Source organism: Hevea brasiliensis, chromosome 3, assembly GCF_030052815.1.
Source record: "Hevea brasiliensis isolate MT/VB/25A 57/8 chromosome 3, ASM3005281v1, whole genome shotgun sequence".
Taxonomy (NCBI): domain Eukaryota; kingdom Viridiplantae; phylum Streptophyta; class Magnoliopsida; order Malpighiales; family Euphorbiaceae; genus Hevea; species Hevea brasiliensis.
Genome location: NC_079495.1, coordinates 2862203 through 2934291, shown reverse-complemented (window position 1 = coordinate 2934291; position 72089 = coordinate 2862203). Strand labels below are relative to the sequence as shown.

Sequence of the window (72089 nt, the reverse complement as noted above, 5' to 3'; positions counted from 1 at the left end):
CTCCATTACCCATCAATTCATTACTTTAATTTCAAAAATAGCTCAATTTAGTCAACTTTTTATATAAAAAATTCAATCATTAACACAACTCCTCGTGGGAACGATATCTTTCTGTATTACTTGTACGACCCGTGCACTTGCGGTAGGGACACATCAAGTTTTTGGCACCGTTGCTGGGGAGTTGTTTGTTTAAGATTGAATTCTTAATTATTTTAGTTGTTTTTAGTTTTATTTTGTTATATTTTCATTTTGTGTTTGTTTGTTCTTTTTCAGGTACTCTTAATCTTTTATGAGAAGAGCTAGAAGCTCAATTGACACATCCTTATTGTTTGATCCTGAAATTGAGAAATTTTGTAAAGCCAACAAGAAAGAAACCAGAAGAAGAAAAGAAGTATTGAGAGAAACTGAATTAGAAGAAGTCATGGCTGATGAAAGAATTAGAATTGGTGTTAATGCTGGAAATGATCGAAACAATGAAAATGTAGCCCAAGGTGAAGAGGTTGTAAATGCTAATGTGCCTAGGGGAAGTATGATGGATCATGCTTTTCCTCGTTTTGATGACTTGAGAGAGAGCATAGCAAGACCAAGAATTGATGCAAATAGTTACAAGATGGATTTTGGAGTTCTTCAAATGATTCAGAATTCTCAATTCGGAGGACATCCTTCTAAAAATCCACACACACATCTGAAGAAGTTTGCTATGATCTGTGACATGCAAAAACAACCTGGAGTGTCTGATGATGCAGCAAGATTGAAGCTATTTCCATTCTCTTTGAAAGATAGAGCATTGGATTGGCTTGATTCTTTACCTCACAACTCCATTACAAATTGGGAGCAGCTCACTGATGCATTTCTTACACAATATTTTCCACTTGGAAAAACTCAAGAGTTGAGGAATCAAATGACAGCTTTCAGACCAAGAGAAGATGAAACTCTATATGAGTCATGGATGAGATGGAAGGAATTAGAGAGACAATGCCCACATCATGCCATTCCGAAATGGATGATAAACCAGAATTTTTACACAAATGTTACTCCTGCAATCAGAGGGATAATTGATGCTCAAACAGGAGGAGAATTTATTATAAAGCATGAAGATGAAGCTTATGAGCTATTGGAGAAGATTGCAAAGAATACTCATCTTTGGAGTAGTCCAAGAGGACCAGCTCCAACTCAAAAGAGGCAAGCTGCTGGAATGTATGATCTTGATCCATTCAACATGATTAATGCAAAGTTTGATTCACTTACAAATGTCTTGGCTAAGAAGATGGAAGATTTGAGTATGTTGGTTAGTTCATCATCATCATCTGGAAGTTCACAACAAGTGGCTTATGCAGAGGGGACTACCAACTGTGGAGTAGACTATGGAGAGCAAGCTGTGGAAACAAGCAAATGGGGAATCCTTACTCTCAAACCTATAATCCAACTTGGAGGAATCATCCCAGCTTTTCATGGGGAAATCAGCAAAGTCAAGTTTCAAATCAGAATTTTCAACCACAACAGCAACAAGGAATTCCATATCAGCAAAATAGGCAACCATTGCCTAATTTTCAGCAGAAAAATATGAACCCTCCACCAAAACAGCAAGAACAAAGTCCCACCACAGAAGCTTTATTACAACAGATTCTTGCTAACCAAACTAAGCATGATGAGGAGATGAGAGAGATGAAAGCAAGGCTAGAACAGATGCAAACACATAACAGAATGCTGGAAAATCAGATTGCACAACAAGCATCTTCCTCAGGTACCAAGTCTTTTGGAAAACTTCCAAGTCAACCAGAAAACCCAAGAGAGCAGTGTCAAGCTATTACTTTAAGAAGTGGGAAAGTTGTAAATAATGAGAAGAGTGAAAAAAATGAGAAAAGTGAAAATAGTGAAAAGAGAGAAAATGAGAAAGAAACTGATGAGGGTGAAAAACAAGAGAGTGCAGAAAAATGTAAAGAGGAGGTTGAAGAGAAAGAGGAGAAATACATACCTCCAGAGCCTTATAAGCCACAGCTTCCCTTTCCACAAAGATTTCAAAAGGCCAAGCTTGATAAGCAATTTGGGAAGTTCTTAGAAGTTTTGAAGAAGCTTTACATAAATGTGCCTTTTGTTGATGCTCTTTCACAAATGCCCTCTTATGCGAAATTCTTAAAAGAAATTCTCTCAAACAAGAGAAGAATTGAAGACCATGAAACTGTAGCTTTGATAGAAGAATGTAGTGCTATCCTTCAAAGGAAACTTCCTCCAAAGCTCAAGGATCCAGGGAGTTTTTCAATTCCATGCCACATTGGGGAATCATGTTCTACAAAAGCTTTATGTGATTTAGGGGCTAGTGTAAGCCTCATGCCCCTCTCCATTTATGAGAAGCTCAATATGGGAGATCTTAAGCCAACCCACATTTCTCTTTAGCTAGCTGACAGATCAATTAAGTATCCTGAAGGGATTTTGGAGAATGTGCCTCTAAAGGTTGGGAAGTTCTATATACCTGTTGACTTTGTCATCTTGGACATGGGGGAGGATTCTAATATTCCAATCATCTTGGGAAGACCCTTTTTAGCTACAGCAGGAGCATTGATTGATGTTAAGGGAGAAAAATTGACTCTTAGAGTTGGTGAAGATCAGTTGGTTTTCAATATTAATAACACTATGAAGAAGCATCATGCTGAAGCTGATACTTGCTTGAGAGTTGATATCATTGATGAGCTGGTTGAAGAACACTTCAGAAAAAAATATCCAGAAGATCCACTTGAAAATTGTTTGGTTCATGGAGAAGGCATAGACTATGACAACCCTCATGTGGCTGCATATGCTCAACATCTAGAGGGAAGTCCACCATTCGTTTCTGCTCCAGTTTTTCAACTCACAAAAAAGGAAATAGCAGAATCTAAGCAACCATCATTCAAGGAAGAAGATGCACCTAAGGTAGAACTTAAGCAACTTCCTTCACTGTGTATGAATTTCTTGGCACCAATAACACTTATCCAGTAATTGTAAATGCAAACTTGAGTACCTTAGAGGCTGATAAGTTGTTAAGAGTGTTGAGGCAATTCAGAAAAGTTTTAGGATACACCATAGATGACATTAAGGGAATAAGCCCACACTTTTGCATGCATAGAATCAGTTTGGAAGAAAATTGTAAGCCATCTATTGAACATCAGAGGAGGTTGAACCCAAATATGAAAGAAGTTGTTAAAAAGGAAATTTTGAAGTTGCTTGATGCAGGGATCATATATCCTATCTCAGACAGTACTTGGGTGAGCCCAGTACATGTTGTCCCAAAAAAGGGTGGAATAACAGTTGTCAAAAATGAAAATAATGAATTAATTCCCACCAGAATAGTGACTAGTTGGCGAATGTGCATAGATTACAGAAAACTAAACATTGCCACTAGAAAAGATCATTTTCCACTTCCCTTCATTGATCAGATGTTAGAAAGACTGGCTAGGCATTCTTATTTTTGCTATCTAGATGGATACTCAGGTTTTTTTCAAATCCCTATCCATCCAAATGATCAAGAGAAAACCACTTTCACTTGTCCATATGGAACCTTTGCTTATAGAAGGATGCCATTTGGGTTGTGTAATGCACCAGCCACTTTTCAAAGGTGCATGATGGCAATCTTCTCAGATTTCATTGAAGATATAATGGAGGTTTTTATGGATGACTTTTCTGTATATGGATCTTCATTTGACATATGCTTGGCTAACCTTTCTAAAGTTTTGCAGAGATGTGCGGATACTGACCTTGTGTTAAACTGGGAAAAGTGTCATTTCATGGTCCAGGAAGGGATAGTGCTTGGACATTTAGTATCTAACAAAGGAATAGAGGTTGATAAAGCCAAGGTTGAAGTGATAGAGAAGATGGCTCCTGCTACCAATGTCAAGGGAATTCGAAGTTTCCTAGGACATGCCGGGTTCTACAGACGCTTTATCAAGGATTTTTCTAAAATAGCCAAACCTTTGTCTAATTTGTTAAGTAATGACACACCATTTGTATTTGACCAAGAGTGTTTGGATGCCTTTTGCAGGTTGAAGCAAGCTCTTATCACTGCACCAATCATGCAACCACCTGATTGGAGCCTACCTTTTGAAATTATGTGTGATGCTAGCAACTATGCAATTGGAGCTGTTCTTGGTCAAAGAAAGGACAAAAAGGCTTATGCTATTTATTATGCTAGTAGAACACTGGATGAGGCTCAAACAAATTATGCAACAACTGAAAAGGAATTTTTAGCAATTGTCTTTGCATTGGAAAAGTTCAGACCTTACATTATTGACTCAAAGGTGGTTATATTTTCAGATCATGCAGCCATCAGGTATTTACTCCGTAAAAAGGAGGCTAAACCTAGGCTCATTAGGTGGATTCTGATGCTACAAGAGTTTGACTTGGAGATTAGAGATAAGAAGGGAGCTGAAAATGTAGTTGCTGATAATCTTAGTAGGCTGAAATTGGATGATGAAGAATTGGATGAAATCCCTATTGATGAGTTTTTCTTGGATGAACAACTCTTTTCTCTTGTTGCTAAACTACCTTGGTATGCAGACTTTGTGAATTATCTATCTTGTGGAGTTTTACCTCTAGGAATGACATGGCAACAAAAGAAAAAGTTTTTGCATGAGGTGAAGTTTTATAGATGGGATGATCCTTTACTCTTTAGGAGATGCTGTGATGGTTTAATAAGGAGATGTATTCCTGATGAGGAGACACAGAGTATTATGCATCATTGCCATGCTTCTGATTATGGAGGACATTTTGGAATCTCTAAAACAGCTAGTAAAATTTTGCAAGCTGGTTTCTTTTAGCCAAATCTTTTTAAGGATGTGAGGAAATTTGTGTTGGAATGTGATAAATGTCAAAGGAGTGGAAACTTGTCAAAAAGAGATTAAATGCCCCTAAATGGTATTCTTGAAGTAGAATTATTTGATGTCTGGGGAATAGATTTTATGGGGCCATTTCCTCCTTCATTTGGTAATAAATACATTCTAGTTGGAGTTGACTATGTGTCAAAGTGGGTGGAAGCTATTGCAACTCCAACTAATGATGCTAAGGTGGTAGTGAAATTCTTAAAGAAATTTGTCTTGAGCAGATTCGGAGCTCCTAGGACTGTAATTAGTGATGGGGGTTCCCATTTTTGCAATAAGCAATTTGAGAGTTTAATGAGGAAGTATGGTGTAGTGCACAAGATAGCTACCCCATACCATCCTCAAACTTCAGGACAAGTTGAAATTTCTAACAGAGAGCTCAAACATATCTTGGAGAAAACAGTGAACAATTCTCGGAAAGATTGGTCTATCAAACTAGATGATGCTTTATGGGCATATAGGACTGCTTACAAAACCCCTATAGGAACTACTCCATTTAGGTTGGTGTATGGTAAGTCTTGTCATTTACCTGTGGAGCTAGAACATAGAGCATATTGGGCCATTCAGACCTTGAATTTTGATCTTAAGCAAGCTGGTGAAAAGAGACTATTGCAGCTTAATGAGCTTGAAGAATTAAGGATGGATGCTTATGAAAATGCCCGTATTTACAAAGAAAGAACTAAAGTTTGGCATGATAAGCATCTTAGGAAAAAGGAATTCAAAGAAGGTGATTTAGTTTTGTTGTTCAACTCAAGATTGAAATTGTTCCCTGGAAAACTTAAATCAAGGTGGACTGGTCCATATAGAGTTTCTAAGGTTTTCCCTTATGGAGCAATTGAAATTTGGAGTGAAAAATCTGGGAATTTTAAGGTCAATGGGCATAGATTGAAGCATTACATAACTGGAGACCTAATAAAAGGAGCAAGCTGTTACAAGCTCTCCAACCCCTCACCTCTTTTCAGTGAAATTCATGAAAGGTCCAGCTAAGGATTATAAATTAGCCCTCTTGGGAGGCATCCCAAGCTCTTTTATTTTCCTTTTTGTTGATTTACTTTTATTTTCATTGTTTTTGTTTTTATCTTGAATCTCCCCAAATTCAATTTTTGACATTGTTGAATTTTGTCCCTAGTAGATGTATTTCAATGGAGGAAGGTTGGTGAACTGCTGGGGAGTGATTCTTAACTTGAAAATTTTGTCCTTCAAACTCTCCCAAAAACTGATTGGTTTTTGCTGCATAACCTGTGCAGGAGCTGTTATCTGGTTTATGCAGAGGAAAAATGAAATCTGCAGCAAAAAGGGTGTCTGCAGCAGATGGCTTGTGTTTTTGGTGAGGTTGGGTGTGTAACTTTTAAGTATATGTGCTTTTAATGTTAATATGGTGGTAAGTGAGCCATTTTTGCAGTTATGAGCTTATTTGGGTTGTGGAATTCAAGGTGGACAATATTGCATTCTCTTGGCATAACTTGGAGAGTTCATTTCATCATTTGTGAATAGATGCAATCTTATGCAGGTTTTATTGAGTTCTTATTGTGCTAAATGTTGATTTGCAGAATTTGAGTAAAAAATGGCATGGTTCACAAAGGTCTTTTATGTAGGATCCATTTCTACATGCTTGTGTGATGAAATTTTGATGGACTTTGTATATATTGATGTGTTTTTGGTGAAAATTTCTCATAGTTTATGCTTCATAGAATTATATTTCTTCATCCTAGGGTATTTTTCACACTTGCAAATCATTTTCCATTGCAATCTCAATCTTGTTGAATTGTGCATAAGCAACTGCATAGCTTATGCAATCCTGCATAACCACAATTCTTGCCATTTTTCACCTTTATTGCAAGTGCATAAGGAGAGTGCATAGCCTATGCAATTGTGCATAACCTCATTTTGTCAAATTTCATATCTGTCAAAACTTGCATAAGGTGAGTGCATGACTTATGCACTTCTGCATAACCAGAAACTCCAAAAATTCCAAACTTGCCGAGGGGTGCATAAGCAGAGTGCATGACTTATGCACTTCTGCATAACCAGAAACCAAAAATTCCAAACCTGCCGAGGGGTGCATAAGCAAAGTGCATGACTTATGCACTTTTGCATGACCGAACTCTCCAAAAATTAAAAGCTGCCGAAGTCTGCATAAGCAGAGTGCATGACCTATGCACTTCTGCATGACCCGATTCTCTGAAAAACCAAATCTGCCGAAAGGTGCATAAGGGGAGTGCATGACTTATGCACTCCCGCATGACTTCACTCCCCAAATTTCAAAAGTTGTCGAGACCTGCATAAGCAGAGTGCATAGCTTATGCACTTCCGCATGACATATTTTTCTGAACTTCAAAACAAGGCGAAACCTGCATAAGCTAGTGCATAAGCTATGCACATTTACTTTCCCCTTATGCAGTTTTTACAAAACCCGTTTAAATCAAACTTTTCTTTTCGGCAATTTTTTTTTCTTTCCCACCTTCACCCCGATATCCCTGTTCACTGTTTTTCTCCTCTCACGATCCTCATTCTGGCATAACCCTTCCTCTCCCCTTCTTCTCCACTCGCATTTTCATCGGACAAACCCTAACTTCTCCCTGCGTTCTCATTTCCGCCCTCATCTCCTCCATCCTCACTATCAAGAACCATGGAGTCGCCTCCCCATTCCCGTCCAGTTTCCCCTCTCCAGGTTTCACCATTATCAACGCTACCCAATCCCGATTCCCCTCCACAAACGACACCCCAACCACCCTCCACAACCACGTATAAATGAAAAATCAGGTCGAAATCCACTAGGCCCATGTCCTCTGCACCTCCTCTATCCAAACGCAAGGAAACACCCACCCCATTGTCAGAACCACCACCCAAAAAGCCAAAAGCTTCAGCCTCCACACCCTCTTCCAGCAAAAAGCCAATTTCAGTAGCTTCACAGGTATCAAAGTTACCTTGGCCTCTTCCTGATACAATTTAAAAGGCAGCTTTTAAGAGACTCAAGGATAGGAGGGAACAACCCACTAGGTATATTTCTGCCGATTCTCTACAATCTCTTGGTTTATTTGATAATGTGGTTGCATATCTTGATGGTATGGGTTGGATGGAATTTGTGCATAAGCAGGAGATAGTTTATCCAACTCTAGTTTTGGAGTTTATTTCTTCATTCTCTGCTACCCTCAAATTGCATGATGTAGACCATAAGCCAATTATTAAATTTAGATGTTTGGGGCAAAATAGAGAGCTGTCATTGGACCAATTTCATAGCATTTTTGGGTTTGCAATTGATGGGCTATTTCGAGTGCCACATACTGGAGTAGAGGTGGCAAACAAAGGTATTTGGAATGCTACTCAGTTTTGGAGAGTTATCACAAACCAACCTCAACCCTTTTCTGCTGGCAGATCTAAAACTTCTCAAATACTAGACCCTGCACTTAGGTTTATTCATAGGCTGATTGCTAGCACTATCTTGGGCAGAGGGACTAGTTCTGGTGCTGTGGGGAAATCTAAATTATTCATGTTATGGTGTGCTTTTCACAAGGTCAAAGTTTCTCCTGGTTATTTCTTTTGTGAGCATGTGTTGCATATTGCCACCAAATCCATAGGTGACATTGTTTTGGGTGGGCTCATAACTGTCATAGCCAAGCATTTTGGTTTTAATCCTGAAGAGCACCCAATACCAGCAATTGTAGACACCTTATATTTTGATGCTACACACCTATCTAAAACAGGATTCAACCTGCTATATTTTGACATTGCACAACCAGCAACAGAAACTGAACCCATTGCACGACCAGAAGCTCAACCTGTCCCATCACCCCACAAAGACTTCATCAAACTATCCCACCCCCTCAATCTGCACAGGACACCCCAGCACCTTCTGCACAGCCCACACCTCCTAGAGCTGAACCCTCCCCATCCACAGCCCCTCCTGCATTCAACACTAAAGCCTTATTCACCTATCTTGAAAGGCTTAGTGATGACATATACTTTGTGGATAGGAAGCTTGACACTGGTCTTGATACCCTCAAGGATCGTCATGATCACCTATTTGACCTTGTCATGGAAACCAGAGATAAGCAGAAAGAATTGAAGGAGATGATGAAGCAGCTCATGATCTTTCTGGGAATGCCACCTCCACCTCCATCACCTCCTCCAGCACCATCATTTCGACAGCAAGCAGCAGCCACCAGCCCCTTAGCAACATCTTTGGACAAGGGCAAAACAATAGAACTAGATTGGCTTCTGTTTTACTTTTGTTCAAACTTGTAGGACTTTTTCTTTGTAAATATGTTCAAACAATTGTAGTTTGTTTTGAATTATGTTTGTTTTGAATCAGTTTGTTTTTAATTTTGTTTTTCTTGAAGTTTTATTGGATAGCTAGTACATTAGTCTTTCATTGATTTTCATTGCCTTTACTGCCTTTTTTTGTGCATATTTGTCCATACTCTGTCTATATTTGCATGCTTCTACTGGTGGTTGCACATTTGTCCTTGCTCAGCATCATGTAGCAGCTTTTGCACATACTGCACAGGCTGTAAATTCCTTTATGCAATTATCTTGCATAGCCTGTGCAGCCCTTTATGCCACTTATGCAGATCTGCACAAGCTGTCATTCCCTCATGCAAATGTTCTGCATAGCCTGTGCAGTCCTTATTGCCACTCATGCAGAACCGCATAGCTTATGCAACTTCCTTATGCACCTGTTCTGGACAGCACTTTATTATGCATAACTTGTGCAGCTTCTTATGCATCCCATTATCTCTTGAATTCTCATCTGCTCTATACCAGGTAACCTTTTCTTTTTGCTCTTAACATTTCACAATTCCTGGTAATTCTTATTTGCTTTGAGTTTTGATAATGCATTGCTTGAGACATTGAGGACAATGTCCAATTTTGAGTTTGGGGGTGCACATTTTGATTTTTGCTTCATTTTTCACATTTTGAGTACAGAGCATCTCATCCTATTCCATTTACATATATTGTAAATATTTTACATATACATAACACATTTACACACACATTATACATCACCTAGAAATTGTACACATTGCACACAAATAGACAAATAGATTCACTCCATTTAGTTAATGCATTGCTCATTTCTAGGAATCATGCATAATGCATTAAAATCATCATGCATTAAAACCTTTTGCCAAATCCCTTGAGTTTTGAAAAGTTGTCTATGAGAGTGATTTGACTCACCCTTTAGTTGGGTTTGTGGATTGAAAGTTTCCTAAGAGGTACAAGGTTTCGAAGTGTCTATCTCTTGCCTATATCTTCTTAGCCAAAAAGCTACCCAACTAGTCATTTGGAGATGGAAGTGTTTAGAGGGAATTATTGGATATAAGGTAGTCAAATGATATCTCACCAATCCTAGAACAAATTTTCTAAACCTTTTAAGGAGAAATACCAGCTTGTACTTGAAAAGAGAAATGATTAGGCATTCTTTGATTTAAACCTTCTCATTTTAAACCTTTGGCCCTTTTTCCCAATTAAAATTTACCCTTGCAAACCACTTTGAGCCTTTTTTATCCCTAATTTTTTCTTGACATCCTTATTGTTACCTAGCCAATGAACCAAACACTCCAACCCTTTTCATGAGAATAATCATTTAAAACATTAGGTATATATATATATATATATATATATATATATAAAGACAAAAAATAAATACAATAAAAGGGAGAAGAAATGCTTGTCACCTTGTAAAAGTGCTAGTATATGTGCTTTTCACCATTGTCATTCAAAATGAAAGAAATCCACCCAAAGTATTAAAAGAAATGAGTTTGGGGGTGGCAAATTTTAGGGACAATCATCAAAAGAAAATGCAAAATACAAGTTTAAAGAATCAAATGACCCTCCATTTTTATGTGTTTTGTAAACTATGCTAGCACTTGACAATCCTCATTGTGTATTTCTCTCCCCCATATATATAAAGAAGAGAAAAATATATAATAAAATAAGAAATGTGCCTTATGTTGTCAAAAATTGAAAATATTCTCATGCTTTGAATCCTTTTTACCCATCTTTCTTCTTAGCCTCATTTTAAACCCCATGGCCCCATTGCATCCCTAAAAAGACCTTTGATTTCTTGATAGTACTTGCTACATTAGTGGAGATAGGAGTAGGGAATTTGCCTATGGGATTGGAAAATTATCTATTCATTCATTTAATTCCATCATAGAGACACTTTGCCTATTGATTGTCCTAGAATTCCTTTTGAGCATAACTTTCTCTTTTGATTGGTTGGTTTGGGGATTTTGAATGATAATTGACTTGATGGCTAAGCGGTGAAAGCTTGGATAAGCATTAGATTCTTTGCATTTTGAAGGATGGGTATATGGATTGCTGGTATGGCTAAAGGTGTGTTAAGTTACTTTAATAGGTGATTTTCATAGCTCTTTGGATAAGGCACCCCTAAAATTTTTTGCATCACATTTTAAAGTTTGCTTGAGGACAAGCAAAAGCTTGAGTTTGGGGGTATTTGATGCATACATTTTGCATAGTCATTTAGGTCTAGTTTCATAGCTATTCTATTTTATTATTAGTCATTTTTAGCTAATTTCATTAGTTATTTAGTTAGTTTTTCATAATTATCAATTTTAGATTAATTTGTAATTTTTACTTTGTTTTGTAGGAAAAATGGTGTTTTTGAAGGACTGAAGAGAAATTTTGCCATTGAGGAGTGACTTCTACAGCCAAAGATGTCAAAAACAAGTTTTCAAGCTGAAATGTGCATTGACCAAATTGTGCATAACTTGCCGCATAAGCTATGCAGATCTGCATAAGGAGAAAAATCACTGTTCCAATACCTGCCGAAATGTGCATAAGAAGACTGCATAACTTATGCACATTCACGCCTCCCTTATGCACTCTCACGGAATTGTGCATAACCTATGCACCAAGTCATGCAGTTTCGCATAAGTGACCCAGAAACAGCCGAAAACTGCATAAGGGACTGCATGACTTATGCAGTCCACTTATGCAGTCCCATAAAGAGTTCATTAATGAGTTGGCAGAAGATTCCCTAAAAAAATCCCTCCTCAAACACACTATTTTAGGGCTCCATGTCAGAAAATGTTATAAATAGACCCATTTCCCATTTTAGAAAAGGAGACAAGGAGCAGAAAAGGAAAGGGAGAGGAGAGGCAGAATTTGAAGAGTCACTTTCACCTTCCACACCATTTTCAACCAAGATTTGCAGATTTCTTTCTTTCCTTATATTTTTTCCTACATTTTCAGTGTTTAATTTCTTGTTTCTTAGCTTAGATTGAAGCTTATTTTCATATAAACTCAGATTTTCTTGTAAGGATTATGGGTAGTGAGTAGTTTACCTTTGATTCTGGAGTAAGGGTTGTAATATTTGAGATATTTTGTGGATTTTGATTGGGTAGTCCATATTTTGTGGTCTTAATGAGTTTTATTCATTTCTTGTGTGCTTAATGACATGCTTAGTGTAGGATCCCATTAAGTGATGTTCTTAATCCATGGTTGAGGCACCGAAAGGAGAAGGCCTTGTGATAAATAATCAAGGAATTGGACTTAATTAACTTAGATCTAGAAATAGACTAAGGATTAAGAGGATTCACAGATTAATTATAGAACTTAATGGGTCTTAATTAATTCTAACTCCACGAAAGTAGGATTAGTTTGATTAAGGCACTCTTTGTCTCACTCGAAAGGGTATTCAAAGGATTTAAGAATTAATCTCCTTAAAATTCGTAAGTTCCACGAGATTGGATAACCAATTTAAAAATCCCAAAATAGCTCGAATATGAAATCCCGAACTCCGGAATCGCCTTTTTACCATTGTTAATTTTCAATCAAATTTAATTGCTTGCCATTTTAATATTGCCATATTTCAACTTGCTTATTCCAAATTGATGCAATTTCAGTTTAATTAGTACATTGTTGAATAGATTATTAATTTTACACATATAGATTTCATACTCCATTACCCATCAATTCATTACTTTAATTTCAAAAATAGCTCAATTTAGTCAACTTTTTATATCAAAAATTCAATCATTAACACAACTCCTCGTGGGAACGATATCTTTCTGTATTACTTGTACGACCCGTGCACTTGCGGTAGGGACACATCAATACATAATGTCTTCCATGTGTCTATGTTGAGGAGGTATCGATCAGACCCATCTCATGTACTACCAGTAGAGGAAATTGAAGTGAATCCAGACCTCACATATGAAGAAGAACCCATAAAGATTCTAGCTTATGAGGTGAAGCAGCTACGGAACAAGCAGATACCATTGGTAAAAGTGTTGTGGAACCATCATTCAGGCCAAGAAGCTACTTGGGAACGAGAGGAGGACATGAGGAGACAACATCCACAGCTGTTCAGAGATTGATACCAGGTAAAATTTCGAGACGAATTTTATTTAAGTGGGGGAGAATTGTAACACCCCTATTGATATAGCTTGGTATATTTCACTGTTCCGGTGACCGGTGTCGGTCCGGACAATTAATGGGATTAGGGCCACACTTAAGACAACTTGAGAAGCCATAAACACAAATAATTAGTAATGTTTAATTAGTTAACTATAAATAAGAAAAACAGAACATAAGAGGTTAAACGAGCCGAGAGTCACAGCAATGAGTGACCTCCTGAACGCATCGCAAGTCGTTTTAAACTCAAATTTTGAACCGTAAAAAGTGACGCTGCGGTCCTTAGGACCCTTATGAACACAGTGGAAAAGAGAAAATCATGAAAAAGAACTGTTAAGCCAGTCAAATAATTAGGTCAGGGAGCCGGAAGAAATATGGAATTAATTGCAAACCGGGATGAACCGGCAAGGGGCAATTTGGTCAATTGACCCCGAGAGCTAACTCCTGACCTAACTGTCAAATAAAATCGGAGAAAAGAAAATTTCAGAATCGAGAATTAAATTAAAGAACTAATAGAAAAAAATAAATAGAAAAAAAAAAAGAAAAAAGGAAAGAAGATGGAAAAGTCAAAGGTGATGACATCATGCATGATGTCATAAACAAATTAATTAAATTATTTATTAAATTAGATTTTTAATGGTCTTCCATAGCAAAATAAATAAAAGCAAACAAAAGAAAAGAAAAATAGAAAATCCCTTCTTCTCCTCCCTTGGTTGCCGCCTCACCATCACCACATATCCTCCATGGAATTTTCTTCCATTAAGCTTACACTAAGCTTAATTTTTCCTTACTCAACCTTCATAAATCCTATAAAAACTCTACTAAAGCTTGTTATTACTACTTAAGAAGGAGATTACAAGAAGAAAAAAAGAAGCAAAAGATAGGGTTTTGGAGATTAAGTTGAGGTTAGTTTTTTAACCCTTTTTTTATTTATTTAAATGCATAATTAGTTGTGAAAATGAGCATGAAACTTGATTAAATGAAACAAATATAGGGGGAGGACAAACTGAATTTTTGGCCAGCTTGAGGGGAGTATGAAATTGAATGGTTTGATGCTTCAGAATGAGTTTAAAAGCTTTGATTAGTTGAATGGTTAAGACTAAGTGCACTACTTGTGATTAAATGCATGAGATGGAGGAGTTAGGGTTTGAAGGTTAGGGTTTGTGAACCAAAATTTGGAGAAATGCATAAATGGCATGTTTGACCTATTGTGAAGTGAAATAATGGTCAATTATGACCAAATAAGTTGTGTGGGAATGATAAGAAATTAAGTTAAATTCGGAGGTAAATGGTCAAGCTGCTGGCAGCATGACCAAACCTACTTTGAAGGACCAAAACAGGAATTTTACAAGCCCAATTGATATGCCACCAATTGGAGATGAAAATAGACATAAAATAGCACAATTTTCATTAAGGAACCATGGCCAAAAACTGACTAAAACTTGGTGAAACAATTGACCAAAGTGAAATGAGAGCAGGCTGCCACTGCACCAAACTGACCAAATGAACAGTAACTGTTCATTTGGTCATAATTCGAGCTAGACAGGTCAAATTGACCTGAAATTTTACCAGAAATTAGATAAGATATAGACCTAAAACTTTCATGAAGAACACCATCCCAAATTATGCCATTAACCTAGTCAAATTATTGAGCAAATTGGAGTTACTGTACCTGCGATTCTGCAGAATTGCCATTGAGCAGTAAAGTTCCAATAGCTATAACTCTCTCTAGAAAACTCTGATTTAGGCGATTCTTAAACCGATGGAAACCTAATACATAGTAGAACATTTCATATGAAGAAAGTTAGACCAAATTATGAACTTAACTTGATCAAATTACTGAACAAAGTTGGACCAAAAATCTGCCAGAACCAAAATCTTAGCATGAGCGATTGCGTGAGCGATGGAATTGTATTTTGGCCATAACTTGAGCTAAAAAACTCCGATTGGAGTGATCCAAAAATGAGAATACACTTAAGACAATAAGGAACATTTTCTATGAAGGAAGTTTTTCCAAATTCCAACAGTAGATTGACCAATGGAACAGTGCAACTTCGGAGCACCAAAACTGAAAATTGGCAATTTTGCCAAAATGACCTAAGCTTTGAGAAAATGGCCAAAACCAACAAGTTTAGTGACCAAAATGTGGTATGTGGGTGAAGTTGGAATTCCCATACCTATTAAGCCTTAGAAAGTCAACTATTTGACTTGAATAGTGCAGTGAATAGTAACTCGAAACACAAAATTTAAAGAACGTCGAATTTAGCATGTTAGAGCTAGGTAATTGTGAAGCTAAATTTATTTTGGATTTATGTTAAGTTCTATTATTGAAACATTGTAAAATTGTGTGTTTCAGTTGAAAAGAATATCGGGAAGAAACCCGAGGAACCGAGTCGAGGCTAAGGGACGACTCGCTTGAGGTTTGTGCACAATAAACCCTATTTAAGCATTTTATCCTTGAAAAATTGATTTAGTACGCATTATGAATTTATGAACTTTTATGTTGCCACCTTGTGATCAAATTGTAACTTTGGAAATTGATTTGATTTTCGTATGCAATATTTGAATGAAATGTTTGAAATGGATTCTTGATTCACACTTAGCATGACAGTTACTTATTATTCCTCCTCCATTTATGGGGTTAAGATCGTTTATTTTTCTCCTTCTCTGGCTTGCCAGTTGAGGTTGTAGATCGGATGAGTACTCATTAGCTAGCTAGCCACCTCCCTCATTGGTTTCGATTAATGGGGTTGAGATTGCTTTGTCGTGGTGTACAACGCGGCATTGATCAGAAATTTTGTGTCATGGCTTAAGTTGTGTATGACTTTGGCAACACTGTGTTTATGAAATTGTTTGACTAAACTGTGTTTAATAGATTATTTGACAAAATGGTGTTATTATGAACTTTGATCATTATTGAAATGTGATTGAGAAACATTTGAATTGTGTTTGGCAATGAATGATTTATTTATTGCATTTTAAATTTTTATTGTGCATCACTGAGTATTTTTATACTCAGCGATGGCTTATTTTTGCTGTCGCAGATAAGTGCAAGGAAAAAGAAGCAGAGTGAGCTGCGATTAAATCGAGGATTACATTGATCTTTTGTACGGGTATTATTTTATGCACTTGTAGATAAATTTTGATGTAAATATGGAAATGTTGTATGTATCAATATAAAGTCGAGCAGTTGTAAATAAATTGTAATAATATTATTTTGGATTTTCTTCTGTAAATTTAATATTTGTACATATGAATTTCCTGCTTTATGTTTTGTGAATGGAATCATTAAATATTCGGAGTTGACAAATTTGATTTGGATTGTGGAACTGTTTTGGAATGAATTGATTTGAGTTGAATTGTGAATTATTGGAGGTTGGGAGTTGTGAAACATTTTTGGGAGTGTTTTTCTCAAGTATTTGAAGAACTGGTTTCTCAAAATACAGAGGGAACTCTGTCAAAATTTTTATAAAAATTGCGGCAAAAGTAAAATAGACAAAATTTTTTACTAGTATTAAACTTGAATAAATGATTTTAAATTCTTATCAAAATGCTCACCACTTTCAAAATGTAAGAAAATTGTTTTAAAATCCCTTGTAGGGTACTTAATGAGTTATCGGTAGGTGAAGTTCGGTAGTTCATTAAGTATTCTACGGGATCATGTTATGCCTTACAGAGGTGTAAGGTGTGACAATTTATTTAAATATCAAAATTTTATTTAGACTCCATTCGTTTTATAGAAAATACCTTGTCTGTTTAAAATATTTTCAACAGAAAATATTTTTAAAAAAAGTAGATTATCTTTTGTTGTTTGTTGTTTGGTATGACATTAAAAATCAGTTGGAAAATAATTAAAATTTATTCTAAAAAACTACAAACACTAATTAAATTCATCATAAAAAAAGACTAAGTTGAAAAGGAAAAAAATAAAACTTAAAAATAGTTCTAGTAATCTAAAAGTCTAAGTGCCTGTTTGGCACTACGTTTGAAAGGTCAAAATTATTTTTTTGAATAAAAACACTATTTTATATGTTGTTGAAAAAAAAACAGTTTGGAAAAAATTATTTTGTTATTTTAGTGTTTTTATAACTAAAACTTATCAAATTTAAATTTTAAATTATTTTTTAATACTCTCTAATTAGTATATTTAAAAAAATGATTTTCTTAACAGCAGTTATAACAGTAATGCCAAACAAGATGTAAGTGGATATACAACTAAAAGAAGAGACAATGATAGTCAAGTAAATATTAGGCAAAATGACTTTCTAATTTGAATCAAAAAGTAAATTTAAAGAGCATTTTTATATACCAACGAGATTGGTATGAGTGATAAGAGACTTTGTATTTCTTAAACAAATTCAAATATTTAATTATTGTAAATGGAGAAATATCTGTTATGAATGCTTTATCCTCGTGATGAGCCTCCCCAGTATAAGCAGAATTAGGCCTAACTCAGTAGATTAGGAGATACCATAGTTTACTTAAAAAAAAAAAAGCATTTTTCTATATTTTTTCCAAGAGACCAGTAAAGTATTTTTCTATGATTAAAAAGGTAATTTTCTGATAAAATTTTATTTTTTAGTTCAAATAACAAGAAAAAAAGTTTTTCAGGAAAAATAAAATAAACGAAGCCTTAATATCAAAATATTTTGATGGCAGAAGTTTGGTTGGTGCCTAAGGTCCATGTCATAATGGAGATGATGTACCATCTAACATTTTTCCTAAGCCTTTCCAAATGGAATTTTCAGTCAATAAGGTACTTGTGAAGATTTGATTTGATCCTTTAAATACTTGATTTATGCAATACAATCTTTCTTATGAACTAGACATCATACCTTAACCCATCAATTAATTTTTTTAAACTTATATCTTAAGGATCATATCCATATTCTCCCTCTACATATATTTTCTTTCCTTGGGAAGAATATAATTAATGGCAATTAATTACATAAGATGCTTGTTTATTTATGTATATTGGCTGGAGATTTGTTGGCCTAAACATATTAATTAATATAAAACAATTAATTAGAATCCTTCTCCCTTTTCCTGCTATTCATAAGTGACACTTATGCATGAAGTTTTAAATCAACTATATATTTTTGTTAGGCCTTTATTGAATATTCAACTACTCTTTTAGCAACCATTTGATAAAGACTTCCATTATCTTATATGTGACTATCATTTGTATACATCCTTGTTATTAATTAATAAAATGCAAGCATCATTTTTTTCTATTCAAAAATTCAATAAATATTGTAAATATTTATTTTAATTATTTCTTGGTAAAACAGTTTATGAAGTTTATTATTTAATATTATAGTAAATATATATAATTTATTTAATTATTTTAAATTAAGCTGACTTATGGAAGTTTTAGTCCTATTATTTAGCCTGATTCTTTGAATTTATTATGTTTTATTTTATATTTTGATATGATTTCAAATTTTTTCACTTATCATTTTAGGTCCTAATATTTCTTATATATGGGATAGACCGACTGGTTTGAGTTTAGTTTAAATTTTAGATATTTTATGATAATTTTCTTTAACAAAATTATCATTTTCTAAAAAAAATTTATTGTTTTTGGTGGGTTGCGTAATGGCTGCAATCAATGTCAACAAAGGCATGCATTTGAGTTGACCTTAGCTTTGGATTCTTTATAACACCTCGCATGATGTTTATGAGTGTTTTATCATACATTTTTCCCTTTATAACTTACCATACCTAATCATTATTAATTTAATTATATTGTCATTAAGCTTAATTAAACTCAAGTAACTCTCTAATCTCAATTAAATTGGTATAAGATTAAATGTTGTATGAGAGGAATGATTTGATCGATTAATTTCAATTCTATTAACGCCAACTACCCCAACTTTATTTCTCATATAAGTGACTAAATTATTTTACGTATTAAATTGATTAAACAATTTAATGTTATAATCCATTCATTTATATTTTGTCATTTTATTTTATAAATTATCGAATTGAGATAAATATTCTTAACACTCTTTTTTCAAGTACAACTACATGTTTGTTACTTGACAATTAATTAGTAATAATTTAATACAGATCCAATTATATAGTCATGTAAGCAGTTAAAAATCACAATTCAAACTGACCTTTGATACCATAGAGAGTGTACTAACAAATTATATATTAATCCATTTTAATATGATATTAAATAAGTGATTGAATTGGTTCACACATTAAAATGATTAGTCTGATTTAATATTATAATCCAATTATATATTTTACCCTTTTATTTTATAAATTTCAGATGTGAGACAAGTATCCTTAAATTTAGGGTGGAGAGATTAAAAATAACAATAATAATAATATAATGAGGTTAATTGTTAACCATCTTAATTATTACTCCTTAAAAAATCAAATTAATTAAATAAGATTTTAAAAAATTTAACCGTTAACCTCTTTAACCTCAATTCAAATTAACGATTAAAAGCACTTTTGTATACAAATACAATTTATAAGGCTTTATATATATATAAGTTTTATGGAGGAACAAGATAATTTGAACTTCTTTTCCATTCGTTTGCTCTAATTAATAAAATTTTTTATAGTACTAAATTTTAACTTAATAATATTAATGAAAATTATTTTTACTAGAAGTACTTTCTCAACAACTTCAATTATTATGGATTACCAATTTTATCTTTGATTCTCAATATAATTAGCCATTAATTAGACACTTTTCACATAATTAATCAAAGCCTAAGTTGGTAAGTCTATACTAATTAGGTGTGTAGGATCAAACGTCTAATATCGTGTTAAAAGTTTAAGTTGTTAGTAGAGGCACAACTTCAACCTATCATAGTATAGTAGACCAAGCGTCATATGCTGAAAGGATTTGAGTATGATGTTAGCTCACCGAACTAAATATTACCTCGGTTCTGATATCAACTGTAGGATCGAACACTTATTATTGTGTCAAAAACTTAAGCTATTAGTAAAAACGCAGCTCTAACTTCTTATAGTGTAACAATCTAATTGTTATGGACCGAAACGATCTAAGCAAGATATTGACCCACTGAATTATCCTACTTACTACCAAGAAAGTGTATCTGTCCTTAATTAATTAATTAACTAACCTTCATTTTGCAAGTCTAATAATTAAATCCATCATGGTCGACTAATATGTCATAAAGGTTGGAGTATATAAGACATTAAACACATGCAGGATCCATACATGCATTATCAATTAATTAATCCTGAACTTCATGACCATTATGAAAAAAATTGTTAAACTTTTATATATGTATGCGAACATAATATTTTCTTAATTAATCAAGTGCATCTATTAATAATTGTTCTCTGAAGATCTTTTCTGCATCAAATATTTGACGCATACCAGCTTCAATAACAAATTCAATGCTGATATATATCTTGCAACAACTTAATGCAACTAATTAATTAAATTAAGTATATATATATATATATATTAAATTCGGTTATTATAATAATGTTCGGTTCTTGGACAACCAGGGTTAATATTTGGTAGACACTATTAATTTTTTTTTTGCGAGTGTTAAATTTTGAAGAGATTGCTGAGTAAATTATGTATTAATTTATTTTTAATATGAGTTTATATAAGTGGTTGGGTTGCTTTACATATTAAAATAATTAGACAAGTCAATGTTGTAACCATTCATTTATATTTATCTTTTATTTTTTTTTTTTCAATGTGATATATAAAATAAGGAGGCTTCATTTTTTCAATGTGATATATTAGACTAATAAATTAAAGTTGGGACTTCATTTTTGCTGGGAAAAGAAACTACATAGATGAAAATTATCATTAGAAGCAAACAATAATAACAAATTAAAGATAAGCAATTTGAGGCACCGAAAAAAATTACAAGTCAATTCGAGTGTAGTGTCATCTACCACCACACGATCTAATACAAATTAATTAAAACACCTTTCTTGGTCTTCAATTATAAGGTCATTATGTGTGGTGAAATATCAAATAGAAATTGAAACTTTATCTAGAATTGAGGTATTAGATTCGAATCCCAATTAAAATCAACAATCAAAATGTACAATAATTTGATCGATAAAATTTTCTTTTTCTTAAGCTTAAAAAATGAAAATCTATCCAATTTTTTTTCTAAGTTTTTACGAAATTTATGTAATAGATTTATTATTATATAATATATGATATAAACAAAAAAAAATGACAATGACAAAAAAAAATGACAATGTATATTAATAAAGAAAATTAAATAAATATGTAGAATATAAATTGTAAACGAATTGAAATGGATGTATAGTATCATAAATAATTTGTTTGATTTATGGGTATTATCCATTTGTCCAGATAGTTTATAAACAAATACAAGTCTTTTGTCTTGTTTTCTCTGTGGAAAGATATACCATAAGATCAACTTAACAATAGTAGATTTATAATCCTTTTGCTATTTTGGAAATTCTTTTTTTGTCGTCCATGCATGGACCATGATCCTACATGAAATTTTTTGTATTTTCATTTAAAAAATAATAAAATTTGATTTCCTTAATTAATTAATTCATTTAAAATATATAATTAGAGATTATGAGTCTAGAACTGTGAATAAATTGTTATTCTAATTGATATTTTAAGAAAAATTATTGCATAAACTAACAAAATTATGTTAAATCAATGAGTAAATACTAAGTGATAGTTTAATTCGGCTCTTAAATAAATTTTAGGTTTAATCAGAACCTAAATCAGCCCAGATTTATCAGGCTTTAGACCTGATTTCTTGTTGGGTGCAACAGGAGCCATTAAGGTGGCAGCCGATTTTAGGTTCTAATTTATTGGGTTTGTTGAAGGAGAATAAATAGAGAGTATTTTATTATTTTAAATTATAGTAAAATTTAATCAAAATAAGGATTAAAAGAATTGATCAAATTCAAAATTTATTACTTACTTTTATTTTTCATTTATTCTATATCATTTCTTTTTTAATAATTATTTATTTATTAATTTATTAATATACCATATTTAATATGAGTATATTTAATAATTATTGGATTTAAAATAAAATAAAATTATTTTATTATGAAAAATAAAATAATTTAATAAAATTTTACATTCATCTCGTTAAATTTTTATAAAATATATTTTTTTTTCGTAAATTGACTAAATTACAAAAAATTTGTTAACCTAATGAAAAAAAAATTCTTTATATAAAAGAATATATATAATTTTTTTAATAAAGTTAAAGAATATTATAAATAAAATTTAATAAGATATACTTATTTAATATTTTATATTTAGTATTTATTATTTTAATTAAAATTTAAAATATTACTAAAAATAAAAAATAAAATAATTTAAGAGGTTAAAGTTACTTTAAAAAAATATTATTTTATAAAAATTTAATAAAATAAATTATTAAATCACTCTATTTCTCATAACAAAATAATTTTAACGAATTAATTAATTTTATTAAATCACTCTATTTCTCATGACAAAATAATTTAAACGAATTAATCATAGAATATACTTTTAATATGCATTGAAAAATAAAATTTAATAATTTTAAAAATAATTTAATAATATAATTTATTTATGAGTAAGAGATATACTAATAAAAAATTATTAATTTAATGATATTAATTACATTATTTTTAACTCGTATTAAAAAAAAAAGTAAGCATATTTCGTGGAAGGAAGTATTACACAAACTTTAGGCGGCTGAATTTTGTTGGTGACGTAAGAGCAAATCACTAATAATTAATTTTCAAAAAAAAAAATAATTAATGAAAGAGACCAAAACACGTGCTTAGCTCTCTCTCAAATGCAGGCCAAAAGCCCAACCCTTCAATATCGCTTTATAGCTTAGACAGCAGATCTCCTCATGGGTTGGGCTCATGAAAAATAAACGAGCTCTTGAAGCTATATCATCAGAAAAATAAACCAGCCATCTCAGGTGAGAAAAACCATTTGATTTACTCATGGCAAATTGATTTATGCACTTCAAAAACATAATAATCTAGCATAATTACAAAACTTATTACATTAATTAATTATTTAATTGTCCTCCTTAATTACAATATCCATTCTCCCTAATTGCAGCCAAGGCCAATAACAACAAAGCACAATTTAGCATCAACAATCAAAGCTTCAAGTGAGGATCAACCTCAACTCTAGCTACATCTTTTGCCTGCGTAGCTACTACGTCCACCTCGCCAACAACCAACTCATCACTTTCTTCTTCTTTCACAATCTTCTTTCCTCCTCCTCATCTACGTAGTTCGGATCCTTCTCATCAATCGCCTGTGGCGCAGCTTCCAGCTCGTTCTCCGCCATGCCATCGGGTCCTTCCCACGTGTACTTCCCGCCGTGTCCTGACTTCGGCGGCGGTTTTCCGATCGCGCCTAACCCATCAACTGGGTGCCTTTCCATGCGCAGCAGCCCCTTGTCCATGAGCTTTTTTCCCACATACTTAATGGTATCTATGTTGTCGGTTTTAGCTCTGTCTTCTCAACTATTTTCTTCCCTTCTTCATCGCGGGACACTGCCCTTATTACCACTTTGTCCTTCTTGTCGTCGATGGATTTCATTTTCTTTTCCTCTCTCCGGCTGACAGATACTGCTAGATCTAGTTCTTGGATTTTTTGTTGCTAGTTTTTTATTTGTTGATAGGTGTTCTATAGTATTAGTATTTTCGGACCTGGAAGGTGCTGGAAGAATATAGCAAGTTAGAGCTAGAAGGTTCAGGGCATGCAATGGTGTTGTGTGTTTTTTCTAGCAAGTCTGAGAAGAAACTATTTTCTTTGGAAAGTGGAAAGTTGCGTGATTAGACGTAGTTAACTTGGGCTTGGAAGTGAGCTGAGGTCGCCGAGATGCCAGGCTTAGACCCATGGTTGGGTTGGGTTCATAATTTCAATTTATAAAATAAGTCTAGACCTGTTTACGGGTTCAGCCTTACTCGACCCGACATCATCGGCCAGAATTGGACCCATTTTCAAGTGCTTTGGAATTGGATTTAAGTTTGAGGGCAACTCTTCAAATTCATCCAAATATTATACAGTTCTTCTCAATGGGTTCAAGGCAATTGGATTTGGAACTTGAATTAGAATGAGTCGATTCAATCTAGGTGATGGAACTCCTTCCCACAAATGATCCAGTAACCGATGTGTGAGAGGACAGAGGTCCATTCCCCTTCTACAATAATCTATGGAAAGCCATATTATAGGTTAATTAATTAATCATTAATTAACAGAAGCTCAAAAGTTGGCAGCCCTTCATATAAATAGCCCAGTGAAAATTTACGTTTTAAATGCTATAACCAAAAGATGGAAAGAAAGAGTGGAAGCATGAAGCAGAAGGCTGTGTGTTGCTATGATGAAAGCGATAGTGAAGAAGACAGAGGAGGATTGGGTGAAATTTCACTAGAGAAGCTGAGTCTTGGCCCAAAGAAGAAACTTCTTGTGATTGCCCCAGGAGTTCTATGTCATAGGGTCAGGGTATTCAGTAAAGAAAAGCCTAAAAATTGCACGCCGGATGCAACCTATGAAACCATTCAAGGTAATCAATTAACTAATTATTCTGGTTCATTCTTTTAAGGAACTGTTGAAAGTCTAGCTATCATTTAAACTTATTTTATCTCTTCTAAGTTTACAAGAGACCCCACTGTGAAGACTTCTTGAAATTTTGTTTTGAAATATTTGAAGTGGTAATCTGGTCTACTACGATTGAATAAGGAGAATTAAATTATCTTGTTACTTATTCTAGGTTATTATGAGAAACTTTTTTAACTTGTCTGTCCTTTAATGCCTTAAATCAGGAAGAACTTGAATAATATCCTGGAATGTGTGATGGGAAGATTGAAAAGCAAGCTTTTGTTTGTTTGGGTATGTACCTAATCTGCATATAACAATTCATTTATCTATTTATATATATATATATATATATATCAAGACTGTTTTATGTGAAAATTCCTTGCAGGGCCAAGAACATTGTACTGATACAGGAATTAATAACTCACGCATGAAGCAATATTCTTTATCAAACACTTTAGTGATTGACGATAAGCCTTGTAAGGCACTTCTGAATCCTCCAAATACTGCTATTTTCCTTCATGAATACAAGGCTGGCGAAGCAAATGATAATGTTTTAGGTAATAGTTCCAACACATTTTTTTTCCCTAAACATTTGCAAAATTATTGTTGTTTAAAATTTGCTGAATAGGTCCAAAAGTCGAGTTTTGGCTATTCTTGGATGGCCTAACATCCTGATTGGCGTTACGACTCCAAGATTATTTCGTTTTGGCAAGGAGTAAGGAGAGATTAGCTGGAATACATGGCCGTTCCTATCATATATATCATGTTTTAAGTCTATAATGAATAGATTTCAAATAAAATTCTCTTGGTGATGAAAATCGTGAGGGATTTTTTTTTCATATATGTGATTGTCCTTATTACAATACAAATAGAATTAGCGTCTTTTGGTTTGTCTTTTCAGCCTCCGAGTTTATCAAGTACTACTAACTGAAATAAAATTAAGCACTAAATCAACGAATTAAGTACCATGTGCATCCTCTTCATTCATATTGATGTCAGGGGATGGTCTCTGATTACATGTGTTGTGATCCATTCAAACAGGAAGTAAATGGATTTGCAGCATTTGATATCTGCTGGTCGCTTGCACTGTTATCTGCTCCTTCATGGCTCTGTTCTGGCAATGAAGATGCGGAGATTAAACATGTCTCACCAACAGGTTTTGCCTCTGAGATAGGTCTTGCTTCTGTCGGTACCTCTTGAGCACCTACAGGGATCCCAGAACCGATTGCATTTTCACGATGGTGCTTTCTCTTGTGTGCCTTCATTTCATTTGGCAAATGAAGCTGCCTACAACAATCTTAAGGAGAAATCAATATGAGAAACCACTGCTAATAAATTTAAACAAATAGTTAATTTTCGAGGTATATATTAAGCAAGTCAAGTGTGTGCACAAGAGAAAGGCTGTACTTGGATAGGGCTGGCTGCCAACCGGAGGCCTGCAATTCCACAGCCAATTACACGACCGTCAGGGCTAGCCAACGATACGCTCAGTCCACCAGTCCTACTTCTTACACCACCAGTTTCAGTGACTGTGAATGACCCAGATAATGAAATTATCTCAAAACGGCCCTGCAAAGAACAATTGTTGCATTGATGTTTCAAAGCATTTGTGAATAAATAAACACGAAATTTTGAACTAAAAGTAGCAAAATTATCACAGAAATGACCAATTGGAGCACAACTGCAAAAATATGTCAATTATTTTCTATTATTATGATGTCTAAAGGTGTAACATGCAGTGGAATCAATGGTGTTGGGAGGATGAGAGGGTTCCAAATTTAGCTATATTTGAAAAAGAGAATAGTCCATCACTGTAATTTAAGAGTAATTATCCAAAATCATACCTCATATGTCAAGATTCCACCAGATGAACCTGGTTGGCGAATGGTGACGTTAGAAACAGCTCCATTGGCAGATAGAATACAAATTCCTCTTGGACCCTTCTGAGCAAATGCTAGAATTTTCCCTGCAACATCCTGAAAGTAATAGTGTAAGGCTACTTTCTAAATTATGGCAAACTAATTCTTAAATCTTAATTAGTAGAATAATAAACAAGAGCAGTAGTAATAAAGTGCCTCTCCTGTATTCACAGTTGCCACATGAGGAGTGAAGTCACCTCCTGCTGTGTTAGCAAACAACTCACCTTCAAGATCAAAACCTATATTATCAGACATAATCTAATAAGGGAGAAAAAAAGAAAAAAAAAGGTAAGTATAATTATTTTTCTCTCTCTAAAATTGGAAAATCAAACATCAAAATGGAGAAGGTTTAGCTAAATTTCTTCCATCATCAATATATGGATGAAATTCATCATCTAAATCATATCTTCTTTGTTTCATATCCAATAAAATAATTGTCAATGTAAAGCATTGCATAATTAACGAACTAACGAATTATTAATGGAAGAAGAAATGAGGGTCTGTGAAAAATAAGTCATTTTCTCATGAACACAATGAGCATAATACCAATTATTTCTAACTACCCATATTACCCTTTTTGGCATTTTATTTTCTTTGCCATAAAATTCAGGCCTACCCATCTATTATAAGGTTGTGTTTCCGTTACATAATTTTTATTCAAAATTTATTATCTTTTTAATCTTTTCTTAATATACCCTTCAACTTCATTAAAATTTAAATTATACATGTTATTAAATTATTCTTGAAATTATTAATTAAATTTTACTTTTTTACTCCATATTAAATATGGAGATACTAGTAAGTTAATAAATAAATTATTATTTTATAAAGAAAAGTAACTTATAATTTTAGATAGATAAAAAAGGAAAGTAAATTTATTTTCATAGGAGGAAAGAAGTAATATATATTTTATTTTTTAATAAAAAATTCTACCACTTAGAAATTTTCATATTAAATTTTTTTTAAAAATAGTATGACATTATTAATCATGTTGATGCAATTCAAATACTTCATTATAAAAAATAAGTAAACAAAAATATTTGATTTTATAGGTGCGGAAAGTTCGAGCTCATATAAGAATAAATTAAATAATTATTAGATTAAATATTATATATAATTTATGCATTTATTATGTATATTTTAATTAATTTTGCCCATATCTTAATATAAATATTTGATCTAACTGTTTATTAAGTTTGTTTTCATATAAGGTCGAGTTTATATTATATATGAGTAATGTTAGCATTTAATAATCTATTGCAGATACTATATTTTATTTGGGCAAATAAAACTTTTTTTTAGACACTATATTTTATCTAGGCCTATAAAAACTTAAATAATAATAATAATAATAATAATAATAATAATAATAATAATAATAATAATAATAATAATAAATAAATTAATTAAAAAATATATGTACAAAAATACAATTTTATTAATTGGATTTTTATTTTCACAATTACTTTAATTTTAATTTAATTTTTAATTTTATTTTATATTTTGACTTTAGTTTAATTTTAATTTTAATTCTTTTGGCAACTTTGAATCTTTTAAAATTTTGTTTCGGAAAAAAAAAAGAAGATAATTGTAGTGAATAAAATTCTCACACATATGCTTAGGCTTTTTGCCATTTATTTTCCTACATTTTCTCTGCAAACCAATCAGCACCCAAAAGCCACAAAACAAAAGCAAGCCTAAAAAAAGTAAACTACTTTGCTTTTGTCACCTAAAGCTGTTTTCTTTTCCTTTTCAATTTCTAGGTTTCTTGAAACTTACCTAAAGAAGCAGCAACTACCAGTTACTAGAGCCAGTAGGTCTGCCTCGACCTCTCTTTGAAGATGAGATTAAGAAGAAGGAGGAGAAAAAGAAGAGAAAGAGAAGCCAGTGCTAATGCTAAAGCTTCTCCAGGCACCGCTTGATGATGATGAAATGGTTGCACTCTTAGTTTGCCATCTAAATCATACTTTCTTGGTCTTCCTCTCTTCTTCTTACCAAACAAATCCTCACTTGGTTGTCCTGATCCTCCATCAGGACCATCACTTCCTATGGTTGGTGGTGTAGTTTTTGCAATAAAGTTTCTTTCCATACTCATGTTCTCTGCAGTTCATGTTTATATTCATCACCCGCAGCATAAACACGTTGCTCACTTACTGGGGTGACTCAATTTCCAAGTTTCTGGTGACCCAGTAATTGTGCTTTCTTTTTCCTTTTTACTCCGTTCAAAGTGAGTAGATGCCCTGGTGAGCATACTGAGAGAGAGATTGTTTTCTAAGAATTGAAGGGGAAAAAAGGGAAAGTGAAGTTATGTTTGAATTAAGGAGGAGACTCTGCAAATGACACCAAATATAGAAGGCGTAACATGTGGTTTTTTCTTTAAAAGATAAAGCAAAACTACAGAAGAGAGAGAGTGATAGATTATAAATTTTAGTAATCCATTAATAGAATAAGAAATGAGGGTATGTGAAAAACAGGTAATTTTATTTTGTGGACTCTGCAGTCTCATGAATACAATTACCATAGTATCAATTATTTCCAACTACCCATATTACCCTTTTTAGCATTTTATTTTCTTTGCCATAAAATCTAGGCTTACTCATCTATCATAAGATTGTGTTTCCATCACATAAGTTTTATTCAAATTTTTTTTTTAATTATTATATTTTTTTATTAAACACAATTATGATCAATGTACTCCCATCGTCCCTTAAAATAAGTTTTTTTTTTACATAAATTAAAAAAATATAATAATATAATTAAAAATAATATATTTTATCTAATCTTTTCTTAATATACCCTCCAACTTCATTAAAAAATTAATTATTCTTGAAATTATTAATTAAATTTTAATTTTTAACTCCATATTAAATATGGAGATATGAGTAAGTTAATAAATAAATTATTATTTTATAAAAGAAAGTAAGCTATAATTTAAGACATATAAAAAAGGAAAATAAATTTATTTTTACAGGATGAAATAAATAATAAGTATTTTATTTTTCAATAAAAATTCTACCACTTAAAAATTTTAATATTAAAATCTTTTCAAAATAGTATGACATTATTAATCATGTTGATGCAATTCAAATACTTCATTAGAAAAATAAGTAATAAATATAAAAAGTTCGAGCTCATATAAAGATAAATTTAATAATCATTAGGTTAAATATTTATATCTAAATTCGTGCATTCATTATATATACTTTAATTAATGTTATATAAATTTTAATATAAATATTTGATCTAACGGTTACTAAGTTTGTTTTTATGTAAGGTCGAGTTTATATTTTATATAAGTAATGTTATAGCATTTAATGACCCACTTATAGACACAATATTTTGGGCCAATAAAAACTTTTTTTAGACACTATATTTTGTCTGGGCCTAAAATTTTTTTTTAAAAAAAACAATAACAATAAATAAAATAATAAAAAATTAAATTAAATAAAAAATATATGTACAAAATGCTAATTTATTAATTGGATTGTTATTTTCACTGCTACTTTAATTCTAATTTAATTTTCAATTTTATTTTATATTTTGACATTAATTTTAATTTTAATTTTAATTCTCTAGCTTATTTAAGTTTTTTTTTTAAATTGGATTCCACCTTCTTTTAATTCTAAATTGTAATTTAATAATAATAATGAAAAAGTTTTGGTCATCAATTTTATGAAGATTTAATTTTATTTATTAGATTTAGAATTTTTATTTTTAGAAAAATTGAAGAAAATCACAAAATTTTTTCAATTAATCTCCACCCTTGATTTTCTTTTTAATTTTGTTTCTTCACTTTTAGATTTAGGAGAATAAGACAAAATGGTAGAATTAATTAGTAAAAAAGTACAAGTTATCTAAAAAAAAAGTTTAATTTCCTTAAATTTTTAAATACAAAATTAATGTTAAAGGAATTAGAAATTAAAAAAAATATATATAAATTTTGATTTAATCTTCACATAGTAACATAATATTGATCTAGAGGAGGACAATTTCATTAATTATAATTTATTTTAATAAAAAAATTTAATTAATATATTAATTAACAAAAGTTAAATTATTTTAGTTAATGTAATTATTAAATTTAAAATAATCAAATTATAACTGAAACTAAAAATTTTAAAAATTACTTATTAAACATATTTATATTAAAATAATTAAATTTCAATAATTCAATTTAACTATTCATTTATAACTTGATAATGTACATCCCTAAATTTATCGGAATTTTAAATTTTTGAAACGCTTTTTTTTTAAAACAAGGAAAGCAAACTATGTTGCTATATCAGCAGTAACAGTCAACTCAGGCCTAGAAACTAATTACTATACAGAGAGTAAATAGTAATTTTCCCTGTATTCGTTTCTCTTTCAGATTTATCAAACGGTCTATTGGCAGCTCTTGCGCATGGAGTTTCTAGACCTGAGTTGGCTGCTGTTGCTGATATAGCAGCTTAGCTTGCTTTCATTGTTTAAAGAAAAAAAGGTTTCCAAAAGTTCAAAGTGCTGACAAAATTTAGGGCTGTATATTTGAATTGACATTAAAATTTAATTATTATAATGTGAATATGTTTAATAAATAATTTTTAAAATTTTTAGTAATATTTTAATTTAATAATTAAATTAACTAAAATAATTTAATTTTTGTTAATTAATATATTAATTAAATTTTTTTTATTAAAATAAATTATAATTGTTATAAATAAAAAATATTATGCATTTAATAATATAAATTTTTCAATTTTTTATTAATTTTGTTAAAATCAATTTTTTTTCCTAATGATTAATTATATTTAGACCCCTTAAACCCCTTAAATTTTTTTTATTAAAATAAATTATAATTAATGAAATTGTCTTCCTCTAGATCAATTTTATTTTACTATGCGAAGATTAAATCTAAATTTATAAATATATTTTTTAATTTTTAATTCCTTAAACATTAATTTTGTATTTAAAAATTTAAGAAACAAATAAAGGAAAATGAAGGATAAACTTACATATATAGCTAGAGCATTAATGATTAAAAAAATTCAAAACAACACCAAAACCATCACCTCAAACGGTCAAAATAGTCATTCCTCTTTACAGCTTTTGAGAGAAGCCATTAATGCTCATCGAGTTCGAGAAGACATTATTTTCAGAACCTAAAGATATAGACTTGGCGGGGGACTAATAATATAAAAAGCCAATAAATCAACCCAGCTTGAGCTCGCCCATCCATACTTATAACCGGATAGCCTGCCCATCTAAGCTTGGAGCCAAGTTAAGTTCTCCCATCCGAGCTCGATAGCGTTTGCCAATCTAATCTCAAAGACTGATACCTAGCTCTGAGGAAAGCCCAATGAGTGTTTCGACCCATTTCAAAGAGATTGGACAAGATCAAAGAGATCAGTACTCTCTTCAAGCTCGAACCAAACAGAGACCGTGCTGCTGACCATGCCTTATTCCCAGTATAATCAAAGAATAATTACCGTTACAAATTAAATAGAGAATCGACGAGGATCTGACCAAGATTTCATCCCAATTACTATAAAAATAAGGTAAAGTTTTAGAAATAGGTATGCAAACAATAATTTCACTCCTATTATACTAAATACTCTAATTTATAATCCGATTACTGACTTGAGTGTCGGAGTGGTTGCTAACTATCACCGGTCCTTACCTGTTTTTTGATCTTTAGGCAATCTGACCAAATCCAGTGTCCAAAAAAATATACGTCAACATTATTTTCTTTTACTTCATTCAATTAATTCAAAATGATATATAACTCATTTTTAGTAATTATAAATATCAAAAAAATAGCACAAAATTTTAGTTATTTTTTAAAATATATGGTGTGAATTTCACATATTTATGACATGTACATTGAATGATTTTCTTTAATATTAATATGATAAATTTAAAATAATAAAAATTTAATTGACTAATTTATTTAATTTAAATTCAAAAATTACAAAAATTAAAATAATTTAATAAAAATTAACAATTAATTATAAATTAAACTAAATTTTTTAGTATTTTAAATTGATTAACAATTTGAGATAAATATGTAAATTCTCACAAAGAAACGATAATTTTTTTTTATTGAAAAATAAGAAATAATTTTATATTTTTTAATAGAAAGAAGGATTTGATTTTGATGGCACATGGTTGTGAGACTCGTGGAGGCATGTGCAATATATATCCTTATAATAATGCATGGATTGAACTTAGTTGTCTAGAAATAATTCGAACCACCCAAAAACAAGTTCGATGATGCATAAAAAAATTCAATGATGCATAAAAAAATTCAATGATTTTAACATCTCATAACTAATTATTGTTATATTTTAAGGAAAAAAAAAATCTTATATATCTTAAGAAAAAAACATTGCTGGTGGTAAAGAATTGTCCCCATAAACGTCAAAGCATATATAAATTATTTTTATTTTAAGTTTATTTGATTATAATTCAAATTACAAATTTTGTATTTCAAGAAAAATGTGAAAGTGAAAATCATCTAGCTATTCTAAATTTCATTATTACTACTCAAATATTTTAATTTTATATATTTTAATTGATAATTTATTTAAAAATATTTTTATTAATAATTTATATTTTAAAATTTTAATAATTTGACAAAATATTAAAAAATTTAGAATTATTAAATCACTCTATTTCTCATAACAAAATAATTTAAACGAATTAATCAATCAAAGAATATACTTTTAATATGCATTGAAAAATAAAATTTAATAATTTTAAAAATAATTTAATAATATAAATTATTTATGAGCAAGAGATATACTAATAAAAAATTATTAATTTAATCATATTAATTACATTATTTTTAACTCGTATTAAAAAAAAAAGTAAGCATATTTTGTGGAAGGAAGTATTACACAAACTTTAGGCGGCTGAATTAATCACTAATAATTAATTTTCAAAAAAAAAAAAACTAATAATTAATTAATGAAAGAGACCAAAACACGTGCTTAGCTCTCTCTCAAATGCAGGCCAAAAGCCCAACCCTTCAATATCGCTTTATAGCTTAGACAGCAGATCTCCTCATGGGTTGGGCTCATGAAAAATAAACGAGCTCTTGAAGCTATATCATCAGAAAAATAAACCAGCCATCTCAGGTGAGAAAAACCATTTGATTTACTCATGGCAAATTGATTTATGCACTTCAAAAACATAATAATCTAGCATAATTACAAAACTTATTACATTAATTAATTATTTAATTGTCCTCCTTAATTACAATATCCATTCTCCCTAATTGCAGCCAAGGCCAATAACAACAAAGCACAATTTAGCATCAACAATCAAAGCTTCAAGTGAGGATCAACCTCAACTCTAGCTACATCTTTTGCCTGCGTAGCTACTACGTCCACCTCGCCAACAACCAACTCATCACTTTCTTCTTCTTTCACAATCTTCTTTCCTCCTCCTCATCTACGTAGTTCGGATCCTTCTCATCAATCGCCTGTGGCGCAGCTTCCAGCTCGTTCTCCGCCATGCCATCGGGTCCTTCCCACGTGTACTTCCCGCCGTGTCCTGACTTCGGCGGCGGTTTTCCGATCGCGCCTAACCCATCAACTGGGTGCCTTTCCATGCGCAGCAGCCCCTTGTCCATGAGCTTTTTTCCCACATACTTAATGGTATCTATGTTGTCGGTTTTAGCTCTGTCTTCTCAACTCTTTTCTTCCCTTCTTCATCGCGGGACACTGCCCTTATTACCACTTTGTCCTTCTTGTCGTCGATGGATTTCATTTTCTTTTCCTCTCTCCGGCTGACAGATACTGCTAGATCTAGTTCTTGGATTTTTTGTTGCTAGTTTTTTATTTGTTGATAGGTGTTCTATAGTATTAGTATTTTCGGACCTGGAAGGTACTGGAAGAATATAGCAAGTTAGAACTAGAAGGCTCAGGGCATGCAATGGTGCTGTGTGTTTTTAGCAAGTCTGAGAAGAAACTATTTTCTTTGGAAAGTGGAAATTTGCGTGATTAGACGTAAGTTAACTTGGGCTTGGAAGTGAGCTGAGGGCCGAGATGCCAGGCTTAGACCCATGGTGGGGTTGGGTTCATAATTTCAATTTATAAAATAAGTCTAGACCTGTTTACGGGGTTCAGCCTTACTCGACCCGACATCATCGGCCAGAATTGGACCCATTTTCAAGTGCTTTGGAATTGGAATTAACTTTGAGCACAACTCTTGAAATTCGTCAAAATATTACACAGCTCTTCTCAATGGGTTCAAGGCAATTGGATTTGGAACTTGAATTAGAATGAGTCGATTCAATCTAGGTGATGGAACTCCTTCCCACAAATGATCCAGTAACCGATGTGTGAGAGGACAGAGGTCCATTCCCCTTCTACAATAATCTATGGAAAGCCATATTATAGGTTAATTAATTAATCATTAATTAACAGAAGCTCAAAAGTTGGCAGCCCTTCCTATAAATAGTCCAGTGAAAATTTTCGTTTTAAATGCTATAACCAAAAGATGGAAAGAAAGAGTGGAAGCATGAAGCAGAAGGTTGTGTGTTGCTATGATGAAAGCGATAGTGAAGAAGATAGAGGAGGATTGGGTGGAATTTCACTGGAGAAGCTGAGTCTTGGCCCAAAGAAGAAACTTCTTGTGATTGCCCCAGGAGTTCTATGTCATAGGGTCAGGGTATTCAGTAAAGAAAAGCCTAAAAATTGCACTCCGGATGCAACCTATGGAACCATTCAAGGTAATCAATTAACTAATTATTCTGGTTCATTCTTTTAAGGAACTGTTGAAAGTCTAGCTATCATTTAAACTTATTTTATCTCTTCTAAGTTTACAAGAGACCCCACTGTGAAGACTTCTTGAAATTTTGTTTTGAAAGATTTGAAGTGGGAATCTGGTCTACTACGATTGAGTAAGCAGAATTAAATTATCTTGTTACTTATTCTAGGTTATTATGAGAAAATTTTTTAACTTGTCTGTCCTTTAATGCCTTAAATCAGGAAGAACTTGAATAATACCCTGGAATGTGTGATGGGAAGATTGAAAAGCAAGCTTTTGTTTGTTTGGGTATGTACCTAATCTGCATATAACAATTCATTTATCTATTTATATATATATATATCAAGACTGTTTTATATGAAAATTCCTTGCAGGGCCAAGAACATTGTACTGATACAGGATTTAAGTCCTTGGAGAACAGTAACAAGCCAATCTTTTTGAAGGAATTGGAGAAACTCTGGGAGAAAATTAATAACTCACGCAGGAAGCAATATTCTTTATCAAACACTTTAGTGATTGACGATGAGCCTTATAAGGCACTTCTGAATCCTCCAAATACTGCTATTTTCCTTCATGAATACAAGGCTGGCGAAGCAAATGATAATGTTTTAGGTAATAGTTCCAACACATTTTTTTTCCCTAAACATTTACAAAATTATTGTTGTTTAAAATTTGCTGAATAGGTCCAAAAGGCGAGTTTCGGCTATTCTTGGATGGCCTAACAGAAGCAGATGATGTTCCTACGTATGTGAAGAAGAACCTCCTTGGAATTGGACAACCTGCTATTGGCCCTAGTCATCCTGATTGGCGTTACTACTCCAAGATTATTTCGTTTTGGCAAGGAGTAAGGAAAGATTAGCTGGAATACATGGCTGTTCCTATCATACATATTATGTTTTAAGTCTATAATGAATAGATTTCAAATAAAATTCTCTTGGAGATGAAAATCGTGAGGGATTTTTTTTTTTTTCATATATGTGATTGTCCTTATTACAATACAAATAGAATTAGCGTCTTTTGGTTTGTCTTTTCAGCCTCCGAGTTTGTCAATTACTACTAACTGAAATAAAATTAAGCACTAAATCAACGAATTAAGTACCATGTGCATCCTCTTCATTCATATTGATGTCAGGGGATGGTCTCTGATTACATGTGTTGTGATCCATTCAAACAGGAAGTAAATGGATTTGCAGCATTTGATATCTGCTGGTCGCTTGCACTGTTATCTGCTCCTTCATGGCTCTGTTCTGGCAATGAAGATGCGGAGATTAAACATGTCTCACCAACAGGTTTTGTCTCTGAGATAGGTCTTGCTTCTGTCGGTACCTCTTGAGCACCTACAGGGATCCCAGAACCGATTGCATTTTCACGATGGTGCTTTCTCTTGTGTGCCTTCATTTCATTTGGCAAATGAAGCTGCCTACAACAATCTTAAGGAGAAATCAATATAAGAAACCACTGCTAATAAATTTAAACAAATAGTTAATTTTCGAGGTATGCATTAAACAAGTCAAGTGTGTGCACAAGAGAAAGGCTGTACTTGGATAGGGCTGGCTGCCAATAGGAGGCCTGCAATTCCACAGCCAATTACACGACCGTCAGGGCTAGCCAACGATACCCTCAGTCCACCATTCCTACTTCTTACACCACCAGTTTCAGTGACCGTGAATGACCCAGATAATGAAATTATCTCAAAACGGCCCTGCAAAGAACAATTGTTGCATTGATATTTCAAAGCATTTGTGAATAAATAAACACGAAATTTTGAACTAACAGTAGCAAAATTATCACAGAAATGACCAATTGGAGCACAACTGCAAAAATATGTCAATTATTTTCTATTATTATGATGTCTAAAGGTGTAACATGCAGTGGAATCAATGGTGTTGGGAGGAGGAGAGGGTTCCAAATTTAGCTATATTTGAAAAAGAGAAGAGTCCATCACTGAAATTTAAGAGTAATTATCCAAAATCATACCTCATATGTCAAGATTCCACGAGATGAACCTGGTTGGCGAATGGTGACGTTAGAAACAGCTCCATTGGCAGATAGAATACAAATACCTCTTGGACCCTTCTGAGCAAATGCTAGAATTTTCCCTGCAACATCCTGAAAGTAATAGTGTAAGGCTACTTTCTAAATTATGGCAAACTAATTCTTAAATCTTAATTAGTAGAATAATAAACAAGAAAAGTAGTAATAAAGTACCTCTCCTGTATTCACAGTTACCACATGAGGAGTGAAGTCAGCTCCTGCTGTGTTAGCAAACAAATCACCTTCAATATCAAAAGCTATATTATCAGACATAATCTAATAAGGGAGAAAAAAAGAAAAAAAAAGATAAGTATAATTATTTTTCTCTCTCTAAAATTGGAAAATCAAACATCAAAATGGAGAAGGTTTAGCTAAATTTCTTCCATCATCAATATATGGATGAAATTCATCATCTAAATCATATCTTCTTTGTTTCATATCCAATAAAATAATTGTCAATGTAAAGCATTGCATAATTAACGAATTTTCTAGTCCTTCAACCGATTTCTTTTCTTTCCCCTGATTCTTAAATGTCATAATTGGATATAGTAGGTTTGGTTGGTGAGAAAATTATGGGAGAAAATTTTAGAAAAAAGTTGGCAACTTTGAATCTTTTAGATTTTTGTTTCAGAAAAAAAAAAAGATAATTGTAATCTATAAAATTCTCACACATATATTTTCCTACATCTTTCTCTGCAACCAATCAGTACCGAAAAGGCACAAAACAAAAGCAAGCCTATAAACAGTAAACTAGGCTGTTTTTTTCTCCTAAAGCTGTTTTCTTTTCCCTTTCAATTTCTGGTTTCTTGGAACTTACCTAAGGAAGCAAGCAACTGCCAGTTACCAGAGCCAGAGGCCTGCCTCGGCATCTTTTCAAAGAAGAGATTAAGCCATCAGAAGGAGGAGAAGGAGAGAAAGATAAACCAGCAGGTGGTGATGTTAAAGCTCCTCTAGGCACTGCTTTATGATGATGAAATGGCTGCACTCTGCCATCTGAATCATACTTTTTTGGTCTTACTCTATTCTTTTTCCCAATCAAATCCTCACTTCCACTTGCTGGGTGTCCTGATCCTCCATCAGGACCATCAATTCCTGTGGTTGGTGGTGTAGTTGTTGCAATCAAGCTTCTTTCCATGCTCATGTTCTCTGCAGCCATGTTCATGTTTATAGTCATCACCTGCGGCATAACCACGCTGCTCACTGGCAGTGAGTCGGTCTCGGAGTATCCTGGTAACCCAGTAATTGTACTTTCTTTTTCCTCCATTAAAAGTGAGTAGATGCTCTAAGTGAGCACACTGAGAGAGAGAGAGGATTGCTTTCTAAGAATTGAAGAGGAAAAAAAGGAAAGTGAAGTTAAGTTTGAACAAAGGAGGAGACTCTGCAAATGTTCCACATATAGAAGGTGTAAGTGTGGCTTTTTCTTTAAAAGAAAAAGCAAAAATATGGAAGAGAGAGAAATAGATTATAAACTCCAGTAATCCATTATTAATGGAAGAAGAAATGAGAATATGTGAAAAATAAGTCATTTTCTCATGAACACAATGAGCATAATACCAATTATTTCTAACTATTTGTATTACCCTTTTTAGTATTTTATTTTTTTTGTCATAAAATTCAGGCCTACCCATCTATCATAAGATTGTGTTTTCGTTACATAATTTTTATTCAAAATTTATTATTTTTTTAATCTTTTCTTAATATACCTCCAACTCCATTAAAATTTAAATTATACATGTTATTAAATTATTCTTGAAATTATTAATTAAATTATACATGGTTACGGTGTATATACTTACTAGTAGCTCATCGAGTATATGCAACTTTTTAACTACTTTGCAATGGGTGAAAATTTTTTTTTATTTAAATTTATTTTTTAATATTTTAATATATTCAATTTAATTTTAAAATAAAAAACTATAATATTAAAAAAATTGTTGTTTTATACTTTTTATCCCTTTACATTGTGTCCTTTTCATTCTCTCCCTCACTCGTCCTTATTTCTTCGATTTTCTCTTTTCAAAGCAATAACATAAAGACAAAGATCTATTTTAGTCTTTAAAATTATAATAAATAATTACATAAAAATTTAAAATATTTTATAATATAATTAAATTTTTAAAAAATATTAAATAAATATTTTAAAATTTTAAAATATATCAAATAAATTATTAAAAATAAATAAATTTTTTAACTTTAAAAATAAATAAAAAATATTTAACTATAATTTACCTTTAATATAAAATTATATACGAAAAATCTTACGAGGCATTAGTTCTTAATATTATATTAATAATATTGCGTATCTAATTTTTAATTTTTATGTATGATCTTAATTAAATTTATATTAAAAATAAATTAAAATATTTATTTCTTTAAAATAATAAAAAAAATTTATTTGATTTATTTTTAAAATTTAAAAAATGTGTTTAATTTTTGTTAAAATTTGAATAATTTATTTAAATTTTAAAATATTTTAAATTTTGTATGAGTCATAATCATATTATAAAGAATAAAATAGACATTTTACCTAAAAGATGAATTTTTGCCGTAGATTTTATCAATGAAGTTTCACAGGATATACTATTCCTATCGAGAGTGACGCAGCCTCCTCGGTTCTAAGAGGGGAGAGAATCTTCACTATTGATCGACGATGATGCAACCTCTTCATTCCCAAGTGCTTTCTTGAACGCTGTTGGTTCCCCTTTCTCTTCCTCCTCATCGTCGTTGCTGTTAGCCTATTACCTGTCGTAATCTCGAATAATTTCTTGATCTCGGTGTCTCTACATTTTGCTATCTCCCTTTCTTATTTCTTTAATTTGTTTTATTTTTCTAATTTTTTTTTGGGTTTTGCAATGGATGATTTTGTTTTAATTCATTCTTTGAATTGATTGCCATAATTTAAGAATTGAGATTAAAATTTGAGAGGAAATGAAATCCATTACATGATTTTGTTTCATTTCTTTGAACAACAATCGAGCGAATCAAAACTTAATTTGTGAATAATAAAATATTTAATTTAATCTTTATATTTATTAAAGAAGTTTAATTTAATTTATTTTTTATTTTTTTTTAATTTAATCTAAAATTTTTAATTTAAACTTAATTTAACCCAAAATTAAAACTTATGAATTAAATTTTTTCATTTTTTTGATTTAAATGAAAAATTAAGAAGTTTAATTTTTTAATCTTGAGACTAAAATTTTTAATTTGATTTAAACCTAAAAATTAAGAAATTTAATTTCTTAGATTTATTGAATTTTGAGTTAAATTGTGTTTAAATTGAAATTTTTAAGTTAAATTAAATAAAAAATTAATTAAATTAAATTTCCCTGATAAATACAATAATATAATTGAGTTTTAAGCCATTTGAGAATTATCAATAAATAATTACTCATATGTTTTGAGAATTAAGATGAAATTATTTGGGATCCTCTCAAAAATAAATAAAAATCCAAAACAAATTATATCTTGTCGAAAAATTATACAAACCCAGAAGCTAAACACACAAAGCAGACAAATCACAAATAGAGAAAAAAAAAACCACGTGTAAAAATCTAATCATAGAATCAAATTAAATAGAATTAATTTCAATTTAATTTGATTTAATTATTTATTAAATTAATTTTAATTTAATTTTATATTAAAAATATTTCAATTTAATTGATTCAATTTAATTTTAATTCAGATCAATTAATTTTCACACTATTACTTTGAAAAGGTAGATTATCTAGCGCGTTCAAAACACTCAAAATTAGGGCATTTAATATTAAAAAAAAATATTATTTTTTAAATTTAAGAATATAGAACTCACAACTTTATAAGTGATAATGTATATGCATTTGAGAGTATAGAATAACATTAATCCATTGGTAATGGTATTTAACTAAAATAAAATAAATTTAAATTATTTTGAATAATTAATCACAAGAATACAATTATTAGTCTTCTACATAGATATAATTATGATAAGTAATGATAATTAATATTATAATAAAACAATTTTTTTTTATTAATTATACCATAAATTAATTATAATTAAAAAAATATTAACATAATAACATTTTGAAAAAGTCAATTTTTATTACTTAGTTATTTGTTTTAGGGGTCATTTTGCAATTTTAAAAAATAAAGTATTTCTTAAAAAGCTCCACGTGGTAACTTCAAAGAAATAATTGACTTATTATATATATATATATATATATATATATATATATATATATATATATATTTTATGAAACAAAATTTTTCTTAAAAAGTGTTACATAGTGACTTTAAACAAAGAAAAATATAATAATTGATAAGTCAAGCTTATTAAATTATATTTTTATTTTAAATAATAATAATCAATATTTTAATATAAATAATTAGTTTTTATTAATCAATTACATAATTATAATATATATAATAATAAATTAAATATTAATATAATAAATTTAAAAAATAATAATTAATAATAAACTTATCAAATTCTTATTATGTCGCTTGACAATTTAAAAAAAAGTATACTTTATACACTTTAATTAATTTTATATATATCTTAATATAAATATTTAATCTAATAATTATTAAATTTATTTTCATATGAATTCGAATTTATATTAGAAGTACTCACTAAGAAAAATAAAAAATAATAAAAAAACAAAAAAAATTAAAAAAATTATTTCTATCATAGTAGCATATATTTTCAGTTGCATTAGGACATTATTGCTAGATAGACCATGTAAACAAAACTTAGGGTGCACTTTTTTTTTTCTTCTTTTAAAATATCAATTACTCTAATTCCAATTCGAATATTCCTTTCATATATTTTCCCTAAGTATTGTAGAATTAAAATAGAATTCGAATATTCCTTTCATTAGAATTGTAAAAATATGTCAAATTCATCTCATAAAACCCAATAAGTAAAATTTTAGATTTTTCATTTTACTAACTTAGAGAAATCGAAATAAAATTGACAAAAATTAGTAATGAATTAGATTGAAATTAGTAAATTCAGTTTATTTAATTTAAAAAAAATTAACTATTAAATTTTATTAAAATTAAAATCTAATTAGAATCAAAATTAAGAAGACTGCGCAGTTCAATTTAAATCTTTTAAACTTTGAATCAAAATCATCAATTTCAATGTGAAATTTGAAGGAAAAAAAGTTTTTTTTTAATATAATTTTAAATTTTATTAAAAAAAGTAATTTAGAAAAATTATTTTATTATTTTAGTATATTTATGTATTGTTTGACCATAATTTTTAAAATTGTGTTTAGTATTTTAATTATTTAATACATTACTCTCTTATTTATACTGTTCGTTCGGTAACATAAGTGTTTATATTAATATTAAAAAGTTGAAGGAGTGGATAATAAAGTATTACCCTTAATTTAGTATTTTGATTAGGATAAAAAAAATATCATTATTTTTATATATTTAACGGCTTATCAAATAGTCATATTACCGAAAACTTCTATTTTAAAATTATTATGCGACAAATAATTGCTAAGTAGCTAAAATTTAATAATTAAATATTAGTAAAACAATCGGTAACTATTATAATAATTAACTATTAATAAAATAGCTTGTGTTGGGAACAAATTTTTAATAATTAAAATTTATCAAATTTAATTTTAAATTATTTTTTAATATATCCTAATTAATATATTTGAAAAAATATTAGCAATGCCAACAAACCTTGCCTTGGCTCTTGGATATTGTAAAGGGGCTTGTAGGAATAGGATAATTAGCAAGTTCCTTGTTAATATCAGAGAGAATAAAGGGAATTGTCACCCACATTCGCATATTTGGTACTTTTGTTCCCTTTGACAGTTCTTGTGCAATTATTTATTATTGCCCATTGCATATGCCCCTGCAAATTCTCTATTCCTTTCCACTAAATCCACAATTACACAACTCTTTTTCATGCCATTGAAAGATCCAAAGTCAACACAGATACCCAGGAAACAGAAGTTTCCCACAGAAAGCGAGTCAATTATCAAATGCTTTTACTTGTAGTGCAACAAAATTTTTTTATACAAAATAACCGTATGTCCTGCAAAGCATAATCCCAGAAGTGTGAAGCCATATTCGAAAACTTAAACATCGAGTCTACCGAATTTCATTTCTCTACGTTTTCGTCTTTGTCTCTTTCTGTCTTCTATCCCTTTTCGCCTTCTTCTATATGATGCCTGAAGGGGTAGCGATTTAAATCCTACGCATTTCAAACTTTCTGTTATTCTTTAGCTCAAATTGTCCATTGTTCGCTACTTTCCACTGCAGCAGTAAGTGTTACTGCTTGTGTAGATACATATCTGTGGTCATGTATGCTTAGACACATGATTTTTGACTCTGGGTATTTTATTTCATTGAATTTAGTTGCTGCATTGTTGTTTTTTGTGAGTTTATGTGGCTTTTTATGTTTGGTATCTAAGGGAAAGTTGGGGGTTAGCTTAAAGTTCTGTTTTTTAATTTATTGATATTCTAGCGAGTTTTATTTTACTCAGATTGTTTGGCTTAAAGTATGTTTAATTGTTGAATCTGGGATTCTGGAAGTTTAGATGATGAACTTGAGTTGATTTTCGGAATCCTGGAAGATTTTGTGTTTCCCGAAACATCAAGCTTTTTGTTTGTGTATGTTATGGGTATTTTCTGTCTGCCATAAGGTTTTGCAGTTTCCGGATTTGTTGAGAACTTGAAATTGCAATATTCCTACAAAAAAAAAAAAAAGGAATTTGCTAAATATTTGTGATTTGATCGGCTGTGGAGATCTTGATGATAGAAGAAAACTTCAATTTTAGTTTCTGTAAACTTGATAGATACAAGATCAAAAATTTTGATATTCTATACTTTCGTGTATTCAGTTGGCTGCCTGTGTTAGTGTTTTCTCTGTGTTATCTTGTGAACAAGATATAACGCATATCTATTAACAAGTGTTGCCTAATTTTGTAGCATATGCACTTTGATTGAATAAGATATATGGGGACCGAGCCAGGGTTGAGTAATTTATGGTGGAATTCATGGAAAGGTGCAACAGAAACTGACAAGGCAGCAATTGGAGTTTTAGCATTTGAAGTTGCAAGTTTGATGTCCAAGGTCGTCTATTTATGGCATTTTTTGAGTGATAGGGAGATACATAAGTTGAGGAAAGAGATTGTGAATTCAATTGGGATTCGAAAGCTTGTAGCTGACGATTATAATCATGTTATGGATCTTGTACTAAATGAGATAATGGAGAATTTTGGACTTGTATCAAGATCTGTGGCCAGGCTAGGGAGGAGATGCCTTCCTCCCTTTTGCCGTTTTGAACATTTTGTTAACAATCCACTTCAGAACAATCTTGAATGGTTTGGGTGGGATTATAGATTGAAGAAGATGGAAAGGAAAGTGAAAAAAATGGAGAGGTTTGTTGCAGTTACTAGGCAACTGTCTCAAGAGCTTGAAGTTCTTTTAGAGCTTGAGCAAACTCTTAAGAGAATGCAGGCAAATTCTAATCTAAGTCGAGGAAAACTGCTTGAGTATCAGCAGAAGGTAATGTGGCATCGTCACGATGTGAGAAATTTACGTGAGATGTCTCCATGGATTAGAACTTATGATTACATTGTCCGGCTTCTGGCAAGATCACTCCTAACAATACTTCAGAGGATCAAGCATGTTTTTGAGAATAGCCAATTGCTATCTCAGGAGGGAAACAATGAACATAAACATATGAATCCTAATTGTGTTCTTTGGAGCCGTTCCTTTTCTGCTATGCACTCATCAATACATCCTTCAGATGGTATTTTATGTAGATTCTCTTCAGGACCTCTGGGGAGGTTAGATTCAAAGTCAGGAATTGTGGCTGAGAAGAATAAAATAAACAAGCAGCTACTACTTCATCATCAATCATCCACTCTACATGGAAAGCACCATCACTTGAGAAACAGCTGGTTGGCTCATGTTGGACCTTTTAAAGAATGCGTGATAAGCGGTACAGAGTCTCCTCTTCCGCAGGGCACTTCTGATTATATGAAAAATGTTGGCAAAATGGAAAACTTGAATACGGGATCTCTTACTTGTAGCAATAGAATTTATTCCAAATCAGCCCTTTTCAGTTCCAAGTGTGGATTGTTGAATGCCCCTCCATCTACTCTTGGTCATGCTGCTTTAGCTTTCCACTATGCAAATGTGATAGTATTGGTTGAGAGGCTAGCTTCATCACCTCACATGATTGACTGTGAAACAAGAGATGACCTGTATAATATGTTACCCACAACCATAAGAACTGCTCTGAGAGCTAGGCTCAAGGCTTCTGACAAAACTCTAGCTCCATCTGCATATGATGCTTTCCTTGCAGCAAAATGGAGTCTCAAACTCAGAAGCATATTGAAATGGTTGTCTCCACTGGCTCATAACATGATAAGATGGCACTCTGAGCGAAATTTCGAGAGGGAGCAAGAGGTTTCCAGGACAAATGTGCTTCTGGTGCAAACACTCCATTATGCAAATCAAGCAAAAACTGAGGCTGCAATTATAGAGCTTCTTGTAGGCCTCAACTACATCTGCAGGATTAATCAAGACCTGAATGAAAAAGGCTGGCCAGAGACTTCGGTGTATAGAATTAATAAGTAGTACTCTTTCCGCCCCATAAAAATAAGCTTACTTCCATTTTCTCGTACTTAAGAAAATATAGCTAAATAGTAATAATAAATTTTGTTTAGAGTTTTTCTTATATACCCTTCACTCATATTATTTCATTAAAACTTAAATAATTAATATAATTAAATTTTTCTTAGATCTAATAGATTTTATTTTTCCAAAGCAAATCAGATAGAAGCTTAGTAAACTAATAAATAAACCGTCATCTCAAATGAAGTAGTTCATAATTTGGGACAGGACAGTGCCAGTAACATATGGTATATGGTACAAGCTTTCTGACTGCCATTCCTATTTTTTCCTTAATTCATTAGCTTATTTCATACAGTCGAAAAGGGGAAAAAAATCTAGCTTCTGTTGGAGTGTTAATGTCATGGATATATACACTTGTCATTTATGAACACAGCTCTAAATCTAATGGACAATATTACAGATATGATACGAGTTATAGCATTTTATATTAAAAGTTAATTGCTGTAAATGAATAATATTTAATTGGTAAAATATTTGGAACAAAAAAAATATTTAAGATGTCATACAATTAATTATAAATAAATTATTATCAATCTATCGTGATTACAACATATAATTATAAGCATCTAAAGCTAAGATAACTGAAATGATTGGAGGATTTTATATCAGATGATCATCATCATTACTTTTTGTTTTGTTAAAGCATCTATGCACATCATATTCTTCTTTGGCATTGGTAATTTGGCAAGGCTCCAAGGGTATAAATTTCCGAAATGTTATTCCCATTCGTTCATTCATGTCTACGCCTAGAGATGACAACAAATAGGATATATCCATACCCAAAATTAATTAATATTATTAAAACTCGAATTCATCTCAAATTTGATTAAAATTTATTCTCAATTATCCGAACCTGTCCTAAACCTGATTATTATTATCCGGAAAAAACTTGAATCTATTTAATTTTATATATTTTAATTAATATTTTACATAAAAAATTATTTTAATTAATAATTTATATTTTAAAATTTTAATAATTTCATAAAATATTTAAATTTCATTTTATATAAAAATTTATAAATATTATTATAAAAAATATATATTTTATATTTAATTAGGTATTTATATAAACTGATTTAGATAACAGATACTCAATATGTAAAATCTAAATTCGACCCGAGCATATTACGGATATTATTTTTTAAATTTAAATTCACTTGATTATATAATACCCAAACCCGTCTTAGCCCTCTGGACTACTATTTCCTCCAAGCTCCTAGTCAAAACCGGGAATCAGGAAAGCAAGACCCAAGTGAACAAAAGGATGAGCCAATAAAATTCCTGCACACATTCGTCTCCAGATCCGAATGGGATTAACTCATAGTTTTGCCCCTTGAAATCAATACTGAAGCCTAAAAATATCTCAGGGTTGAAAGACGAAGGATCCTCTCAAGTATCAGGGTCTCTTCCAATAGCCCATGCATTTACTAAAACTTGTGTGTCTTTAGGTATGCGGTATCTCACGAAGTTTCTATCTTCCAATGTATTTCTTGGAAGCAGCAATGGGTTTACAGGATGTAGTCGCACTGTTTCTTTGATCACTGCTTGCGGATATAGCAGTTCTTCATTGTCTCTCTCTTCAACCTTCTTGCTTGATCCAACAACTCGATTAATTTCATCATTAACTGTTCTCATTGATTTTGGGTGCCGAAGCAGCTCTGCCAGGGCCCATTCAATAGTGATGCTTGAAGTTCCTGACCCACCAAGAAATACTTCCTGCAGGATTAATTGATTTAATAATGAGTTTCAATCTGATATCTTTGGCGAAAATTTAATTATTTTATTGTAAATTGTTTACCAGTATAGTTACGAGTATATTACGAGTTGAGATCTTATCAGGCTCTTCTTTTTCATCGCCTTCATACTCCAACAGGACATCCAAGAAATCCTTGTCTTCTCTTTCGCCAATTGATTCTCTGCAATCCTTTCTTTCACGAACCTCTCTACTACCTTCATGGCTCGTCCCAAGTCTCGCGCCATATTTCTCTTGATTCCCTGAGGATCCATCCATTTCAAAACAGGCAAGAAGTCGGCCACATTTGGCTTGCCTCCCTACTCCATCCTTAGTCATAGCATCATAGAGCTGGCTCCCATCTTCCGACTGAGAATTCAAAAGATCCTGGGAGAACACCAGGTTGCCAATGAAGTTGAATGTCGAGACAAAGAGGTGGTGAGCTATATTCACCTCCCCTGATTCTCCCCTTGCACAAGCTGCCTTTGCGTCCTCTATGATGGCTTGTACCATCTTGTCAATGCAATTTCGTTGAAGGGGAATGGACTCGTTGATTCGCCTGTAGCCTAACAGCTCCATTAACAAAAGACGCCGAAGCATACGCCATTTCGGGCCATATCGGCCGAGGGAAAGTGATCCTTGGTCGAAGTTATGGGCTGTAAATGCGACAGGAACTTTGCGGTCGGAGAAAGCATGGTCATGATTCTTGAACAGATCTTCAGCGGCCTTGGCAGATTGTATTACAAGGGTGTTTGTGTACCCAAGTCTCAACCAAATTATAGGCCTGTGCCTGTGTTTGAGCTTGTACAGTTCCTGGTGTGGAATGGTTCCAAGATCAATGATGTTGCCAAAAACTGGCCATCCTGGAGGGCCTGGTGGTCGTTTCCTGCCCCCGATTTCTGACCATTTCTTGTTTAGCAGCAGAATCACAGTTATGGCGGACAGGAAAATTGCAAACCAAGAAAGCAAATTATTATAGGTCCACTTCATTTCTCTACGATTGAGCTTGTTATCATTTATCAATAGCCCTTTATTATATGCCAAGGGCTTTGCCTTGGACTATGATCTATCCTCAACCTGATAATATATACATGTTTTCTTTACTTATCACATGGAAGGAAAGGGAGTTGATATGTCATTTTCTCATGCCATTCACTTCTACTAATATTACAGGGATTGCTCTACGTCATTTTAATAAAAATGGGCTTGAAATTTGAAAAAGGTCATTACTTAGAAGGAGATTCATTGATGAGAGGCGCAATGGGCTGTTGGGCTCTTGCACTGCTGGCGCAATGTCGCTCACTTGAAGCCAGTATTTTCATATATGGGACGGAAGCGACTTCTTCTAGCAGGGAGTTCCTCGAAGACGAAAATCCACTTCGTGACCATGGCATTGGCTAAACAAGCGACAACACTGTTAATTTCTCAGCTTTGTTGAGCAGCACCCTACCCCGTTTGGCAGTGAAATTCTGGGGCCAAAAATATATCTCGAATTCATGTTTCTTTATTTACTTATTTTAAAATTAATTATCTTTATGATGTCAAGAGAGAGGACTTACTATTACAATTTTGCCCCACTAATTATTATCAACCACTAAATCTCCATTAAATGATTGATTTTCTTGGATGCTACATTCAAATTTTCTCGCTGTTATGCCAATCCTTTCACAGAACACCCGATACACATGTACTCCCAGTTGAACAACAAATTATGAAATGAAAGCTTCAACGACAAATTATAAAATGAAAGCATACTAGATAAAAACAAGCCAAGGACACAAAAGCAATCAACATCATCTTTTTGGGATGCGAAGGTAGTCAGTCATATGCCAACTGTTACCTCCATTAACAAGGGCATGATGGGGTGTAGGGATCCTTTAAAACTAGGTTCCATGTCGCATTTGGATCCTCGGTTGTGAATCTGGTCCAAGTAGGAGGGGAATTCTCGTATCTACTGTGTGTGATGCGATTGAACTTCTTCACATCCTTATTCTTATTTATGTCATCCGGGTCTATATCGACAGTGAAGACATCTCCATAAGGCCTCACAGAGTGCAGGAAGAGAGGTAAAGAAATTGGATCAACAGACACTGCAGCAAGATCTGCAGTTACAGCGATGCTCTTTCCATCAGGACTGAAGAATGGATGGTTCACATGCCCTGCAAGATCATATCCACTTTTTATCACTCTTACCACAACTGATGGATCATTGGCCTTCACTAGAAACACTGCAAAGTATCCTGGGTCGAGACCATTGTCGGTTTCTGGTGCATATTTGGGCTTATCACGGGTTGATGAGAATACTATCCAATCTCCTGTTGGGGACCATTGGCAATGCGTGTCAATCCAAGGTCCATTTGTTAGCCTTGTTATTTTGCCATTCCCATATTCTCCTACTTCTGCATCCTCCATTATGTATAAATTCTTGTATTGCTTATCCCCTCCATCTCTTGTAGATCGAAAAACTAATTTCTTCCCTATTACAATTTTCAACCCATTGGAAACTTAATAAAGAGCCTCTTGTCACTCAAAACAAAAGTAAAATCAATTATGGATTTTTCTAACTTAGATGAAGTTTATTATTAATTCAATACACAAGGTGTATGGTATAATTCACTTGTTAAATATACAAGTCTTATATGTTTATATATTGAATTAATGACAAATAACAATTAGGAAGCTAGCTAGTTACCGTCTGGACTGGTGGATGGGAAGGCATTATTGAATCCTCTTGTGAGCTTTCGACGCTGCCGTGCACCACTATACACATTGGGGATGGCGCAGATTTCCAATGTTTTGCCGGCGTTGAAAGAAGGTCCCACGCATACATATAGTATATCCTTTTGTGGATCTTGGTTCCAAACTGGCGAGAAGATGTTATCTGGGCCTTTCATCTACACAAACAAAACTCATCATCAGCTTTAATTATATCCATGATAAATACCATTAACTGCAGATTACTGATTATATATAATTCATATTCTTGTTATATATACCTCGTAGACGATGCGCAATCCTTGGCTATCTGCCAACCACACGTCTTTGAACTCATTGTCAACGAATGCAAGCTTGGAGCCATCCTTGGAAAATGTTGGAAAGACACCCGACAACCTAAAAAGTCCTACATCTGGATGTGGAGAGTGGAGCTTATGGAAATTTCTTTGGATATCGTCTCCATGCTGCCCAATTAGCATTCTTAAATTCAACCTATACTGCTAAAATTTGAAGGAATTCATTCGTTAATTAGTTAGTAGGTACCTTGAGAAGGTCACTTTTGCAACGATGGTAACCTATGCGCTTCCCACCATCTATGACGAAGGGGTTGAAATGGTCAGCCTTTGGTCTGGTTATTTGAGTGATTTTTATGGATTCTTCTGATGAAGTTGAATTAAAAATCTCAATATGCCGATACTGTGCTTCTACACGATCGTCACCGAAGCTTGATTTCTGACGGATAGTTGCCACTGCCACTTTGGTGGCGTTGATGGCTGCCGGAGTTATCGCATCAATTCCGTCCGGGGTCACACGGACTAGTTCACCACTGCTAATGTCGGCTCGGAACACACTCCAAAATTCTCCAACCTTTCGATGGAAAAATATGACGTTGTCACTTCCCCATGTTGGCCACCCACCATTTCTTATAACTCTCTTTCGCTCCAAGGGGTGCTCTACGTTCATCACAAAAATGTCAGTCTTTAGATCTTCAATCTCGCCATTCCAACCCTTTCCCTGGAATGACGCCACCGCTACCTTTCTTCCAGATGGTGAAACAGAGGGACTTAAATCTGTGAAGGCTGTTGAGGAGAAAATCAAATTTTGCTTCATTTTCTAAAAGCTTGAACCTGATCAAAGAGTAATTAACAGAGAAATTAATAAAAGAATGAACCTGATCGGGTGAGGGGTTGAGTTTTTCCGGTCCTAAGATTGGTTTTGTAAACGACAGTCCAGGGCTCACGACGATATCTTGCCGGGTACTTGGTGGTGACATAAACGAGATAATGATCGATAGTACGATTACCGTCCTTATAACCACCGGCAATGCAACCACTGTCTTCCATGCGAACATCACTGAATGTGCCGTAGACATCTGCGAAACTGAAGACTTTGACTTTGTCAGTAAAGTGAAGAGCTATGTGAAGCGTCTCGAGGTTCTTATCTCGTTCGGAGACGAAAACCAAGCCTGAAAGGCGACCTGAATCAACATCGTCTTCTTTGGCTTCAGAAGCCAATTTTGGGCACTTGATAATTGTCTTGAGAGCTTCTGGTCGAATGACTTGGCAGTTGTAATTGTCGGACAATCCATCAGTCATGGGCAGCTCATCATGCCTGGACGTCGGTGAAACAGGACACGAAAATATGTCCAGCGGCACCGGTGGCTTATAGGTTGCGAAGAAGGCAATGCTACCTCTCTTCTCTGCCATGCGACGTGTCTCCTTTGCAATGGTTGCTTTCCTGTTTTCACTCTTAATTAATACAAGTCAGTGAACATCTCCAAGGCTCCAACCTTATGGATGGGACAAAATAGTGTACATAAAAATATAATCGAGGTGGTTGGTGATCATTTAATTAATATATAGCATTTTTTTTGTCAAAAAAAAAAGAAAAAAAGATAGTATTTGTTTAAAGTGAAGTTCATCATAATGATGAGGTGCACATGACTTAAAAAAAAAAAAACTGATGAGAGGCTTTCATGGCCTTCTTGTTATCACATTAAAAGCAAATGAGATGAGAATTCCCAATATAATATTTTTATGGCTAAAATTTTATTGGGGATGGTACAGAGTGGCCAGTGGATCCGAATGTGAAAACGCTTTATGGTCAATTGGTGCTTTCTATGGTAAATTTTGTTTTAGAATGATTTTGTTTATATTTTGTTCTTTTAATTATTAAATTAAATTTTACAAATTCATTTAAAAAGTTATTATTAATAAAATAAATTTTAGAAACTCCCTAATCAATGTATTCATACAAACTCAGCAATAAATAGTGTATAAAAAAATACAACCGAGTTGGTTGGGCATTATTTAATAAATTATTGAAATTGTAGATCGAGGTGATTAAATAGGAATTAGGACATCATTTAATAAATTATTGGAATAGTAAAGTATTTTTTTTACAAAAATGCTTCACGGATCAAAATTGATCAGATCAATAGGGGTATAATAGTATTTTTAATGTTTTACTTATATTTATTAAAATTGTATTAATTAAATGTTATTATGTAATTACATTAATAACCTTTAGTTTGGGGAAAGATAATATTTGAAGCATTTAATCAAAATGCTTGTTTTCAATATAGTATATTTCCAATGAAACAACTTTTTAAAATTTATTGGCTATTATTTTTTATTTAATTAATTAATTCATATTATATCCATGAAAATCAATAAAAAAAAATCATGATTTTTGTCCTAATTTCTTGCAGTATTATGTAAATTCTTTTTAAAAAGAAAATTAAAATCATGATTTTGAAATTGCAGCATTATGTAAATATATATATATATTTTTTAAAGATGATACACTGTGCATATCCCTACTATATGGTACAATTTAATAAATACTATCTAACAGTTAGCACTGATAGATTTTGACAATAATAGATCATATTTTCACTAAAAAATAAGGCAATAACATATTTTTGATTATAATAAAAATAAAAAATGATAAATTATCATAATTAAAATATTAATTTATTAATACTATACATTTTTTTTCTTAAATGTAATATTGAATTAAATATGAAATAGTGTATGGATTAAATCATATGTCTAAATTATATGTGCTATGCAAATTATAGTTTCATATTTTTAGTATATTAACACTATAATATATGTTAGATCTTTCGTCAATTGCTCATTATAATTCAATTAGTATTTAAATTAATTATGAAACATATTATAATTTAATGTGACATGTATACCTTAACATTATATAATTAGTATATAGCGCTATAATATATACACTAAATCTTTCATTAATTTCATTAATTGCACCTCATAATTAAATTAGTACTTAAATTAATTATAAAATATATTATAATTAAATAGACCATGCATATCTTATCTCTATATAATTAGTACATATCACTATAATATGTGATAAAATGTTCATTATTTGCTCATTATAATTCAATTAGTATACTTAAACCAATTATTAGATATATTACAATTAAATTTAGTATGCATACCTTAACTCCATATAATTAATACATAACATTATAATATGTGCTTGATTTTTTATTAATTGCTCCTCAATTGATACTTAAATCAATTTTGAAATATATTATAATTAGATATGCTATGCATATTTTATATAATAAGTACATAACACTAAATCTTTTATTAATTGCTTCTTAATTATAATTCAACTAGAGTAGGTACTTAAATTATATAATAATTATATATATAATTTATTCATATTATTTAACTAAAGATTAACTAATATTTGAATTCAACCATATAAATATTCAATTGCTCAATATCAATAAAAAAAAGAGAAAATAATGCAAAGATGTTTAGTTAATTGGGTGATATTTAAATGTTAAAGTTTCCTATGCAATAGTTTTGATTCGTTTTATATTGTTTAATTAAAAAAATTGTTCAAGGAAAAAAGTAATCATTTCAAACTATTTTATTCTTTTTATTAATTTAAAAAACAATAAATTGCCCCGACAAAAATTAACTATTTTGCATTATTTTTTTTAATTTTAAAAAATTATTGAGCCGTTTGTATATCTATTTATAAATTCATCTTTTACTCCTCACATATAAAAGTATCAAATTTAAAAGAGAAAAAAATACATATATAAAGAGGAAAAAAAGCTAATCTATCAATTATTAGAAATTCCTAAAGCTAATGAACACATTCTTTTTTATGTCAAATAATTAAAAGTAGCATGACATATATTTTATAATATTCGTCGAGGTTTTCAAATTCAACCTGATCAAAAATCAATTAAAGCATATGATTAAAAGTTTAAAATTTAGCCAGAGTCAAATTAAATTTTAACTAGTATAATATTAAATAAATATTAACTATATTATTAAATTAAAAATTTATTTGAAAATTATAACATTACATATTATAATTAGTAGTTATATATAAATATCTTAAACATCTTAAAATTTTTAATTAAAATTTAAATTTTGTTTAATAATAGTTTATAATAAAAACATGTGGATTTATATGTTATATTAATAGAATTGTTGATATCAATAAAAATAAATTAATTAACAAATTAAAATTTTATCAAATAATAAATAGAGGTGTGTGTTGTATTGGTGTAGAGCTGTTAGTCCACTAGATTCCCCACGCTAGCTGCTAGAATTTTTTTTTTATTGGTCAACACATGCATTTATTCATTCTCAACCACCAAAACTTGGATTACACCACTTTTCAAGAAAACAATAATAAAAGTTATGGTTTTAATTTCCATCCATTCTTAATGCATTAATATAAGGTTGAAAATTACAATTTTTTTACTTCTAATAATGCCCCATTTGATCTGGATCAATTTGATCCATTTAGCATTACTCATTTTTTAAGTGAAGTTCATAATATTGATGAGGTACACATTAACTTGTTAAAATAATTATTAATATTAGGTAGCGTTGGCATAAATAAATTTTATAAAATTTTGTAAAATTCATTTGTAAATATAAAATTTTAGTGTTTAGTTTAAATGAAAATTAATTTAGAATTTTAATAATTAATTTCATAGAATTTATTATAACTAAACTAAATTCCATCAAAATTGATAGAATTTGCAAATGAATTCTAAATTTAAAATTATATATATTTCAAGTGACAAAATTATACTCTTATTATATATCATTTTATTTTATTTTATTTTATTTATTCTCTACACAAAATTTATTTTATTTGAAATGAATTTCATATTTAATATAAAATATACCAAACAAAGAAATTTATTTGTAAATGAATTCTACCATGGAATTCATTTGCAAATAAAATGAATTTTATCATAGAATTGAGCCAAACAAGGTCTTAAAGAATTCAAGGAAAATAAAATTAAACATAGCTCCAATAAATAAAAAAAAACTTAAATATTTGAAATGAAGTACTCATATTGCACCCACTTATAATTTATCCTTTTATGTAAAATTAATTTTTACTTGGAAAATAATTTATATATAAAAATTATATTTTATGAAAATATTTTTTTTATTAAGTTGCAATGTTAAACTAATAATATATATTTATATGATGTATATATAAGTATTTTCATATTTTAATAAAATTATCAAAACTTAAAAAATGGAAAATAATTTTTTCTTTTTAAAAAAGGAAGTCATTTTTCTTAAAAATGACTTAATTTTTCCTTTGATCAGGAAAATATTTTCTATTAACTTATTTTTCTGAGTGCACCAAGCACTAAAAGATGCAGAAAATATTTTTTGTGAAACAAATGGAACCTAATATTACATTTTTTTTCTTCCCTTATTTATTGTAAATTAAATCATACAGTTTTTTTACTTGTTTACAAATGAAATAAAAGACTTAATTCCTTCATATTAATAATTGTTTTTAGGGAAAAGTATACTTTAATACCCTATGATTGTAATGTTTTATTAAAAAAGGTATGAGGTTTTATTTTTTTCACTTAAGGGTCTGAGGTCTAACTCCATTAGCACTCAAGGGAAAAAATGCCTAAACGGCGTTATTGCTTGCTGATGTGGCAAAATTGCCCATGATATTAAGCTAACGTGGAACATAGCTGATGACATGCTTGGCAAATTATAAAAAAAAATAAATTATATGTAATCCCTAATTGACAAAAATCTCCAATTTTATGCCCCATCGTCCTTACATACTATCATTCATTTAAAAACATTTACAACAGAAAAATAAAGGGGAAATGAGTTTTAATTCTTCAAATTCACATGCATCAGCATTCCAAACTCCAAGCGTTGATTGAAGATGCTCGTCTGGTGATGTAGCTCCAATATGAACATCTTGGTCAGATGATGTTGTCCCAAAATAGTCTCAGAGGGGGGTGAATTGGACTTAAACAAATTTTCGATCCTTGTTTGTCGCCTAATGAAAAATTATGGCTTTGTTCATTTAGGTGTTCCTATATATATAGTGAAAGTGATATGTGTTTTAAGAATGTATCCCTAAATTGCAATTTAAGCTTCAATCAATATTTATAGCAATTTTTGACATAACATGCATCACAAAATATTCAACTAATTTCTCAACATACTCAAAATATCTTCAAGTATATCAACTCAATCTATTCAATCAACATTCAATATCATGTATAGAAATTAAATTACACAAAAGTAAAGAGATTAAGGTTAGAGAAATCAAACACGATGATTTTTATAGTGGTTCGGCTTAACTAGCCTACGTCCACTCTCTCAAAGAACCCTCTTTGAGTCTTCTCTCCACTATTTGCTCTTTTAAAGGCAAGAGACCAAAAGCCCTTTATAACTTTTTCAATACCAAGCTTTTATCAAGGTAGCTTGAAACCTTAACAAGTGCTATCTCAAGCACTCACACTCACAAGTTTTAATAGGTGCTTGTACAACCTCTCTTAAATGCAATTTAATGTTTTAACACTCACTCTCACTCAATACAAATCAAACTATAAAGAAAATATGAGTTGATTTACTAATGGTAGCTCAAACACTTTAAAGCTCTTGAATGAAAACAATAAATGAAAAATCAAGATTGGAGTGCAATTGTAAGCTTGTATCAAGTGTAAAATGAAGTAAAGAAGGTGTATTTGTAGTCCCAAATCATTTTAGACTGTTTGAAACCTTTTTGAAACATTACACACTCTGTCTCAAATCATTTTAGTGCTAGTAAATTTTTCTCTAGTGGCAGTGTTGGCTGGAAAAACTTCACTTTCAAATCCAGTCAAATTAAAACCTAGAACTCTAGCAACATCTCTATGAGCAGAAATCCTATTTCCATCATTCGACAATTTTAAGGCTTTGGCAATCAACTTAACAGAAACCACATACAATTTGTCATTCAAAGAAACCTTAAATCTGTCTTCTTCATCCACAACTTTTAAAGTTCTATAAAATTCTTGGACTAGTCTAGGATAATAAACATCAGTGCATTCACACACAGTTAGCCATTCTTGAAATTCAAAGAGTTCCTTAAATTGAAAATCAACCTGATTAAAATTGTCCCATTTTATGAACTTACAGTCTAGAAGTGCTTTGTCAACAAGAGAACCCGATGATTTTGAAGCACCCTGTTCACGCTGAATGTCAATCCCATGCACTTTCCTTCCCCTTTTCTTTTTTGGTGCCGTCACCGCAGGTTCAACTTCCTCAGATGGGTCAGAGGATACACTATTGGAATCAGTTTCTGGTGTTTTCCTCTTTTCTTTCAATTTCTTCTTTAAGGCAGCAACTGGGAGTTCTTCAGATGAAGAGGAGGATGACGAGGCTGCGGCTAGGGTTTTTCTTTTGGTGCGAGCCATGGATGGCAAATCAGAAGTAGTGAGGAATCGGGAATTTAAAATGGGTTCCGGCACAATGAGGGATGAATGAGGGATTAGAGAGTGAGAGAGGCACTTGATGAAGATCGGTCAGTATAATGAAGAAAAATTTGATAAAGAAAAGAAATGGGTAAGATTAGTACTTTGAACCGATAAGAAGGTAAGAGAGGAGTCGGGTATGGCGAAAAAAAAAAAAACTGATGGACTAAGGTTTCGTGTAGCAGTGGATGTAAAATTGATTTTTCTTTAGTCCCGCGCTTTCCCTCTTCTAGTTTACTTTATTTGAATTTTATTTTTATTTTAATGAGTGTGTATATATATATATATATATATATATATATATATATATATATATATATATATATATGATATAGCAAAAAAAAATGTAAATGAGTAAGTGCATTGATTGGCGCGCAGAAAGTTCTAAGCACAGACACTTTTAGGCTTAAAATTTGAACAGCACAAGATACAACAAACTAATTTTAGGCACGCAACAGTAGCATACAACTTAGTAAACTAATTTTCATGAGTACAAAAATAAGTTAGCTACTGTTATATAGAGTTTTCTTAGCAAATTAATATCTCAGCAAATTACTCACAAATTAGACAATATGCAAATGTAATAAATCTATATGAATTGAATTTTAAGCAAGTGGTTCACTCATGCCAATTTCCCTTCTAATTTTGCAAAAGGTTTTTTCATTGAGTGGCTTTGTAAAAATATCTGTAAGTTGATTTTCAGAAGCAACAAATTCAATTTTGATATCTCCATTTTGAACATGATCTCTAATAAAATGGTGTCTGATCTCAATATGTTTTGTTCTTCAATGCTGGATTGGATTTTTGATCAAATTTATGGCACTTGTATTGTCACGCATAATTGGAACAAGATTATATTTTAAACCCAAATCTTCCAATTATTGTTTCATCCATAAAATTTGAGCAACACAACTACCAGTAGCTATATATTCAGCCTCAGTTGTAGACAGAGCCACTGAAGTTTGTTTCTTACTGTGCCAAGAAACTAGTGCAAAACCAAGAAATTGACAAGTACCTGAAGTAATTTTTCTATCCAATCTACTTCTAGCAAAATCTGAATCACTATAACTAACAAGATCGAATGATTCACATTTTGGATACCATAAACCAATTGAGTGTGTGCCAATGAGGTATTTGAATATTCTTTTAACTGCACTTAGATGGGATTCTTTTGGACATGATTTGAAATCTTGTACACAAGCAAACACTAAAATGTATGTCTGGTCTAGATGTAGTAAGATATAAGAGAGAGCCAATCATACCTCTATAAAGCTTTGTATCTACTTCTTTACCTTTTTCATCATTGTCCATTTTAATTGTTGAACTCATAGGAGTGCCAATGCTTTTCAAATCTTTCATTTTAAATTTCTTCAACATATCCTTGATGTACTTGATTGATTTATGAAGATGCCATCTTTCATTTGCTTAATTTGAAGTCCAAAGAAGAATGTGAGCTCCCCCATCATGCTCATCTCAAATTCATTCTGCATAATCTTAGAAAATTTATTGCAAAGAGATTCTTTGGTAGCATTAAAAATTATATCATCAACATATATTTGCACAATAAGCATATCATTATGATGCTTTTTAACAAAAAGTGTTGTGTCCACTTTACCTCTGTGGAAATCATTTTGTAAAAGGAATTTACTAAGCCTTTCATACTATGCTCTAGGAGCTTGTTTTAAACCATATAAGGCTTTAGTAAGTTTATAAACATAATTTGGATGCTCATGATTTTCAAAGCCTGGAGGTTGTGAAACATATACTTCCTCATCAATATAACCATTTAAAAATGCACTCTTGACATCCATTTGATAAAGCATAAAATCCTTGTAACATGCAAAGGCACACAACATTCTAATAGCTTCAATTCTAGCAACCGGAGCAAAGGTTTCATCAAAATCAATACCTTCGTCTTAGTTGTAGCCTTGAGCCACTAGTGCAGCTTTGTTTCTAACAACATTGCCTTTGTCATCCATTTTGTTTCTAAAAACCCATTTAGTACCAATAATTGAATGATTTTTGGGTTTAGGAACTAAATTCCAAACTTTGTTTCTCTCAAATTGATTGAGTTCTTCTTGCATGGCAAGAATCCAACTCTCATCATTTTGAGCTTCTTCAAAACATTTAGGTTCAATTTATGAAACAAAGGCAACATTACCAAAATATTTTCTCAATTGTGCTCTAGTCATCATCCTTTGAGATGGATCATCAATGATGTCTTCTTTGGGATGATTTCTATGGAATCTCCATTCTTTAGGTAAATCTTCATGTTGGGGTTCATATACTTGTAATTCTTCTAGATTTGGCATTTCTTCATTGATTTGATCATTGTTGGCATTATGAACGTCTGTTGTGGTATCTTCTTGAGTTTCTTCAACTTTGTTATCAATTTGTTCCATTTCTTGACTTGATTTTACATTTTCTTTTACAAATACCTGCTCATTATTATCATAAAAAATATCTTTCCTTCTAATAGAAGGGTTAGCCTCATCAAAAAAATATGAATAGTTTCCTCAATAACTAATATTCTTCTATTAAACACTCTATATGCTTTACTCTTTGTTGAGTACCCAAGAAAGATTCCTTCATCGGATTTAGCATCAAATTTCTTCAAGTTGTCCTTCTTGATATTTAAGATATAGCACTTACATCCAAATGCTCTGAAATATGAAATATTTGGTTTTCTTCCTTTCGAAAGCTCATAGTGAGTCTTTTTCAAAATTGGTCTAATCAAAATTCTATTCAACATATAGCAAGAAGTATTAATAGCTTCAGCCCAAAAATACTTTGACAAATTATTTTCATTCAATATGGTTCTAGTCATCTCTTGTAAAGTCCTATTTTTCCTTTCTACAACCCCATTTTATTGTGGAGTTCTAGGAGCTAAAAAGTTATGGTTGATTCCATGTTTATCACAATATTTCTCAAATAAATGATTTTCAAATTCAGTTCCATGATCACTCCTTATAGATGTGATGCAAAAACCTTTTTCATTTTGAACCATTTTACTAAAAGAGATGAATTTCTCAAAAGTTTCATCTTTATGAGCAAGGAAGAATGTCCATGTATATCTTGAATAGTCATCAACAATAACTAAAGCATATGTCTTCCCACCAAGACTAGCAGGAGACACGGGTCCAAACAATTTAAGATGAAGCAATTCTAATGGCCTAGTAGTAGAAATAATATTTTTAGATTTAAAAGATGCTCTAGTATGCTTTCGTAGTGCACATGCCCTACATTAAAATTCATTTTCATAGTTAATCTTAGGAAGACCTTTAACAAGTTCTTTCTTAGACAATTTTGAGAGTGTGTGCATGCTTGCATGCCCTAATCTTCTATGCCATAAATAACTAAAATTATCAAAAGATACTAGACATGTACCGTGATTAGTTTCAAAGTTATTCATGTCAAGCAAGTAAACATTATTAGATCTATTGGCAATGAACAATGTGTCATTATCTAAGTTATTGATTGTACAATGAGAAGAAGTGAACTTTACCTGAAAACCTTTATCACAAAGTTGACTTACACTTAGCAAGTTGTATTTCAAACCTTCAACAAGTGACACATCTTCAATTTCCAATTGTGCCATTTCCAATTATTTTTCCTTTTCCTTTATCTCTAAATTTCACATATCCTCAATCTACCATTGTGATTTTTGAAAACTTGTCCTTTTCACCGGTCATGTATTTTGAACAACCACTATCTATATACCATTTTTCACTTTCCTTCATCCCTTTGAAACAAACCTGAAATTTAATCATTTAGCTTTAGGTACCCAAGCAACTTTGGGTCCTTGGGGGTTAGTGACTTTAGGTAAGGTTCCCTTTGGCACCCATACCTTCTTTACCTTGAGGAAACCCTTCCTAAGTGCACAAGAACTAATCATATGACCTCTTTGATTGCAATAATAACATGTGACATTAGGCAAGGAGGATGTAGATGCTTTAATGAAATGATTCTTGTATTTTCCATAGTTCATGAAACCGTTAAAACCAATTTTATATTTTTCATTTGAAATTCTTTGGTTTCCAAGAAGTACATTTAGAGTTTCTTTTCCTTTTGTGAATTTTGCCAAATCATTTGTCAAAGATTCTATTTTAGCTTTAAGAACCTTATTTTTCTCAATGAGCTTTTCACAAGTTTCTTTTGAGTTTTTCAACTCCAAATCTAGCTCTTTAAATAAAGCAATTTGTCCTTTGTAAAATTCATTTTTTTATACACATTGGACATAGCAATGTTTTGTGATCTCAATGATTTAATTTCTAAATTCATTTTAGTGCACTTTCTCTTATAGTTTCTATACTCATCATACACTTTAGCAAATGCAAGTTCAAGTTCCTCTACATTAGGAGGTTCAAGAGAATTTACCTTATTATCACTTTCTTCTTCCTTTTGTGAACTTTTGACTTTCTTTTCAAATGCCATCATACAAAGATGAGCAGTGTCACTTGATTCATCATTTGAAGATTCTTCACTGTTGCTCCATACAACTTTCATAGCTTTCTTGCTCTTGTCTTCTTTTCCTTTCTTCTTTTTGAACAATGGACATTTGGGCTTGATATGTCCTGGTTTGTGACACTAATAACATACAATTTCTTCTTTTGATTCCTTGAAATGTTTATCCTTGGGAGTATACTTTTTCAAGAATTTCTTGTATTTACTTCCTCCCTTCTTGAAAGCTCTTTTGAATTTTCTTACAAGCATAGCCATTTCATCATCATCAAGCACTTGAGTTGTCACTTGCGTCAACTTTAAGTACAACCCCTTTCTTCTTCTCTTCATCCTTATTAGACTTAAGAGCAATGCTTTTCTTCTTCTTTTGCTCATTTTCAACTTCATCTTTCTTATATACCATCTCATGTGCAATAAGAGATTTGATAAGCTCATCATAGGTGAATGTTCTAAAATCCTTGGTATCTTGGATAACTGTAGTCTTTGCTTCCCAAGACTTTTGAAGTGATATAAGGATTTTCTTCACAAGTTCGGCTTCCTCAAATCTTTTACCAAGTGCTTTTAGGAGATTGACAAGATTTGTAAACCTTGTACTCATATCTGCAATTGATTCACCTGGTTTCATCTCAAATAGCTCATAATTTTGGATAAGGAGGTTTGCTTTGGATTCCTTAATGACATCTATTCCTTCATAAGTACTTCAAGCTTATCTCAAATTTCCTTAGCCATTTGACATCCTAAAACACGATTGTATTCATTAAGGTCAAGTGAGCAATGCAAAATATTAATAGCTTTAGCATTTACAGAAATTTTCTTCCAATCATTGTTATCATATTCATATTCATTTTTAGGAACTTTAGTGTTTCCTTGACCATTTTTTTGAGGGACATATGGACCATTTTTAATAATTCTCTATGCATCAATATCCACAGATTGTTTGAAATTTCTCATTCTAACTTTTCAAAATGAGTAATTAGTGCCATTGAAGAGTGGTGGTCTAGTAATTGAGTAGCCTTCAGCTAGTGGTGCGGGTATACCGGCAGTGTTGCTAGATGAACCAGCCATTTGGGATCACTCCAAGGTTGTGACACCTTAAGCAAGAGAGACAAGCTCTGATACCAATTTATTGTCCCAAAATAGTCCAAGAGGGGGGTGAATTGGACTTAAATAATTTTCGGCCCTTGCTTGTAGCCTAATGAAAAATTGTGGCTTTGTTCAATTAGGTGCTCCTATATATATAGTGAAAGTGATAAGTGTTTCAAAAATGTATCCTTAAATTGCAATTCAAGCCTCAATCAATATTTATAGCAATTTTTGACATAACATGCATAACAAAATATTCAACTAATTTCTCAACCTACTCAAAATATCTTCAAGTATATCAATTCAATCTATTCAATCAACATTCAATATCATGCATAGAAATTAAATTACACAAAAGTAAAGAGATTAAGGTTAGAGAAATCAAACACGATGATTTTTATAGTGGTTCGGCTTAACTAGCCCTTTATAACTTTTTCAACACCAAGCTTTTATCAAGGTAGCTTGAAACCTTAACAAGTGCTATCTCAAGCACTCACACTCACAAGCTTCAATAGGTGCTTGTACAACCTCTCTTAAATGCAATTTAATGTTTTAACACTCACTCTCACTCAATACAAATCAAACTATAAAGAAGAGATGAGTTGATTTGCCAATGGTAGCTCAAACACTTTAAAGCTCTTGAATGAAAGCAATAAATGAAAAATCAAGATTAGAGTGCAATTATAAGCTTTCATCAAGTGTAAAATTAGGTAAAGAAGGTGTATTTATAGTCCCAAATCATTTTAGACTGTTTGAAACCTTTTTAGAATGTTACACACTCTGTTCTAGGCAAACTAGCCGTTATTTTATCTTTTTGTACGAAGTAGAGTAACTCTGATTATTTAGCAAACTAATGAAATTTTTGGCAACAGTAGTAAACTAGTTAGCAAATTATAATTTTAGCAAAAATATTAGCAAACTAATATTTTAGTAAAAAAGTTAGCAAACTAATTTACCAGATTCCTAATTCAAATTTTTCAGAAAAATTTCAATCTTTACAAAACTGATTTAGACCTTAAGAGAAAATATATATTCCAATAAAAATATTCAAGATCATGATGAAAGGAACTTTTATAAAGTAATTAAAAGAAATAATTTTGAGCTCCAATTGACTAAAACTTTCTTCTATTCTTTTTACATAAGTCCTAAGACTCAATTCCTAACTCTATTACTTTCATACCTTTACTTTGAGTCTTCGCTTTCATAATCTTGTTCTTTCTCAACTTGGATTCATCTTGAGATGCCTTTGAGTGCCCTTCCTTCTTAGATGCAACCTCAAAGATTCTTCATGAATAAGAGAAAGAATCTACACATCACTTGAAATTGAGTTAGATAGATTCTAGTTGAGTCTTATTATCATCAAAATCAATACTCGTTTTGAGTTACACGGGGTCAACAGATGAGAATATGGGTAGAAGATATCACAACTGTGCAAAATTTCCAAGCAATGAAAGGTGTGGCTTCTTTGAGTGGATTGATCCAAAGGATAAACCAATGGGTACAAAGGTTATTCCAAACTTGATAAAGCGTATCACCAGCTACGAGAATGAAATCACTATCTATAAGGTAAGAGAGGCTGAGCTTGAAGTGGAGCAAAGTGGAGCGAAGGAAAAAGTAAGTCAATTGGACAGCACTCTGATATCATATCAGAAAGAAATGATCAAGATGCATTTGGAGGTAGAAAAAAATTACAAAGAGAGAGTGAAGAAGTTAAAGTGTAATTTTTTTTTCCTATTATAGGCTATTGCGTAGTTGTGATTATGCTGGTTGTGTTATTGAATAATAGCGTAAATAATGCCAATGGGAGGATGTATTTGCCTTGATGTAGAAATGTAATGGCTGTTAAGATGGATGTCGTAGTGTAAGTGCAGAAGATGCTTTGTATTTGACACGCTAGATGTATGTCAAAATGTCTAAAGATATTTGAAGTAGCCTTGTGAAATGGTTATGTTTTGTGAATTGAGTTTGTTGTGCAAATTTGATGTTTTGTAAGATTGGTATGAATTGTTAATTGGAATTTTTAAATGAGAATGTCAACACACATATTTGAACTTTGTTGGAGTTTTTGGTTTTTTTATGAAATGGACATGAAAATGAATTGACATCAAGAAGAACAATTTGACATCATATGTTTTATCATCTTTATATATTTTATCATCTTCATATGTTAAAGAGTACACCAATTGATGAAGTAAAATTTCAAATATTCTTAACATAAAACTTAATAACAACTCCAAATACAGACTATGCCACACAGAACTTGAAAGCAAGGATAGTTTTGACTATTCTTTTCTATCCCTCTAGGTAATTACATGACATATAAAAATTGCAATATTTTGAGTAAAAAAAATGGAAAAACTTATTTTGTGATAATATTATAGTACAAGAATAGTAGAAAAACTGATATAAGACTCACATAACATGACCTGTTGCTGAATGTGTGAGAGCAACTTTTAGTGCAAATTGTAATGATCAAATAACATAAGAACTAGTTAGAACTTGACACAATCTGTAACATCTTCACTTTACGTAGTTCGTATGTCCCACTATTCCGATGGCTGATGTTTGCCCAGACAGTCAGAATTGTCTTAAACTACATTTTGGTGATAGTGAGGAGACATAAAATGATGGGATACAAGGTAAGAAAATACAATAAAAATTAAGAGAAAATAAAAGAGACAAAGTGCAATTAGGTTAAACGTGCCAGAATCGTAGCGATGGGTGACCGCACCGGGAAGTTACGGCGAGGACCATTGACTAGCCCTGGACCACGGGGAACTCTGAGAAACATTTTCGAGACCCAATTAAAGGTCTACTGTGGTGTAATTGACATTGGAAATGTCAAAGAAAGTTAGTAAGTCAGTATAAACGAAAAACAAAAATTAAAGAAATCGGCGGGTCAAGGATTTAATCGGTATTATCAAAAAATTTGAAATACAACCCGAAGAGGGGCATTTTGGTCATTTGACACCTAGAGTGGACTTTTAACCTAAATGTCCATTAAAAATAAGTGGTATTAAATTTTTAAAATCCCATGAAAAATAAAATTAAAAATGAAGTGCAATTAAAAGAGAAATGGGGAAATTAATTTCAATTATGAAACTTTGGATTATAATAAGGTTTAATATGAGTTAATGGAGCATTAGTGGACATAAAAAAGCATAAATGGGATAGAATTTTTCCACTAAACTTCATCTTCTCCACTCACCCTTTCCATGGCTGAATTGAGTTCCTTGTTCTTCCATGGAAGCCGTTTCATGCAAAGCTTCATCTACCCCTTTTAATGCCATTTCCTTTGCCCTCTATATGCTTTTCAAACACCAAACCAAACACACGTTTACCAATTACATCTTCACTTCCCCACAACATTCTGCATTTGGCACTAACCAAAATCATTCAATTCTCTACATTATAGGTTAACTTGGACAGAATATAACCACTTCAAAATACACTAAATGCAGTCACAATTCACAAAGTTCAATCCCAACAATATATACACATAAATACTTCTAATTATCACACATACTTCCATCATCAAATTACATACCTATCACTACTATTCCACACACATAGGCTGCCATTTTTTTTTGTACAATACTTCAATAACATTTCATGAATTTGAACATTACCAATTTCCATTTTGAGGTTGCCCAAAAATTACACATACACATCAACTTCCATTTTCATTTTTTAAGCTTACAAATCAAACTTTATACATGCAAACCAACTCTAATACATTTAAACACTTAATTTAACATCTCAAACAACCATTTACATGCAAAGACAAGTTGTTCATGATGAAGTTCCATGGCTGCCGAAATGCTCCATCACCAATAATTCATCAAACATCAAACTTCTTCTATAATTCAACTACCCACAACCTTAGTTACACTTTTAATGAAACAAGAATTGAAAATAACCACTTACCTCTTTTGGACTTCTTCAAAACTCCACCAAAACTTATCTTTCTTGCTCCCTTATTGCTGCCCAAGGTGTGTACTATAACTTTAATGAAGAACTCTTATGCAAACCATGGCTTGAAGAGGGAGATGGAAGCTTGGACATGGGGCGGCCATGGGAGAGCTTGGGAGAAGCTTGGGTTCGGCTGGTTCTCCACATGAGGTTGAAGATGAATTCTGTATATTCCAAGTGTCCCTTTAGGTGTCCAAAGGTTAAGGTTAGTGGAGCACTAAGGTAATATAATGGTTATTTATTCCAAAGTTTCTAAATTCCCACATTTTACCTCATTTCTTTTACTATTTAATTTATGTACCACCATTTTAATTTTCATGATATTTTCAAAGTTTAATATCATTTATTTTTAATGGACATTTAGGTCAAAAGAAAACTCGGGGTGTCAAATGACCACAATGCCCCTATTCGGGTTGCATTCCAGATTTTTAGGTAACACCGAGTTTTGTCATTTTCTCGATTTCTTATTTTTCCTTGTACTAATTAATTAATTTTTCTTTGATATTTCTAATGACATTTAACTTCAATAAGTCTTTAATTATGTCTCGAAACTAAATTCCGAGGGTTCCCTGCAATCTTGGGGTTGGCTATTGCCTGCACCGTAACTTCCTCGTGCAGTCAACCATCGCTACGGTTTTCGGCTCGTTTAACTTGGTTACATTTCATTACTATTATTTTTTCTTTGTTTTTCTTGTATTTTTCTTTCTTGTATTTCCTTATTTTATGTCTCCTCACTAACATTTAAATGTAGTTCTAGGCACTCTAACTGTCCGGACAGACACTGGTCACCGGAACAGTAGAACACACTACTGAACATAGGGGTGTTACAATTCTCCCCCCCTTAAAATAAATTTCGTCTCGAAATTTTACCTGGCATCAATTTTTGAACAGCTGTGGGTGCTGTCTCCTCATATCTTCTTCACGTTCCCAAGTAGCTTCCTGGCCTGAATGATGGTTCCACAACACTTTAACCAGGTGTATCTATTTGTTCCTCAGTTGCTTCACCTCATATGCTAGAATTTCTATGGGTTCTTCCTCATATGAGAGGTCTGGATTTACCTCAATCTCTTCAACTGATAGTACATGAGATGGGTCAGATCTGTACCTCCTTAACATGGACACATGGAAGACACTGTGTATCCTTTCTAGCTATGGAGGTAATGCCAACCGATATGCCAAAGGACCCACTCTTTCTAGAACCTCATATGGTCCGATAAAACGAGGACTCAGTTTCCCCTTTCTGCCAAATCTCATAATCCTCTTCCAAGGAGAAACTTTAAGGAATACCTTATCACTCACTGCATATTCAATATCTCTTCTCTTCAGATCAATATAGGACTTCTGATGGTCTGATGCAGCCTTGAGTCGATCTCTGATCAATATGATCTTTTCCTCTGTCTGCTGAACAATTTCTGGCCCAATCATCTTCCTTTCACCTACTTCATCCCAACATAGGGGAGTTCTGCACTTCCTGCCATACAAAGTTTCATATGGAGGCATCCCAATGCTTGATTGGTAGCTGGTGTTATAAGCAAACTCAATCAAAGGCAAGTGTATATCCCAACTACCTTCAAACTCAATCACACAAGCCCGTAGCATATCCTCCAATATCTAAATTACCCTCTCAGACTGGCCATCTGTCTGTGGGTGAAATGTCATGCTAAAGTTCAATCTAGAAGTGAACCTAGGATCTCTGTTTAATACAATCGATACTGGCACTCCATGCAGTTTTACACTCATTTGTGTACAATCTGGCCAATCTCTCCAAACTATAGTCTATCCGGATTGGCAGAAAGTGAGTAGACTTGGTTAGTATGTCAACTATAACCCATACTGCATCATGACTATTCTGTGTCCTCGGAAGTCCCATCACAAAATCCATAGTTATCCTTTCCCATTTCCACTTTGGTACTGGCAATGGATGTAACAAACCTGTTGGTACTTGATGTTCTGCCTTCACTTGCTGACAAGTTAGGCATTTGGAGATAAAATCAGCTACATCCCTTTTCATACCCATCCACTAGTAATGCTCTTTCAGCCCTCAGTACATTTTAGTTCCACCAGGGTGCATAGCAAAAGGAGACTCATGTGCTTCTTTCATTATGATCTGTCTCAATTCCACATCATTAGGAATGCACATTCAGCCCTGATGTAGTAGTAAACCATCATCTTTCATAGAAAATTCAGGTTTCTTGCCCTGCTGGACTTCTTTCAACAGCTTCTGATATTTTTCATCACTCTGAGCAGCCATTCTGATCTAATCAATCAACACTGGCTGTACATGCCATGCAACTACTGTCTGTCCCTCATCATTAATCTCCAAACTGGCATGCTGTGCTTTCAACTCATGTACCATGGACAAAGGAGAAACTCTGAGACTTGCCATAGTCTTGTGACTTAAGGCGTCAGCCACCACATTTGCTTTTCCTGACTGATAGTTTATTAAACAATCATAGTCTTTAATCAGTTCTAACCATCTCCTCTGCCTCAAATTCAATTCCTTCTGGGTGCCCAAGTACTTCAAGCTCTTGTGATCTGTGTAAATGTGGCATTTCTCTCTATACAATTAGTGTCTCCAGATCTTCAGAGCAAAAACAATAGCTGCTAGCTCCAAGTCATGTGTCGGATAGTTCCTCTCATGCGGTTTCAGCTGGCGTGATGCATAAGTAATGACATTTCGATCTTGCATCAGTGCACAGCCTAACCCATTGTGAGAAGCATCACTATGAACTGTGTATTCTTTACTCGGGGTAGGTAAAGTAAGGACTGGAGCTTCAGTCAAACACCTCTTCAACTCATCAAAACTCTGCTGGCATTTATCTGTCCACTGAAATCTTATATCTTTCCGAAGCAGCTTGGTCAGTGGAGAGGCTAACATAGAAAACCCTTTCACAAACCGGCGGTAATATCCAGCTAAACCCAGAAACTGTGAATTTCTGTGATATTCCTGGGTGGCTTCCAATTAAGGATAGCTTCTACCTTGCTGGAATCTACCTTGATCCCTTCAGCTGACACAACATGTCCCAAGAAAGAGATTTCTTTCAGCCAAAATTCACATTTCGACAATTTGGCATATAGCTGTTTCTCCCTTAAAGTCTGCAGTACAATCTGCAAATGTCTATCATGCTCCTCTGCATTCCTCGAATATATCAAAATATCATCAATAAATACCACCACAAACTAGTCGAGATATGGTCTAAAGATAGTGTTCATCAGATCTATAAAAGCAGCTGGAGCATTAATTAACCCGAATGGCATTACTAGAAACTCATAGTGGCCATATCGAGTTCTGAAAGCAGTTTTTGGAATACTCTGCTCTTGCACTTTCAACTGATAATAACCAGATCGTAAATCAATTTTAGAGAATACAGCTGCACCCTTCAACTGATCAAACAAATCATCAATGCGAGGCAATGGATATTTGTTCTTTATTGTCACCTTATTCAACTGCCGGTAGTTAATACATAAATGGAGAGTGCCATCTTTCTTCTTAACAAACAATACTGGCACTCCCCAAGGTGACACACTAGGGAGGATGAAGCCCTTTTCAAGTAGTTCTTGCAACTGTACCTTCAACTCCTTCAACTCTGTTGGTGCCATTCTGTATGGTGTTATGGAAATTGGATCCACACCAGGCATAACATTAATCTCAAACTGCACTTCTCTTTTTGGAGGTAATCCTGGCAATTCATTAGGAAACACATCTGGAAAGTCATATACTGTAGGGATGTCCCTCAATGTTGGACTCCCCACTTGGGTGTCTACCACATGTGCTAAGTATGCTTCACACCCTTTTCTGATCATTTTACTGGCTAGTGCAGCCGAAATAATGTTTGATGGCAATAGCTACCTCTCCCCATGTATTACCACATCACTATACTGAAAGAGACCAAAAGTGACTGTCTTCAGTCTACAGTCAATCATGGCATGATGCCTTTCTAATCAATCCATGCCCACGATGATATCATAATCTCTGAAGGGCATTTCAATGAGATCAGACAGAAAAGTGTGTCCTTGGATCACCAAAGAACAATCCCTATACATTTTATTGACCTTGACCTCTTATCCTAGCGGACTTGTTACTAGCACCTCAAAGTCCATTTTCACACACGGAACAGCAATGCAATTAATGATGCTAGTACTCATATAGGAATGGGTAGAACCCG

General features: G+C 32.2%; 5 protein-coding genes, 1 non-coding gene and 1 pseudogene across 7 annotated transcripts; 2 read left to right on the top strand and 5 right to left on the bottom strand.

Annotated features, from left to right (window-relative positions):
• Window positions 1–885: 885 nt before the first annotated feature.
• Window positions 886–993, bottom strand: LOC131178877 (small nucleolar RNA R71). Its single transcript, XR_009147885.1, has one exon. It is a non-coding gene; the product is annotated as a small nucleolar RNA R71 (small nucleolar RNA).
• Window positions 994–25609: 24616 nt separating this feature from the next.
• LOC110655502 (AT-hook motif nuclear-localized protein 1-like) lies at window positions 25610–27177 on the bottom strand (annotated as a pseudogene).
• Window positions 27178–35061: 7884 nt separating this feature from the next.
• On the top strand, window positions 35062–36438 carry LOC110666873 (uncharacterized). Its single transcript, XM_058143604.1, has 5 exons — window positions 35062–35432; window positions 35522–35603; window positions 35692–35758; window positions 35845–36082; window positions 36154–36438. The coding sequence occupies exons 1-5, from the start codon at window positions 35201–35203 to the stop codon at window positions 36327–36329; spliced, it is 795 nt and encodes a 264-aa protein (XP_057999587.1). The 5' UTR covers window positions 35062–35200; the 3' UTR covers window positions 36330–36438.
• Window positions 36410–39003, bottom strand: LOC110660296 (AT-hook motif nuclear-localized protein 1). The gene is given in 8 exon segments (XM_058143603.1): window positions 36410–36625; window positions 36627–36880; window positions 36883–36900; window positions 37011–37172; window positions 37448–37579; window positions 37679–37746; window positions 38322–38357; window positions 38360–39003. Coding segments are annotated over 8 exon segments (1143 nt in total). The 5' UTR covers window positions 38769–39003; the 3' UTR covers window positions 36410–36561.
• Window positions 39004–43277: 4274 nt separating this feature from the next.
• Window positions 43278–46199, top strand: LOC110652626 (uncharacterized). The gene is made up of 2 exons (XM_021808244.2): window positions 43278–43773; window positions 44441–46199. Exon 2 carries the CDS (start codon window positions 44468–44470, stop codon window positions 46097–46099), a length of 1632 nt encoding a protein of 543 aa, XP_021663936.2. The 5' UTR covers window positions 43278–43773; window positions 44441–44467; the 3' UTR covers window positions 46100–46199.
• A 557-nt stretch (window positions 46200–46756) lies between these two features.
• Window positions 46757–48878, bottom strand: LOC110652628 (iridoid oxidase). The gene is given in 6 exon segments (XM_021808246.2): window positions 46757–46902; window positions 47345–47452; window positions 47455–47872; window positions 47955–48061; window positions 48064–48218; window positions 48220–48878. Coding segments are annotated over 6 exon segments (1593 nt in total).
• A 591-nt stretch (window positions 48879–49469) lies between these two features.
• On the bottom strand, window positions 49470–52390 carry LOC110652627 (uncharacterized). Of its 2 annotated transcripts, none has more exons than XM_058143601.1 (5): window positions 51775–52390; window positions 51147–51682; window positions 50885–51067; window positions 50581–50782; window positions 49470–50047 (listed from the first exon to the last, which is right to left on the bottom strand). In XM_058143601.1, the coding sequence occupies exons 1-5, from the start codon at window positions 52307–52309 to the stop codon at window positions 49734–49736; spliced, it is 1770 nt and encodes a 589-aa protein (XP_057999584.1). In that variant the 5' UTR covers window positions 52310–52390; the 3' UTR covers window positions 49470–49733. The 2 variants fall into 2 exon arrangements, with proteins under 2 accessions (XP_057999584.1, XP_021663937.2); XM_021808245.2 differs by having other exon boundaries at window positions 49470–50365; window positions 51775–52388.
• Window positions 52391–72089: the final 19699 nt, after the last annotated feature.

Bases quoted from the DNA above. Each gene is read 5' to 3' on its own strand.
- LOC110666873 (XM_058143604.1), top strand. From the start codon at position 35,201: ATGGAAAGAAAGAGTGGAAGCATGAAGCAGAAGGTTGTGTGTTGCTAT. The intron at 35,604-35,691 runs GTAAGCAGAATT...GCCTTAAATCAG, and splicing joins ATCTGGTCTACTACGATTGA to GAAGAACTTGAATAATACCC. The intron at 36,083-36,153 runs GTAATAGTTCCA...TTTGCTGAATAG, and splicing joins AGCAAATGATAATGTTTTAG to GTCCAAAAGGCGAGTTTCGG.
- LOC110652626 (XM_021808244.2), top strand. From the start codon at position 44,468: ATGGGGACCGAGCCAGGGTTGAGTAATTTATGGTGGAATTCATGGAAA.
- LOC110652627 (XM_021808245.2), bottom strand. From the start codon at position 52,309: ATGGCAGAGAAGAGAGGTAGCATTGCCTTCTTCGCAACCTATAAGCCA. The intron at 51,068-51,146 runs GTACCTACTAAC...CTAATTGGGCAG, and splicing joins GCAAAAGTGACCTTCTCAAG to CATGGAGACGATATCCAAAG. The intron at 50,366-50,580 runs GTAACTAGCTAG...AAATTGTAATAG, and splicing joins CCCATCCACCAGTCCAGACG to GGAAGAAATTAGTTTTTCGA.